Here is a 71,782-nt window from a genome sequence, read left to right on the forward strand (position 1 = left end):
TCAAAATAAACAAAAAAACCCCAACCAAACCAAAAAAAAAAAAAAAAAAAAAAAGAACACAACCAAAACACAACCAAAAACAAAGCAGTATGTATATGTTATTGAATATTGTCTGGGCAACACATGGTCTTCTGGGGTATGAGATGTTAATCACAGTTCTGATATGACTGGAGGCTGCTAGTTTCTCAAACCCCAGCAGGTAGACACCTAAATCTCTCTTCAGCCCACTTAAAAGGCACTTTGAGCTTGTTCACTTGCTGAGCAGAAGCTTTCCCAGGAAAGTACTTGTTGCTGGAATCACTGCTGAAGTGGCTATCCACTTACCCTGTGTGCCAAAACTAGTCTCCCTCTGCCCCTGAGGGTTAGGGCTGCAAGGTGGCTTAGACCCCGCCCTTAGGCTACTTGGTCGCTGGGTTACCAGCTCCCACCCAATTCTAGCTCTGCGACCCTGAGGGCGGAGCTTGCTGGGGCAGATGGCTCACAATGGCTGCCTGTGACCCGGAGCCAAACACTACTAGCTCCGTCTGGCTCAGCGGCTCAGACTGGGGCCCTAGACAAAGGCCAAAGTTCTCCGCACTCCCGCTCTGGCTCTCCCCAAGGCAGTTCAGCTGAGTGCCAAGTCCAAAGACACCAAAACAGTTCACAGCTAAGGCCTTTCTGGTTTGCAGTCTCGCTGCTACTGAACTTACAGTTGCGGGCGGGTTTAGACCAATTGAACACACGCAACCACTTACCGGTTTTCCACTGTTTTAGTCCTCCTCTTGGGGTCCAGAAGTCTCTCGCTGACTCCCTGTATCCTCTCAGGGGTGATGATAGGCAGATCCCAGCAGCCAGAGATGCCTGGAGTCCTATCTCCCCAGACTCACGGTGCCCAGATGCAAGGAAGCTGTTACTCGGCTGCCATCTTACTCCTTTTTTTGATCAACATAATTTAAGAGTGATGCAGACATATAACTATAGGTTCAAGTGCGCTGTGAGGTAACAAAGGTTGGAAGTCACTGCTCTCCACTTTCCACTGGCGTTAATTCAATTAATAGAAGTTGTGAGACTGAGCATGAACAATACAGGGCTGAGGTTTGGTGAACTCAACGCTGTAGCAAAATACACATAAACATCTTTTAAGGGAACTGGCAATATAAACCATGAAAGATAGAAAACTGACTCATCAGTCTGAATAATTCTTGGTCCCTATTGATACTTGATATATAGCATTACTAGTAGAAAGAACAGTGATTTCCGAAGGCCTGGTCTTGACCTGAAGTTATTAATGTGCTTATACATTAACTATGTGATAAAAGAAATATTTCCAAACTTATTTTGGCATAATGTTAGAGATTTATGAGGTTCTTGGAAAGGCTATTTAGATAGTGCCCTCTGATCTGTCCTTGAGATATCTATTCTGACCTTCAGACATAGCATCTGGTATTATGTGTTCAGAGAATTAAATCTTCCAAATCTGCAATTGGCAATTCTAGAAAAAAAAAAATCCATCCCTGTGAAAGCTTTGTTTTTGTTTTTGTTTTTGCAGTTTTGGTCATGGCTGGGTTTGAACCCTCCACCTCCGGCATATGGGGCCGGTGCATGGCCCTTCCCTCCCGTGAAGGCTTTGTAAAGAGAGGATGATTTAGGACAGAGAATAATCAGTGAAGAAAAGGGAAGCCGATGCTTAGATAACAGAATCCTCCAGTGAAGGCATTAAAATGAAAAGAATTTTGTGCTCCCAGTTTGTTCCTTGTGTTTTGTTCGGCTGACTCACATAATTATCATGGATGTGAGACTTGCACAGCAGTTTATGCCTTGCTGAGAGTTACTTTACTCAGCCATGGCCTTGTATGGCAAGGAGTCCCTCAGGCTCATGGCAGAGAAACAGAAGGAAAAGTCCTCTTAGCCAAAAGAACCTGGAGTCCCTCCAAAAGGTGCCCCACTGATTCAAAAGCCAGACATCCCTTGTCAACAAAGGTATCTTATGGCTAAAAGCCTGGGGGGCAAATTGCACTTGGCTCATTGGTAAGTCTTAATCATAGAATTTATTTACTCAATTCTGACTGACATTAAGGTGAAATATCAGCAGTTTTGCTTCTGAGACAGAATTCATGGATTTAATTTTGTCATTTTTTTCGGTTGTGCAATCAGATTTCATTCAAATGAGGACATATCAGTTAATACCTACAGAAAAATGGAAAAGAAAGCAGTTGTTAGACTGATTGCTTTTTGGCAAAGGCTGAGCTCAAGATTTGCCAATGAAAGCCCAATTAAGTGTGACCCAAGAAAATGTTACAGAGTTAAAGAGCATTACTGAGCTCTGGGGGCTGGAATTTTAGTTACCTGGTAAGGTATGTCAGAAAACGTTTACATATATGCAAACACAAGGCTGTGGTAGCACTATGTTGATAAAACGGTATCTTTTCAAACAGCTTTACTCTGATATCTAAAACAATAGCAAAAAAAAAAAAAGAGAGAGAGAGAGAGAGACCACTGACAGCAAGTAATTTACCTTTGGAAACCAATGCTAGGAAAATTTAAATATTCTTGAGGAACACTTGGTCTGAATTCAGCTACCTAGAGTAGAACAAAAAACGCGAAAGGCCTGTAGGTCGGGCTTTTCCCAGGAGGGAATTTGAAAGCAGCTCCTTCATCCTTTCTGCTCTTTAACCCCCTGTCTTGGATCAAACTTTCTGGCACCAGATTTAAAAGCAGCTGTAGAATAGCAAGGTGCTCACAGTTATCTGCCTCCCCTTCCTCCCGTCTTTTCAGTTCCTAGTTCATTGTATACTTGTCTGGGCCTCCATTAGATTGTAATCATATTTGAAGGCAGGGGCTATGTCTTACTCATCTTTGTACTTTTGTTTTCAACCTTTGTCTGATGGCGTTTGCTCATATATAATAATTTTTTGTTGTTAAATAAAAATATAGTTAGAGGCAAATACAAATTCTCCAACCTTTCAATTACTACCGAGAAAATGCGGAGAGATTGTTAGATTTATGGAGCAACTGACTTCCTATTTTTAATAGAATGAACAGTATATGAGTATATTTATATTTCAACCTCAAAAAAAGTTGCTTTAAAGGATTTTGATACTTTTTTTCTGTAAAAGAAGCAGCAGCCTTAATATGGTGTTTATAAATCAAGATAGTTCTTTTCTTGACAATGGAAAAAATTATTTCATGTAAAAAGAACAGCACTAATGGCAACTATCAGCACGTTAGAGTTTCCACCTCTTCTTGGACAGATGAATAGAATGCCCTTCCTCTTTCTGGCTGCTGCTGACAGAGCCAGACTCATGAGCGGGGACAGAAGTGCAGGGGAAGGTTGCCATTCTATGATATTGATGGAGCTAAGGAAATTTCACCCCAAAATATGAATTAAAGGCCATTCATGATCAGAAAGCACTGGCCTCTCCTGTGTAACCTGATTCAGATTCAGGGGCTGCTGATTTGAAGCATGAGACCTGGCTCTCGGGTTAATCTACAAATCAATCTGTTTCCACTCATCCTCACACTCCCCCCGCCCCCCAGCAACCACTTGCTGCAGGTGTACTTTCCACACTCTCCCTGCCTCCCTTCTAAAGGGTATCTTTAGAAGCCACTCACCATCACTGAGACTTTGGGTAATCATTCTTGTGGTTTCCCCCCATGCACTTTGTATTTGGAAATAAACCTTTCTCTTCTTAATCTACCATAATTGTGAGTTGATCTTTCAGAGAACCAAACAAATGGAAAAAGGCAGGTTTCGCTGTGATCCCTACAACATCATATGGTACTCTTTCTTTTCTTCCTTTTTCTTTGTTCTTATATCAACCTGTGGTATACTATACACGCTCTTCCACGCCTGCTTTCTTCTTGGAAAGTCCTCTGTGTTAGCTCTTAAGGAGGTGCCACTGTCTTTTCAGAGCCGTGCAGGTGCACGCAAGCTAATACGCTGTTGTCTGTTGTTTCCAGCCTCGCCCTTCCAACTGCTCTGCAAACCGCAAGGCCTGCTCCGGATGGGCTTGCCAAGCGGGAACAGTCAAGGGACTGGAATGCTCTCTTTAGCTTGTCCTCTCCGCAGACCCTTAATAGTGACCTTTCACCCCACAGTGGCAGTTGGTTGTAGTCTCTAGCTTCTTTCCTTTTCTTGGGCATTCCCAGAGGCAGCTCATTCTGTTTCCTCAGAGGCCAGCTCCACAAGGCTCTCCTGCAAACCTCTGTCTGCCAGTCGCCTTGATGCTCTCCCTTGGTTCTCTCAGTAGGAGAGCGTCAACTGCTCCCTGGGGGTCTTGTTCACTCCTTCTCAGGTAGCTTTTTAAAGTTCTCCAATAACTAGCTAATAGTGTATACTGAGTTCTCTTTGTAGGAATGGCTGGTGTCATTTCTGCTTCCTGGCTGGGCCCTGACCCGTGTGTGCAGGGCCAGAGGCCCAGGAGGGCAGAGCAGCCTGTGCTGCCACGTGGACTTGCCACAGAGCCTGTGTTTGCTCTGGGCCTTGGATGAACCATAATGTATGTATGTATTTATCTATTATTATTATTTGTTTTGAGACAGAGTCTCACTCTGTTGCTCTGGGTAGAGTGCTGTGGCGTCATAGCTCACAGCAACCTCAAACTCTTGGGCTCAGGCCATCTTCCTGCCTCAGCCTGCCTAGTAGCTGGGATGACAGGTACCTGCCCTCAACACCTGGCTACTTGTTCTATTTTTCAGTAGAGACAGGGCTTGCTCTTGCTCAGGATGGTCTTGAATGCCTGAGCTCAGGTAATCCACCTGCCTGGACATCCCCAGAGTGCTGGGATTACTGGCGTGAGCCATCCTGCCCAGCCAACCATAATGCATTCAACCAGTCCTCTCTCAATGGTTAGTTTCCAACCTTTCATTATTAGAAACCATGCATTATTAAATGAATATTTTTTCCACATACATGTGAGTCTACCTGTAAGATAAACTTATAGAAGAGGAACTGTGAGTCAAAAGGGTTGCCAAATTGCCCTTCATAGCGGTTGGACAAATTCAGTCTCTCACAGACAATAGACAGACATCTATTTGTGTGAGAAACAGAGAAGTGAGCAAAGGGAAGAGGGAGCTGGTGTGACGCCCTTGTCCAGTAACAGGGCCTTGGCTAGTGGAAGAGAGAAGCACAGTGTGAGATCTGTCACTCAAGGAGCTCCTTTCTGACCCAGACTCCATGAACTTCACTTGGAGCCTTTTAGAGATAAGGAAGCAAAAGCACAAATGAAAAGAGAGCTCTCTGATACGCTTGAGTCTTACAAGAGGGCAACATAAGCGTGGAGAGCAGTGGGGTGCTTGGCCATGGGTCGCCGCCAGGCTTAGGTGGTTTGAGGAGTAGCTGTGCCCCGGAACTGTGCCCAGGGGAGACTCAGTACCAGGCTAAAGTGACTGTGCTGGCTAGCAGCAAGAGTGATACTATAGATGCGTGACTGTGTGGCAGCTGGGAGCACATGTGAGTCACTGCTTTGGGATTCCACCAAACATTGGGGGTAGGGGGATGTTTTGGGCCCTGGGTCTGTTCGCTGCAGTAGCAGAGAAGGGAAGGGCTAGCAGACACAGGCTACACAGCGCATTTACAGAGGCTGTCATTTCTATATCTTTGCCTCATAAACTAGGGCAGGCTTCTGTTTATCAATCACAAAGCAAAATATTCTTCCTTGAGTGTATATGATACATCTCTAGCAAACAAGGCTGTACCTCAGTTCTTTTTACTATCCGATGTTGGGTTTCCTGTCTTTTTCTTCTTTTTCAGCAAGGGGCCTACTGCAGTTATCCTTGCCCTTGCTTAGAAGACGGGCCACATTCCCTGTGCCTGCTTCCCTCATTCACCTTCCACCTTTGTTACATGCTTACGAAGCTGTGTGTATAACCAGATTTGCGTCTTTTCTACTGTGTGTTGAGATGGGCTGCCTTCCTTCATTCTAAATTTTAAGTTCCACTGTGTCTTGTTTGTGCCATTATTAATTTACACCACAGAGATGTAGTCATCACCAATTAACATGAATCAGGGGCCCCCTGGATGCCTGGCTGCATAGGGACTAACTTAATATTCTCTTTGTTTCAGACATCAGGTGGCTGCTTCAAATGAATTTTTAAGTATCTCAGTGATGATGAGGAAGAACAGACCTATCAATCAGGATTCAGGAAGACTTGGCTTTGCAGAAGATACTTCAGAAGGAAAGCATCAAGGACTGATGTTAATATTGGAAAGCTTAAAAGAGGTATACTTTTATTCAGTCAACAAAAGACAAAAGTAAAAAAAAGCACTATATTAATTGTTTCTGGAAGAAGCCTGGCAGCCTTCCATTCAGACATCCGCCCTTTGATCATCCCATTTTCCTCCTTACTTTTTGGGGTCCTTGGGTCTTCAAGGCTGAGGCTGAATATTTCCTCCTGAGGCTTTTTCTAATCATCTCTGCCCTCAGGGATGACTCCCTGCTCCCAACTCCTGCCACCCCTATTATTTACACCTCTCATTATACCATTATTGAATAAATAGATGCATAACCTTCCCAAGTGTATTCTAGAGAACTTTTTGGACCACCTATTTCTTTCCCAATTCTCAGAATCAGCACAGTGTACTGCAAGAAATATTTATTGACGATGATGGCAATAGTCTTTTAAAATCAGATGGAATTTTATTTTTAAAAATGGCTGTGAGAGATAGGGCTGAAGGTTTGGAAGCTAAGATTCATGGGCATTTTAAATAAACGTTTTCTCATCTAAGCACAGTATATACATCTTTTTGGGGAGGAAGGACGTCACTGGAAGAAGACTGCAGTTTGAGAATCAGTAACTTAAAAAAAATGCCTAAACTATGTTTATTATTTTGGCCTAATCCTTTTGATGTGACAATAAATAGTGCAATGTGGCTGTGGGTTGTAGGAGCTGATATTTAGCAGAGTCGATCTGAACGCAGGGAAAGAAACACTGGGCTCTGCTCAGAAGGTCTCAAGTTCGCGTTCTATGACAGTAGGTGCCTGGGCCCAGCGCAAGGGTTGCGGGCAAACCCGGCCGCGCGCAGACCTATTGTCGCGTAGGATCCGGCCACGTACAGCCACTGCTCTCGCGGGACGAACCTCCCGCGGGGCCACGCCCATCCCGGCTCCCGGAGCCCCATTGGCCAGCCCTTCGCCCGCCATATGTATTAGCAATTCTGATTTGACGTGGGAGGTGGGAGGTGGGAGGTGGGAGCCTTTCTTTCGGGCACTGATTGGTTGGATTGTAATGACACTAAGAGACTTTGAAAGTTTCGATTGGTCCTTAGGTTCAAAATGGGAGGGGAAAGACAGCACAAACGGGCTCAAGGCAGGGAGCCTGGAGTGCGCCGGCGCGTAGTCGGGGACGCAGGACCGAGGCTTTCGCCGGGGAGTTGACTGTTGTCGCCCCGCCCCTCCGGGGCTACCTGTCGGGTTAACTGTCGAGGTGGCCGGGGCTGCAGCGCCGGGCGACATGCCGGTGCGCTTCAAGGTGAGGCAGAGATCCCCGGGCCCAAAGGAGTCTGGGGAGGGGCGTCTCGGCGGGGCGGGAGCGCGGGCCTCGCTGGTTTCCGCGCGGCTCTCGGCCCGCGGGAGCTGCAGCCCGAGCCGGCCAGCCGCGGCCGGGGACGTGTCTGCACCCGGCCTCCTCCCAGTGCAGAGACAGGTTCATCTGGGAGGACTCCGAAGAGTGGAGATGGGACGAGGGCGCCTATAGGGGGAACCAAAGCGACTTAAAATTGGGACACCTGTGACCCATTTAGTTAGCATTTAAAATATCCATCACACCCCCCCATCCCTTTAAAACTTTAAGGCCTATGTGTCTTTTAAAGGCTTGAGAAATGGGGTTCTTAGTGAAGATGGTATAAGACATACACATTTTGCATAGTCGCGCATTTGTTTTAGGGTTTGTTAAAAGTTCCAGGTAGCTGGTAGCTGTCTGAGGCCAGCACCCTGCAGCATAGCAGGTGACCACAGCTGACTCTTGAAGGTTTGTATCCAGAATGAGAGGGGAATTTGTCTTTCTTTGGTAAAGTTGACCAAGATATCAATAGGTACCAGGCATAATATATAATATTGTGTACTTGAGAAGGATAAATCTATAGTGATGAGAATGTAGATCTTATTAGCTTATTAGCTCTGGAATCAAGACAACCAGGAAAGCATAGCCTCTCTGAGGCTGGAGCTGGGTTCCGGTTACTGTGGCATCTGCCTCCAGTGGTAGGGAGGATTAAAGGATCTAACGCTTGTGAACGGCTTAGCATAGGGCTGGGTAAATATTAGCTCTTATTAAGGAGCTTGTCTATGTTTAATTATCAATCGTATGATTTTCAACTCTCTTTAAAAATGTCTGCTTTAAAGTAACATTGATTAATTGCATCGTACTGAAAGTGTACTTTCGTTATAGGGGCTGAGTGAATACCAGAGGAACTTTCTGTGGAAAAAGTCTTACTTGTCAGAATCCTGTAATTCCTCTGTGGGGCGAAAGTACCCATGGGCTGGACTTAGATCAGATCAATTAGGTAAGTTGAACTCAAGTTATAGCCGCTATAACTTGAGTAAACCTTGGACTAAACTTACAAAATGATTTGTTAAAATTTCTGCAGGCCTCGTTGACTTGTTCATTTATTTAACAAATATTTATTGAGGGTTTACTGTGCGCTGGGACCATTCCTGTTTACTAGGGATATAACTCTGAACCAGACACAGTCCCTTAGTTGTGGAGAGGAAACAGTAAATAAGTAACTCAATAAATAAACAAGGAGATTTCAGGTTGTTATAAGAAATTTTAGGGAAGTGTGATGGATAACATGGGGGAGGGATGAATTGGAAGGAAAAAAATCTTTATATCATTAGGAAAGGCTGTTTTGAGGAGGTGATATTTAAGCTGAGACCTGAAAGCTGCTAGAAATCTGGGAAAGTGTTCCCAAGATCTTAAGGAAGGGAAGCTTAGATTAAGGAGCTTGTCCCAGGTTTGCAGCCAGTTAGAGGCAGAACCAGGATTTGAAATCAAGTCGGCGTGACTTTCAGAGGTTGGGTTGTTCTTGCGGTCACACAAGTTCCTCTCTGTATCTCTGGGAAGTCAAGCCCTGGGCCAGAGTTTCCCAGCACCTACGTAGTAGAGGAGAAAGCAGATGGACTGACTTCATTGTACCTGCCTGTTTAGTTCTCCTTCTTTAGAATATTAGATCTCTGAGAGTAGACTTGTCTCACCACCTTGGGAACCTACCTAGTACCTAACACAGGGCCTTGGAACACTTTGCTGCTTATCAAAACCACGTTTTGAATGAATGAATACACCTGATTTGAATTCACACTATTGTGTGACCTCACGCAAATTGAGCCTGTTTTGCCAAGTGGGATTTTAGGAAGCTTACTTGCATAGGCTTGCTGGGAGGGATTAAATGAGATGTTGCCCGTTAAGGGCTCCTTGCATATTCGAAGATAAGTGTGATGTGTGTTTGAGGAGTGGTATGTAAGCCCCTCCAGTGTGAGATGTTTGGAGCTAGGAAGAGACTTGTGGATAGGGTGCCAAGCTGGGGGAGTTAGTGAGTTGAGAGAATGTCTAGGAGTGGGTTTGGAGAACAAAGGTGACTGTGGGCTGGCCTGGGTGGAGCCACAGGACCATTCTCTTGGGCCTGATGTCAGAGACTGACAGGGTGCTCTGCTCATACCTTCTTTGTCCAGACAATTGTGTATTCCATAAACTTGAGGCACCATTAGATTAAGAGTCCAAAGTACGGGCGGCGCCTGTGGCTCAGTCGGTAAGGCGCCGGCCCCATATACCGAGGGTGGCGGGTTCAAACCCGGCCCTGGCTGAACTGCAATCAAAAAATAGCTGGGCATTGTGGTGGGCGCCTGTAGTCCCAGCTACTCGGGAGGCTGAGGCAAGAGAATCGCTTAAGCCCAGGAGTTGGAGGTTGCTGTGAGCTGTGTGATGCCATGGCACTCTACCGAGGGCCATAAAGTGAGACTCCGTCTCTACAGAAAAAAAAAAAAAGTCCAAAGTACATCTCTTTTTTTTTTTTTTTTTTTGTAGAGACAGAGTCTCACTTTATGGCCCTTGGTAGAGTGCTGTGGCCTCACACAGCTCACAGCAACCTCCAACTCCTGGGCTCAAGCGATTCTCTTGCCTCAGCCTCCCGAGTAGCTGGGACTACAGGCGCCCGCCACAGCACCCAGCTATTTTTTGGTTGCAGTTCAGCCGAGGCCGGGTTTGAACCCGCCACCCTCGGTATATGGGGCCGGCGCCTTACCGACTGAGCCACAGGCGCTGCCCAAGTACGTCTCTTTAAGTGTAGTAGCTTCTTGAGGACTTAGAGGACTATCGTAACACCAGGGAACTGGTTAAATCAGGTTAGTTGCCCCTATAACATTTTGGCTTAGATCAGCTACATTTGAGGGGAGGGTAATGGAAGCAAAGCCACTTTGGAGCCTGGGACATTATGAAGGAAGGGATTGTCTAGGTAGGAATGTGAGTAGGAATTTTAGGTAAGTGGGGGATAAAGCAAGAACTCCAGGATGTTCAGAAAGAAAGTGAGATGTTAGCAAGGAGCACCAGCAGTTTTACCCAGGACTGGCTGCATATTTCTTTTAACATCCCACATTTTTCCCCTGGGGATTTGTTGGTGCAGGGAGACAAGGGCAGACCACTTGAGAATCTTCCCCTTTCATTCACTCTTCTACCAAAAACCAGGCTCTATGTTAAAAGCAGAGAGAAGTATAAGCAGTGATCTTCAAGTTTTTTTGCTAAAAGAATTTTAAAAAATTGTACCCTCCTCACATGTTTTTAAATTGATATTTAATATGTTTAAGTTTTTGTGATTAGTTCTGAAGGGTATAATTTCTGGTATATTGACTTGTGTATAAATGTTTTGCGTATGTTTTGTTAAAATTTTGGAACTAATTTAGCTCATCCAATTTATGGACAATGTTCATCATATAATTGGCAAAGTCAGCCTTCATTGGCAAACTAAACAGCCAAATTAGAATTATTTTCTGTTAGAAAAGAGTCTAACTTTATCTATCAGTTCCACATGTGCATATCATATGCCATCCCTCTTATACCTGAGTTTTAATACTGAGACAGGTGGACGGGTGTGTGGGCAGGATGTAGTGAGGCCCTGTTCCTTTGTTACTTCTGTTCCCCACCTTCTCTGCTGTGGTATCAAGTATTTTCCCACAGGAGTTGTGCTTTCTTCAATTGTCTCTTTGTTCCCCCACCTGTGAGATTTTGTTGTATGTTGGGGTGAGGCACTGGAGTAAATTTCAGGCTGGTTGAGAGGTGTCTTTCTTCTGTAAAAGAAAAGGGAAGAGGGAGATTATGAAAGGGGAGGGGGAAATGGAACTATAGCTGGCAGACTCAGCTCTCAGCAGCAAGTTTAGTGTCGGGGGAGCACACATGCAGTGATGATCTGGAAAGCTGTCTATTTCTGCTCACCCCTACAATGTCTGTGTGTGCCTCCCCAGACATGAACACCCAGTTTGAAGACCACTGGTCTAGGGAAGCTTTGTCAAAGGGTGGGAAGTCTGGGTCCCCTGGCCAAAACATCTGTGATAGAGGCAAAGGAGCTCTGGGTTTACCTGGTGCTGATGTGCTGTTTCCTTTCCTTTCCCTTCTCTTCTGGTCTTAATCTTCCTTCCTCACCCTGCATGAGTCTTCTTTCTATTTAAAGAATGGCCCGGAACGAGGGCAGTATCTCATTCTGCGGAGCTCCTCTTACCTTGGTAGAAGGTTAAGTTTTTGGACATTTGCTTTCCGGATAGAAGTATAGAGAAATTGTATCTTAGCTCTTGTTAAAAAGGCTTATTCTTTTTAATTCTCAGGAAATCAAGGCAGATGTAGAACTAAGATCCAGCATAAAGACATCTCATCCCTTCTCTTCTTGGTCTGCTTTGTGAAAGAGAAGCTTTGTGAAAAGTTCCAAATTTTGACAGTACCAGGGCCATTGTTCTGTTAAGTAGCACAGGGAAAGTAATCAGAGGAGGCAGCACATACCGCCTGGCCTGCCAGGTCCGGCACGTTGCAATGCTAGTGACTATTGTTAGGATAACTTGAACATTGTGACCCCAATTTTTAATTTTTTGGTTATGGTCAAAATTTTAATATTTAAGCAAATTAAATATTTTATGTTGAAACACTGTGTTTAATCTTTATCCTGTAATCTGAAGGCTATTTGTGTATGTGATTAAAGATATAAATCTCAACTGAATTTTAAATTCCGGTTCTCCTCTGATAGGTTTTGTTAAAAGTTGTCTTTGTAACTTTTTGCTTTGGTGGCTGCTATTTTTATATGCTGTGTTTTGCAGGGATCACGAAAGAACCGAGTTTTATTTCAAAAAGAAGAGTCCCTTACCATGACCCACAGATTTCCAAGTCTCTTAACTGGAATGGAGCCATCTCAGAGAAAGATGAACCCCTGGAAACACTCAAATCACAAGAGGCAGAGCAAAAAGGTGTTACCCAAGAAAGAGTTCTCTCACTAGAAGCCTCCAGGGTTCCCAAAAGAACCAGATCCCACTCTATGGACTCCAGAGCTGAAGGGACTTCAGATGTTTTAGAAAATAATGAGAATGTAATAACAAACCATGCACCAGATAATGAACAGGTGGAATTGGAACATTCTACCAAGGTTCATTCAGAAAACGTAGATAATGGGGTAGGCATATTCATTATAATTATTGTCGAAAGCATAGAATTCATGTAGGTTTCACCATCACTTCAGTAATACTACATTCGTGTCTAAAATTTTTCCATTGTTTTCTTGTCAATGTCTATAGAATAGTTGATAAGCTATTTAGTTATTATAAATTAGTTCTGTTCTTAATACTTGCTGTTCTTACTAGGTATACTAAGATATCCCTTCACTGGTGGACCTTTTATTCATCATCTATCAACAGGATAGATGATTTTATTCAGGATTTTATTCATCATCTATCAACATCTGAGTCCTCAGGGAGAACTCAAGTTGAGACAGAGGAGGAGGAGTAGCCATTACTGTGGCAGAGGTCCGCGCTGGCTTCTGTCTAGCCCTTTTTCAGTTTCTTATTGTGTACCAGAAAGAACACAAACAGATCTCAGTTGATAGAATGCAAAAGGAAAGAGAGCCTGGCTGGCTCTCAAAGGTCTTGCAGTTCTGGTCTCTTGTGTCGCAGCTGGCCTGTGGCAGGTCCCTGTGAGCACATAAGCAGGGGCAGCAGAGACCTGTGTTTCCTTCTCCACTCCACTGTTTGTCCCCATTTTGTGTCTACCATGATGGGAGCCCTGGAGAGGCATTTCGGAGTGTTGGAGAAGAATCCACAGCTTGCTCGGAAAGCTAGCAGGCACAGGGCAATCGAGGAGGTGATGTGTGAGTCTGGTGGGCAGGGGCGCGTGTCCACAGAAGCAGTGTGTATACAAGGCAGGCGCTGAGGTCTTGGTAGTAGGTGTCATGACTGACTGTAGGAAGGGCCTGCAGTATTATCTTTTCCTGGGACGCTTAACAGTACCTTGAGACAGAGGAATTTTATTTATTTATTTATTTATTTTTTTGACACAGAGGAATTTTAAATAGACACTTATAAAGATTATTTATAACAGTGGTTCTCAACCTTCCTAATGCCGCAATGTGTTTTCATTGTTAAAAGGGGGTTGTGACCCATAGGTTGAGAACTGCTGATTTATAAGTTGAAACAAGTTTCCTGTGCAATACTATGCACACAGTTAACAGTACTGTAGCGTGTACTTAAAGGTTTGTTAAGACGATAGGTTTCATGTTATGTGTTTTTTACCATGATTAAAGTTTGAATAGAAATTTTTAATGCCTTTGAGTGGATATTTTTCTTTTCCCCTAACAGTTGGATAGAATTCTACGTAAAAAAGCTGGATTGACTGTTGTTCCTTCACAAAATGCTTTGAGAAATTCTGAATATCAAAGGCAGTTTGTTTGGAAGACCCCTAAAGAAACTGCTCCAGTTTTTACAGCCAATCAGGTAGTTTAATGGATGTAATACATTTTTGAGTGTCATCATCCGATTTAGTGATGTAGAGCTAAGAGCTGAAAGGAATTAGGGACTTTAGGAGGCCTGGAGGTAGGTTCTAGAAAACTGAAAATGAGAGTTTTGCTCAAATCATCCTATTACTTATGACTTATAGTAGTAATATTATGCTGTCCTAGGCTACTGATGATCATTGTCAGACCCATCATATGTACTAAATATGAGGCAGGGCAATGAAAACTTGGACTGGTAAGTTTTTGCATGCTGTAAGATTTTTTTTTTTTTGGTCTATTAAAAAGGTCATTAAATTGATTTTATTCTAAAATGTGTTTAGTTGACTAATATTGCATGTGTTCTGTCTTTTAAGAAAGGCATAAATGCTTTGGTTATTTTAATAAATACAGACTATGTTGAAAGTAGCACAGATATGGAATATTATTCTTTATCAGATGAACAGTAATAGGAATTATGAGCTTAACTCTATAAAATTCAACAGCTAATATGATGTGAGGTCAGGCTTCATGGTACTCCTGCCCTGTTTCCGTATTGAGCTACCATTGTAATAGACAGTGTGTTGTTCTACTACCGTCCTCTGGACAGTTCTTAGGGTTTTAACTCTCTTAACAGTAGTTCCTGGCTTAGGTAGAAAATACCTCCACTTAGATTATCTCCAGAGGCCTGTGACAGCGTGGCCTTTCTTTTTCCTCAGTCTTTGTGTATTTATTTATAAACACACATACATGTGCTCAAATTTGTTTTCTCTTGTATATCAACATTTGTTTGTATATTTTGTATGCCCCTAAGAACTGAGAGGGTAATTACATTCAGCAAGACAGTAAATCATATTACATTACAATAAAAACACCAGTGATTCTATAAATTGTGGCAGCTTTGGGCTTTTTATTTTGTTTTAAAAATAACTTGGAAATTTATGTAACATTTTAAGAACTTATGAAGTAACATAAAGTGATATGTATCCTTTATTAACCTAGTAAATAGGATGAGTACTTCTGCTTGCTCACAGGTGTTCTTAACTAGTAAGTGTACCTAAAAATTCGGTTCAGTGTTCGGTTTTCAGAACAATCACAACTATTCTGAACAAGATTGTTCAGTTTGACTTTTAAGCTAGAGCTAATTCAAATAGAAGCCTGCCTCATTGTCAGCTTTTACAAGTCAGTGAAAGCATTGTATAGAAATATTATTCTTATAGGATGGAAAGTGCACAGTAACATAAATCACTAACAGTATTTTCACTAGTAGTTTTTATTGCTTTCATTAGTGAGGGTTTCAAAGAATTTTCTTTGGGAGCAAATGTTGTCTGTTCAGCGCATATCAGAAGACTCGGAGACAGCTTTCTGTGCTGGACCCTCTACAGGGGCTGTTCTATTTTATCAGATACCTGTTCTCTGAAACAATGTCTTAATTCTTTGTGAGGAAAGTTCTTGAGGATTATATTTGTTTGGATTTGATGTGTATGAAGACAGATTATAATACAATGATAGACCTTGTTTGAGCTCCTTATCTTTCCCATTTGCTTTCCTTGTGATCATTGGTAACGTCCCATAAAATAGAAACCATATTGTGAAATATTAAGAATAAAAGGAAACATTTTAAAATAGAAATGTAGTAATTGCCAGAATTTTTTCCCCTAAAGATGCTGAAAATATGCAAAGAAAGAAAACTATACAAATTGAACTTACAAGATATTCAAAACGTTAAGAATTTCCTATTGTTGCAGGAAGAAAGAAAATTCATATCAAGGAAAGAAAAAAAAACTGGAGCACTGACGAGAGTTGCCTAACTGTTGGTTCAGTGTTCCTGCTGTGAAATACCCCTAGTTTACTCGTCCTGTTAGCAAACTGAAGGAGAGATGAGGCACAGGAGGGAGGACAGCTCACAGTACGGTTATTTATTTTGGTGTAAGCATCCTTCTGGCTACAATAACTACTATTTAAAACATAGCCTGGAAAGTTGACTTTTGATGTTAGATGTGAAATGGAATCACAATCAATCATATAATTTTGCTATTTTCGTGTGCTATAATTAAATTTTGTAAGTTTTCTTAAGCAAATTGAAGGTTGAAGTTCTCCATGTTTAACCAACTAAACTAAAATAATTTTTGTTTTAAGGTTTTCTACAATAAAAGCAAATTTGTTCCACAGTTCAAAGGTAACTCAGTCATCCATGAAACTGAATACAAAAGAAATTTCAAGGGTTTATCTCCGGTGAAAGAACCAAAATTAAGAAATGCTTTGAGAGAAAACGGAAATCTTGAAACCATATCTCCTGAGAAAAAGGTATTCGTCAACTCTTAACCTTCAGTAAAGCAAAATCCCCATGATTTTAGATTTTACATGTTTGCTTACTACCATCTGAGTTTTTTTTGTTGTTTTTTTTTTAGCTAGTTTATTAGTTTGTTCATCAAATGAGCCACCTGCTAGAAGCAGGCATGGGATGGGTACTGAGGGTACAAACTGACAGACATGCCGAGCCCCAGTGGCTTTGGGCGAGTGGGAGACAGATGTATAAATAAGTACAAATAATCCAGTGCGATGGGCATTTGGCGATAGAGCAGGTAAGTCTGTGGGAGACAGATGTATAAATAAGTACAAATAATCCAGTGCGATGGGCATTTGGCGATAGAGCAGGTAAGTCTGTGGGAGACAGATGTATAAATAAGTACAAATAATCCAGTGCGATGGGTACTGGCAATAGAGCAGGTAAGTCTGTCGGGTCTAATGTCACATAGTCAGCCTTACAGTAGTGCCAACTCCAGGGCTACCAGTAGTGATAGAAACACTTACTTTAATTAATGGAAATTCAACATACATGCGAGCACATACTCCTGTACTTTAAAGCTTCAGCATGCCAGGTGATAGCCAGTATAACTCACACGACTTACCTTGGGATACATAAACAGCCGCTTCTCCGTGAAATTCTAGCCATTTAAGTTGCAGCAAATTATTGTAAATTGTAGGTAAATGGGGTATAAATACTATTTTTAAATCTCCTGGAATGTTGATACCTTTATGGGTCTTAAAATAGAAAGTATGTGACTTGAAGTAAAATGACATATATATAAATGCATATATCAGGCCTATGACATTCTTGGGAAGAAAAAAATGTTGCTAAGTTATTTAGTAAAGCAACGTGGTAACTTATCAGATCTTATGTATGTTTAATTAGGTAACACAATTAAATGCAAATTTAAACCATAAAAAGCAAATGTAAGATCACTGTTCAGTTTTCAGTTCCTAGTTATGTGATTTAGATGTGTATTTGTGAATTTTTAAATTTTCTTCTCTAGTTAAGGTTCTAAAATTTTTGTTGTCAGAAAATGAAACTATATCCTGAATTATATTTCAAAAAAACTAACCAGATATACTAACTTTTAAAACTTGCTTTTGATTTCTGTTCTTTTGTAAAGTGTCTAAAAACAGAAATTAATACAGTATTCAAGTCTAACTTGGTAACATCTCTGTGTTCACTTTGATGTAAAACTTAAATTATTTCCATTCCAGTGTGATAAAAGAGACGATCCTATACAATTAGAAGCAGAGATGGAATTAAAAGACTCAAACCAGCCTAAGAAGAAGGTCACTCCTTGGAAACATCAACGGCTTGGGTATGTGTTTTAATGGGAATGTATCGTGGGAGTTAGGTGGTAGGCAGTTCAATATGATGAAATATTTACTTTCATTTCTTTTCTATTAGGAAGGTGAATTCTGAATATAGAGCAAAATTTCTGAGCCCAGCTCAGTATTTATATAAAGCTGGGGTTTGGACATGTGTGAAGGAAAATATGCCAAATCAGGTGAGTTTTGCTCAATAAGCCACATTTTCTTTTAACCTGTGTAGCAATTTAATTTCACAATGAGTTTCATTTAGTAATAGAGACCACAGTTTAAAGAAATATAATCCAGTGATAGCACTAAAAATATCAAGAAGTGAAAGTTGTTATGTATTAGAAATAATTTACAAGTGTGTTTATTGTTTGTGCCACTGGTTCCTTAGAGATTAATATTAATTATTAATTATTAACATTTTTAAGTTAAAAAATTTATTATCAAACATTTGTGCTAATAACTCAATTTATAGAATTATGGCTTTATAGATTTGATTATTTTATAACCTCTATACTCTCAATTGATTGTTAATTTTCAAGATTAAATAATTTGACAGTGCCACCTGCTGTCAGTGTTTGCACAGCCTGTGCTGTGAGAGGCCTGAATTCTAGTGTTGGGGAACCGGACAAAGGGGAGAAACTGGGGATTAAAGGTTTGAGGAAGAAGGTGAGTCCAGAGTTGACAAGTGTGCTTTAGTGCTAGCTTCTCATAGTTAAAAGATAAACAATGGAACGTTTTTGGTTTTATTGTACAATTAGCATCTTCTAAACCATATTTTGATAGGTGTTTGCCTTTTCTGTGCGAACGAACTAAATTAAAACATTTCTGTTTAGATTAGACATTGATACACATTCCACGTCCCCCGTCATTGTAAACAGAGGGGTAATCTGGATGGGGAATGAAGCTTTTATTTAGCTTGTATTTAAAACCATGGCTAACAATTACGTACAGTCAACCTCTGGTGCTTTGAGGTGCTGCACACACTTCCTGGGGGCTCTGTGCCCTGCTGCTGTTTCAGGAGGTGACTTGATTCCTTCCCTCGTGGCTGCTCTCCATGCTTTCTGTGTCTCTGAGCCTGCCCCTGAGGCAAAAAGAGAAAGCTCGAGGCTGTCCTGGGCACTGTCTGGGGCCACACTTGTATATGCACCCTGGTGAAATTAAGGTGAAACTGGGAGCATGGAAAGCAGCTGAGATGGAAGGATGGAGTCCAATCAGCTAAACCCCGGAGTGCTTATGACTCTCCTGATCTTGGTGAGGAGCTCCTGTCTGGGGAGTCAGCTGGGAGGGAGGAAAAGCCCACGGCAGAGGCCAGACACAAGAGTATGGCTGGTAAATTGGTGTCAGCCGCTGCCCGTCACATGTAGGCACTTTATAGGTTGCAGTCAGAAGAAACTTCTTGCTTTGGAAAGTCTCTCTCTTCTCTGAGACTTCTTTAAGATACATTCGGGTTCCAGATCTAAACACTTAACTGGACTGACGGGGTTGTTAAATCTGAAGGCACAGTAAGGTGAAGTTCCTTATCTCGCCTCAATGGAAGAAAATGTTGTTAATCTGAGATCTGTTTTTTCGGGATTTCCCCCTGCAATGTTTTTGTAACATGACTTTTTATTTATTAATTGATATATTTGGTAGTAGTAAAGTTAGTGGTATAGTTTGCTTTAATTACTTTGGGCAAAATAATTCAAAACATAAATTGGAGTTAGAATAAATATTTAGCTAAGAATTCAGTGATCACAGATGGGGTCATAACAGTTTTAGCTGACTGGGTACAGACATTTCATACATTACATCTCCTTGAAGGCATGCAGTGTGGCTGTGGCTGATGGCCAGGTCTCTGAAGGTGAGGTGTGGGCTCCTTCCTTCTCCTGCCCCTGACTTTGCACAAAGGAGTATGTTCACGCTCTTCACATGCACTGTGACGTCAGTGGCTTTGTTCCTAGAGTGCTAATGCACTTTCTGAGTCACATTACAGGTTTCTAGTTCATATATCATCTTCATTTCTTTCTGTGTTGTTTGAGATATTGTACTTTTTGAATCTGTTGGGAATTTTATCCTAAGTCCCAAGTACCAGTCATAGCAGTAAGATAGTTGAATTTATTTATCCAGTGGTTTTTATGTCTGTCATCTCCATTATATAAACACTTGCACTGTTGGTTTTTAAAGTGCTTGCTTAAAGGATTTTTTTTTCTTTTGAGAAAGAGCCTCACTCTGTCACCCTGGGTAGAGTGCTGGGGCGTCATCATAGCTCCCAGTGACCTCAAATTTGGGGCTCAAGTGATCCTCTTGCCTCAGCCTCCTTAGTAGCTGGGACCACAGGTGCCTGAATGCAATGCCTGGCTAGTTTTTTATATTTTTAGTAGAGATGGGGTTTCAGGGCTGGTCTCAAACTCCTGAGCTCAAGCCATCTACCCGCCTTGACCTCCTCGAGAGCTAGAATTAGACATGAACCACCACGCCTGGCCTTGGAGGATCGTTTTTTCTAATAATAGCAATTGTGATTTTTAGATCCCATCCTCAGAATAATTGCTGAATCTGCTAAATTTCTTTCTTTTTCTTGATTTTTTAGATACTCTCAGTCATCTAAACTACATTGGTTAAGATAATTTTATTGTAACATGTCTTCCAAAAATAGGACTGTGTTTCAAGATAAAGTCCCAAATTTGAGAGGCACCTATAATTTGACCAACATTGTAAAGACTGAGTATAAAGTGACTGTTCATTTTAGGGGGATGATTTTTAGGTTAAAAGGTGTTTTATTTTTATCTCTAGTTTTCTGAGTTTAATTTTCTTCATGTAAGTTTTAAACAGTTCAATTGAATTCTTAATTTGGGAAAAGAAGTTTAGGCACGAAAACATTCTACTTAGAGTTTATGTCATAGAAGCTGATGGCATTGCTTGCCCAGGAAGGGGGTGTGTGTGTGTTCTGAGCTGGACATGGTTCATTCCTACCCTTTTCAGTGGCTCTGGTTATTGGTGGTAGGGATTTTTTTTTTTTTTTGGTAGAGACAGAGTCTCACGTTGTCACCCTCGGTAGAGTGCCTTGGCGTCACAGCTCACAGCAACCTCCTGCTCTTGGGCTTAGGTGATTCTCTTGCCTCAGCCTCTCAAGTAGCTGGGACTACAGGCACCCACCATAGCGCCCGGCCATTTTCTTTTTTGTTGTTGTTGTTTTTGTTGCAGTTTGGCTGGGGCCGGGTTCAAACCCACCACCCTGGGTATATGGGGCGGAGCACCACTCACTGAGCTACAGGTGCCCCCTGCCCGGCCATTTTCTTCTTTTTTTTTTTTTAGAGACAGAGACTCACTTTGTCATCCTAGGTAGAGTGCAGTGATGTCACAGCTCACAGCTCACAGCAACCTCTAGCTCTTGGGCTTAGGTGATTCTCTTGCCTCAGCCTCCAGAATAGCTGGGACTACGGGCACCAACCAGAACACCTGGCCACTTTCTCGTTGTAGTTTGGCCAGGGCCAGGTTTGAACCTGCCACCCTCGCACATGGGGCCGGCACTCTACCCACTGAGCCAACAGGTGCCACCCGGGATTATTTTTTAATATTGAGTTCACATTGTTGAGGTTTTTTCTGTTTCTAGTATGGTAAAACATACTACTTCGGAAATGTCAGCCTCCTGATTTTTTATCTTAGTTTAGGGTTATAGAAATTTAAAATTATATATTTGTAAAATACAAGATAAGCACTAAGATTATTAAAAGTTGCTGATAAAGTGAGTTTAAACCATTTAGTTTTAAATATCAGTAACAAAACTGAATAAATTGAAGTTTACAGAATTTCTGTGAAGTCTCACCCTCCTTTCTAAATAAAATTGATACTGAGTGAAAATGGGTAACTGTGTACATGGGGGAGACAAACGTGGGTAGAACGGGCCTGTGTGCTGCTGCTCCTGTCCTGCCTGACACGCATGCTGGCTTTCGAGGACCCCTTTGAACTACTTCCATTTATATTTCATTTATTTCGGTGTAGGCCCCATCAGTACTGTGATCCTTTGTGTAGCAGTCAGCTTCCTCCATCAGCCTGCGAGCTCACTGCGTGCAGGGGGTTCTTGCTCACCTTTGGCCGCGATCTCTGGCTCAGGCTGCGTTTTGCCTCATCATCTCAGGAGCTCATGGCTTAGTGGAGGAGGTGGCTGTGAGCAGTTGATTCTCATAGAATGGAATAGTGTCAATAGGACTGTGCACAAAGGGCTTTGAGAATATAGGAGGAAGGACGCTAAGGCATCTAGGTGATGGAGTGGCCATGGGACATAGGAAACATGGGGCACTCCTTAACTGTATCAAGACATTTTGTGATGAGGTTTTTGTGCACTCACAATAAGTACCCCGTTCAGAATTTCAACAGACCTTAAGTACCCTGTTCAGAATTTCAACAGACCTAACCCACGTGCTCCAGTTCTACCCATTAAATGCAAAGGCCTCTGCTAGTAATTTTATTTAAAGTTAAAGGAGTTGATAGAAATTATAAATGAGCATAGCTTACTTTTTTTGGCAGTGAAGAAAACAATATTTCCAATCAGCCTTTGGGAGTTTTCCCAGATTTGGTTCATGGGAGCAGTGAACCAATGCTGGGACCGTGAGGCTCCTTATGCTGTGATAGGTGCTGTGTTTTGCTTTGGCTGATTTCCTAGAGATGAAGCACTTTCATCCTTGCATTCAGAACAGTGTCTTGTTAAGGAGCTGAGGTTGTATTTCTCCAATTGCTTTTGCATTGCTATGTTTCATTATTTGCCTTTTTTGGCCTTTAAGTGAAAGAAAAACACTTCTTCCAGACAGTATCCTGATCTCCTTTTAATGTTAATATTGTATCCTTGTAATAAAAGTTTTTCTAGAATAAAGTCTTTAAACAGAATTTTAAGGGAAAAGCTTCAACTTAATTTTTTTTTACATTTAGAGAAACCAGCAGGTGGCAGTATGGTGTATTAAATGAAAGGGCTTCAAATACAAAGGCTCCTTTTCATATATGAAAATGTCACTTGAGTTTTAGGGCATTCAGATCACTTTGTAGTTGATTAGCACTTTTTTTGTATCTTGTCACTTTGTTGATACCACAGTTATTCTGTGGGAGATACTCTTTAATTATATATTTAGTACATTTTTGAAAACTTGAAGTTTTGCTGATTCCAAGGGAATGTTGAGGAATTTGGAGTGAGAAGCTTGTATAGCAGCAGCAGCTGTGTGTAAAGCTGCTCTCCCAGAGGTGGGAGTGGGAACAGCCATTAGATTCAGATCATTGATAGCACCCTAGCCATGTAAGAATGTGGCTGATTTTAAGAAAATCGTGGTTACTGAATTAAATACCACTAAAAATACTAAGACATATTGATTGACAACATATACAAGTTTAGTATATATTTAGAAGAGGGAATAATAAAGTATTTCATTGATTTCCATTAATATTCAGTTATGGCGTTAACCTGTCATTAAGCATGTTTCTGTGTTCCTCCCCCAGGGTTCTCTAAATGCCGTGTGGTATGCGGAGGTTGGTTGCTTTTGAGTTTTTAAAAACCCTAATAATGCATAAGTACTTCTGTAATTTTAGTTGCAGTGAAAAGCAGGTGTCATTATTTTTCTTAGCCGCTACGAATTTCTCACTGCCTGCTGGTCTGAAATAAAATAACCACATCGTGCTTTAGCTTGATTGCTTTCATTTCTGCTTAAACGCACATAGTCTGGTGACTGTACGCAGCTACTTTTGCCTGCCTTTTTCCGTGGTCCCTGTCTATATCTGTGCAATGTTTATGACATGCTACATGGTGATGTTTGTAAAGGAGCATTTACGTAACGGAGACATTCTCTCCCGCACAGGTTAAAGAACTGAGAGAGAAGGCTGAGTTTTACAGGAAACGCGTTCAGGGAACACATTTTTCTCGGGACCATCTGAATCAGATTCTGTCAGACAACAACTGCTGTTGGGATGTCTCCTCAACAACAAGCTCAGAAAGAACCATTAGTAGCAACATTAGAGCTTTAGATCTTGCTGGGTGAGATTTTGTTTGTGGGTGTTTGTGTAAAAGTATGTTGTAGTTTACCTAGATCACTGAATGGCATGAGGAGGTGACCCGAGCACTCAGAATTTGCCCCTCGTTAAGTGGAGATGGGCCAGACATTTATTTCATTATTTGTAGTTTATTCTCCATGAAAAATAAAGCAAATACTTGCTTTATGTATTTGGGTATAAATAATACACAAAATAAATCTGGAAGGGCTGAGTTTATAATATTTCTTTGTTACCAATAGTATGACAGGGATGATTGTGTGACATATATAAGAGGATTTTGAAAAGTTCAAAAAAATCCACAGCAATAAAAACTCAGAAAATATCAATTATTAGTCTGTATCTATTATCATTTATTAACGGATTTTGTGACAGATACAGAGTCTGGCCCCTCTTTTGGGTTTTAAAATGAACATGATTTAATGGTTTGTAAGAGTTAGTAGCAAGTAAAATAGTGTTTACTTGTGACGGCATATTAATATCAAATCTAGGCAGTATAAAATTCTAATTATTTTTAGTACAAATCTGTTCTTTAATAATGTGCTTAAAAGATGAATCTAAAGTATCAAACTTGAATCAGCTTATTTGATCACAAATGCACTTGTGTTTTTGCACAAACGTTAACTAAGTAATTGCACAAGTTGGGCCCTAGCTTGTGTGTGTAGAGCCAGTTAGTTGAGGAGTTGTTTTATCAGCAGAGGGACAGGTCACGTATGTGAAAGGGGGAGTAAGAAGAGATAAACATTTTATTTGGGATATTTTAATAGAAACTTCAGATTGTAACTTTTATTTGCTACATTTTATTAATAGAAAATGAACTCTCAGTTGATCTCTGTTCATTACCTGGGCAAGACAGTATCTGAGGAAAATATGTGGAATTGTGAACTGTGGGAGGAAATGATAGACTTCTATGATTAGTATAAACTAGAAAATGCGAACTACTCAAATTTAAAATAAAATTTACTTTGTTATGCAGAGGTACTACAAGCCATAAGATTTTACAGAAATGTCCTCCTACAAAACTAGAAGAAAAAAGACCTTTCTTGGAAGAAGAGCCCCAGAAAATCCCCATGGAGAAACTGGGTACGTCAGGTGTGTCCACGGCACCTGTCCGAAGGCGGCTGGCCTGGGATGCAGAGAATGGCAGGGAGGACCTACAGAGGCAGCCCAGAGAGGAAGAGGAGGAGGAAGAGGATGGGGAGAGGGACAAGCCGGTGGCTGCAGGCGAGCTGGAGGAGCTGGGCACGCCCGAGCACTCGAAGGAAGATGAGATAAAAGAAGGGTGAGACCTTTGGATTACTCAGGGTAGAGGAGCGTTGTTTTGTATTTTGTTTTGTCTCTAAGGATAGTGGTTTACACTTTCGGTTCATGACTAATAAAGAGCAGATTTTAGTTCAGTGCCACAAAGTAGGCATTGCTCTATGGCTCTGTTCACTCAGGTGTCTGAATCATCACTGATGGGTAATTGAGCAGGAGGCACTGATGGGGTGACTCTGGAAGGAAGTTAGTTTGGGTTGTTCTGATTTGTGCCCTATAATTATGATTTGCCAGATTTGCAGATGTGTCTGAGAGAATGACTTTCTTTATGTTTAGGGGGAAAAAAACTGGTATTCTTTAATATCAGATGATTCTATCAAAAAAGAAAGGAAAGAATGTTTTCTAATATTTTTTAAAAAATGATTTCCCTGTTGCTCTGTATGCAGACTGCTTCAGGAAGTGGTTCTTTCTTCCCATCAGTCATGGTGCTCCCTGTGCCTGGTGCTGTGGGTCGAGCAGAGCATGGCCCCGGCTCACTGCAGGACTCAGCTCCCCTGATGCTCCTCCTTCCCTTGCTCAGTCACTCTTCACTGGATTGGTGGCGGTTTCTTTAGAAACAAAATTGCTTTCTCTGTTAAGCTTTATACTTTATTATTGCACAGTGGAAGTATTTTTAATCATATTTTCTGGAGGAAATGTTTCATAATAGATTGTTTCAATTTGTAGGTCAGATTCATCTTCTGTTTCTTCAGGAAAAGGCAGGCTTCCTACTCCAAAACTGAGAGAACTTGGTGGGATCCAGAGGACGCATCACGATCTTACTACTCCAGCTGTTGGTAATAGGCAATCACTGTGCCATTCTTATTTAACTTGCTTTTTCTACATGATAATTTAGTTTAATTGAAACTGGGCTGGCCTGGTGAGGTGGCTCATGCCTGTAATCCCAGGGCTTTGGGAGGCTGAGGCAGGAGGATCACTTGAGGACAGGAATTTGAGACCAGTCTGGGCAATATAGCAAAACCTCATCTTTACAAAAAATAAGAAAATGAGCCAGGCATGGTGGCTTATGGCTGTAGTCCCAGCTACTCTGAAGACTAAGGCAGGAGGATCACTTGAACCCAGGAGTTCAAGGCTGCGCTGAGCCATGTGTGATTGGGCCAGTGCACCCCAGCCTCAGCAACAAGAGCGAGACCCAGTCTCTAAAACAATAAAAAGAAAAAAAAAAATAAAACAAAACCATCATCTTCTGCATTTTTCCAGGTGGTGCTGTTTTAGTGTCTCCATCTAAGGTGAAGTCTCCAGCCCCAGAACAGAAGAAAAGGATATCCTCTCAGGATTGTTTAGAAACTCCAAAGAATGATTTTACTAAGGTAAATGTTTCCATTTTGGGGAAAAAGCATCTTTTCTGGAACTGATTATTTTAATCAATGTAATGAATGAATTTCATTTTAGATTTCAGATTTTAGAAAATTCTATCAACCTGCTGTTAGTAAGGCCAAAGGCTGGACTCTTTCTCCTGGCAGGGGTGTTGCATTTCTGTGCTGTCCTTTCAGATCTTTTCAGTGCTGACCCCACAGGAAGCAAGGAAAGATGAATGGCACCATCTTCCTGAGCATCTGCTGGGTGGCGTCTGTGTCCCGGCTCTGATCTGGGCACTGCTCTAGTGCTGCACATGCTGCAGTGGACAGAACAGACCAGGCCCCGGCCCCCATTCCAGTGGGGGCAGATGGTGACCAGACAGCTAGGGGACACCTGGTGTTTCAGGTGGTAATGAGTGCCGAGGAGAAAAAGGGAGCGGGGAAAGTGAATAGGAAATGGCCAAGGAAGTCCCCACTGCCAGGGCAGCATTTAGGCAGAATCGTGGGTGATGAGGATGCTCCACACGCGTGTCTGGGAGGCACTGTAGTGAGGGAGAGCAGGGAGCGCAAGTCTGGGGCTAGAGCTGCTCACGCACATCTGGGAGGCACTGTAGTGAGGGAGAGCAGGGAGCGCAAGTCTGGGGCTAGAGCTGCTCACGCACGTCTGGGAGGCACTGTAGTGAGGGAGAGCAGGGAGCGCAAGTCTGGGGCTAGAGCTGCTGATTCCTTGAGGAACAACCAGGAGGTCAGTGTAGCTGGAACTGAGAGAGAAGTGTGGTCAATTAATTTGGAGAGGTAATGGGTGCTAAATTGTATAGGGCTCTGTATCTCAGCAGGGATTTGAATTTTATTCTGAACAAGGTGAGACGCCATTGGAAGGGCACAGGAGTAACATGATTTGGCTCAGGTTTTTCCAAGGTTATTCTGGCCGCTGCATTGAGAATGGACAGTGGGGAGGAAGAGCAGGGCTCTGAGTCAGTGACACGATCCAGGCGAGGGGTGATGGGCGTTTGGGTCAGGTGGTGGCCATGAAGGTCATGTGAGGGTCAGATTCTGGGTATGGATTGGAAGTGTAGCTAACAAGGCTCGCTGATGGATGAGACAGAGAGCCAAGGATAACACAAGATTTTTGGCCTGAGCAGTAAGGTTGGAGTTGTCATTTAACTGAGATGGGGAAGATGGTGTGAGGGGAAGAGTTGTGTTTCAGAGCTCTGTTCAAACATGTTACATTTGAGACACTGTTAGACATATGAGCAGATATGTTGAGAAGGAATCGACTTGTGTGGGTTTGGGGCATAGAGGGAAATGTTGGGCTGCCGACAAGGATTTGAGGCTCTTGATGGGTGGGAAGAGTGCTGCCACTGGAAGAGGTTCCATCAAGGGAGTGGGTACAGACGGACAGGAGCTGTGGGCATGGCTGGTGTTGGGGAGTGAGCCAGTGAGAGGTGGACACACTGGGGCTGTGTTGTCCTGGAGGTGTCAAGGAAGCGGGAGGGTCACTAAGGTGTGAAAACATTATTGGATTTATCTGGACGAGGACCATTGGTGACCATGATGGAGGGCAGTTCAGTGGACGATGAGGGACAGAAACCTAAGTGCAGTGGGTTCGAGAGAGAGACGGCCTGGAGACTGCCGTCCCAGACAGTGGTTGTGAGGTTTGCTTTTTTTTTTTTTTCTTACTCTGAAGAGGAAAACAGGGAGAGAGATCAAGGTGGAAAACATGATAGCAGGTTTGTGTATTGACAAGAATAATTTTAGAGAGAGAAGAGTTGGTGATGTGCAGTGAGGGGACAGTTGTTGGGCAGACTAGGAGCCAGGCTTGAGATCTGGTGGGAGGGCAGCAGGGTCCTCAGACACCGTTTCTTTGCTGCTATGAGCACAGGGAGGCCTGGGGGCTCCGGGGAAGCCCCTTCTGATTGCTTCTGGCTGAAGTATGAATAAGATCCTTATTCTCCTCCCAGCTGAGAATGAGGCTGGGAAGAAAAAGGTGACATGAAGCAGAGTTCTCCAAGAGTGTGTCAGGAACATGGGAAGATGCAGAACTATATTCCGGGGCCCCGGAGCCTGTTGCCTCACAAACTAGGCGTAAGACTAGTCAGGAGGGGTTTCACGTTTGGTCGCAGAGGGGCGGGATGGCTAGAGGGTTGGTTTTGGCTGGGGTTTTAGTTTATCAGAGCAAGAGAAAATGAGAAAAGGGAAGAGAGTTAGGTTATGTGCGGGGGGGGGGGTGATTATAGTGATGGGTCGTGGGAGTTGAGAGCGTTAGGGAGGACTTGAGAGGGGAGACACGAAGTTGATAGGATCAGTGGATGGAGGTTGTGAGAACGGCAGACTTGCTGGAATTGGAGCCCTGTGGGATGAATTCTAAAGTCAGGAGGTGGTGGCCAGACCTGGAGATGATGGCGAGGTCACAGTGTGACAAGGCTTAGCTTCTAGTCACAGGCATAAGTGGTTGAAGTAAAATAATACCATTCTGAGAAGAGATTGAACATCTGTAAGGAATTTTGCTGATGGCTGTTCATGAGCTCCAGAGAGCACAGAAGGTTTGTCAAGCGTTGGGAACAGGTAGGAGATGGGGTCAGAGTGCCCCCTCCACCCCTGCCCATGCTCAGAGCAGAGCTTGGCTTACAGAGCGGCACCATATCTAAGGTGTTTCCTGCAGGCGTGTTGAAGGAGTGATTAGGAATGCAGTCAGAGGGCTGCCGGGAATCAAATCTCAGGAGTCCCTGTTGCCCACATGGACTGTTGTGCCCTGCGACAGAGTCCAGGCTGCCAGGGTGTGAGCTTCTAGGTAGGCTCGGCCAAAATGGGTGACCCCAGTCCAGTGGTTCTCAACCTTCCTAATGCCGTGGCCCTTTAATGCAGTTCCTGTGGGTCGCGACCCACAGATTGAGAACTGCTGCCCTAGTCCATATTTGCAGCTGGATTTGTATGTATTATTTTCATTTACTGTGGAATCAACTTATTGAATAATCTAAACAGAGTAATACTGTCCTTTAACATTTTAATACCAACCTCCGTCTCATTGCGCACACAGTACAAGTGCAGCATTTTGATCACAAACTCTTCTAAAATAAGCTGGTTTCGTATTGAGTTGATTGGAAATCCCTCTGTGGGAATTTTCTGCCACTGGCACGAGGAGCTAGATTTGGTTATTTCCCATGGTCTTACCCCTTGGTTACTGGTAGGCAGAGGAGTCATTAAACTTGATATATACAAATCAGTTTTTTCGTCTTTATTTTCTTATAAAAGCATTTACAAGAAATTACATTATTATTACATATAAAATTACACCCATAAGTCATTCAGTTTCCAATAAATTACCAAAAATCTCACTCACTTTGGGGTAGACTTCTTGTGATAGTGGTTTGATCATCAAGGAGCATTTTCCAACCTTACAGGAAACCTTCAGAACCTCAGTGTGCATTAGTGCGCTTCATTCTTTCAGCAAATTTACACACATGCTTGGCTGTCTTGACTGTAGTTAATAAAAACAGGCCCGGAACGTGACCTTACGGGACCTGCAGTCTGTTGAGGGCGTTATGCATTAATCAGTCACACCGAAAAAAAGAATATTAAAACTAATAATAAGGGTTTCAACGTAGAAGTACATAGTGCTGTTCTGCAAGGAGTTGGCCTTGTCGTAGAGATCAGGAAGGTTGTTGAAAATCCAGGGTGCTTCTTAGAAGGGTCATAAATGAGCTGAGATGAAGAGGAAGGAGAAGCATTAACCAGGTAAAAAGGGGGATGAGGAGTGTGGCCTGGGCCAGGATCCTGCGGGGAGAAAGAACATAGGGTTTTAGGAAACAAAGAACAGTATAGTGTGTCAGGGAGCAGGGCGCAGGACGAGGCTGGGAGAGAGAGCACCTCTGAGAATGTCCGTCTTCATCTCAGGAGCAACGGGAGGCCACTCAAGACAGTTAAATGTGGGGTATCATGGCTGATTTATGATTTGCGCCACTCAGACCGTTTAAATGCAGGGCATCATGGCTGATTTACGTTTTGCAAGGTCTCTCTGGCGGCCGTAGAAAGCAAGAATGGAGTGTGGACAAGTTCACTGCAGCAATTCAGGGCAGGAGGTGCTGGTAGGTGTTGTGACGGAGGTGGACATGGGTAGGAGTGAAGGGAACTGAAGACTATGTGAGGGGAGTGAAGTCGAGGCTTGGCGCCGGGCTGGGCAATGGAGTTGAGAGACAGGATGAGGCACTGGGTGATGTCTGAGTCACTGGCTTGTCCAACAAGATGGTGGCAGTCCAGGCACTGCTCAAGAGAACTCTGGATGAGGACCTCCCTGGAAGAGATTATCATGAGTTTTATTTCATTCATTCAACAATATTTAATTGGCTTTTAAACTTGCCAGACAGTGGTCTGGGATCTGAAGATTCACTGACAATCAAGACAAGACCTCTCTGCCTTTGTGGAGCTTACATTTTCATTGGGAGAAATAGATAATTTTTTTTTTTCTTTTTGGGACAGTCTCACTATGTTGCCCTCAGTAGAGTGCCATGGCATCACAGCTCACAGCAACCTCCAACTCTTGGGCTTAAGCAGTTCTCTTGCCTCAGCCTCCCAGTAGCTGGGACTACAAGTGCCCACGACAATGCCTGGCTATTTTTTGTTGCACCTGTCATTGTTGGTTTAGCAGGCCTGGGCCGGGTTCAAACCCACCAGCCTCGGTATATGTGGCTGGCACTGTAACCACTGTGCTATGGGTGCTGAGCCAACAGATAATGTTTAAAAAGAGAATTCTAGGAAGCAGTAAGTACTGTGAATTAATAAAACTGCAGATCACCTCCCAGAGGTAGGTAAGGCAGCTTTAGTTTGGGCCATCAGGATAGGCACCTCTGAGGAGGTGACATTTTGGCTGAGACCTCACTAATGAGGGAGGTACCCATGCAGGGATCTGGAGCAGCTGCGCTTTTGCAGGTGGAGAGGACTGAAGTACAAGGCAAGAACCAGCAGCAGGGTTTAGAGAGCTTGAAGGTCCGGGTGGCTAGAGTCTGGAGAGGGCCGGAAATGGGGCTGGAAAGGGCAGCCAGGTACAGAGTTTGGACCTTACTTGAACTGCGCTTGGAAGCCCCTGGAAGATCTGGAGCAAAAAAGCAAATAGGTTCTGACTGACAAGGCCAATTAATCACTGACTTCCTTCCCCACAGAGAGCTGTGTGCTCAGGGCAGACAGGAACAGCGAACAGATCGGAAATCAGTCACATGAAGCCGGGAAGTGGAAGTATTTACAGGTTTCATTTGGGTCTTTTTAGCAATAGTAACAGCAATTTGACAGAAATCCCAGATTTTGTTTATGTAGGAAAAGAAAAAAACAACCAAAGAACAATTTCTCTTTGGAATTTTTTTCTGTTGTGCTGATTCTTGTTTAAAGAGAAGCAGGTGGAAACTTGTAGGTTATGCTAGATCTCGATGTGAGATGTGTTAACTGGGTGAGACCAACACGCACAGGCCGTCTTCACGCTGACGCAGGGGACTGTCAATCACAGATGGGGACTCCTAGGTTTAGGAAACAGTGTTTGTGAGGTGGCAGCGTCAGACACGGGCAGCAGTTACCAGGAACGGTCAGGGAAGTTTGGAACTGTATTTGATTTTGCTGGTTGTGCATTCTTTTAAAAATCTTCAGTGACTTTTAGGACAATGATACGTTGTCATTGTGGAAAACAGAAAATACTGATCAACTGAAAAAGAAAATAAAATGATCTCGCACCTCCTGTTTAGAGACAGCCACGGTTAAATTTTTGAGATATGTAGGTCTGTGTGTGCACTAATGTGTTTAATTACACTGCAGATGAGACTTAGTGATCTTTTCTCTTAGCACTGTATTGTGAATATATTTTCATGTCATCAATGTAATCTATAATTTTACTTTATACTGTAGTTTAACTTTATACCGTATAAAGTAGTTATAACTACAGTAATACTGTAGTTATACCATAGTTTTTTAAACCAGATGCTTATTGTTAAGACGTAGTTTTTGTTTTGTTTTTTTTTTTTTTTTTGCAGTTTTTGGCTGGGGTCGGGTTTGAAACCGCCACCTCCGGTATATGGGGCTGGCACCCTACTCCTTGAACCACAGGCACCGCCCTTTAAAACCTAGATTTTTTAATCCAGATTCCTATAATTTCTTATTTTATTTTGAAAAATACTATAAAGGAATATTTTAGCTACATTTAAATTTACATTATTATTTCTTTTGTATAAATACTCCCCATGTTATTGTATGGTCAAAAACCACAGAATTTTAAGGCTTTTGCTGTTTTGCCAGCCCCCCCCAGAAAATTTTGCTCCAAATAACAGTCTATGAGATTTTTCCACATCCTTGCCAGCTCTGAGTATTATTACATTTTTAAATATTAATTTTTGAAATTTAGCAAGTAGAAAAGTGGTACCTTATTGCTTTTATGCTTTTATGTTATTATTTGATTAATGAGATAGAATAATTTGTATATATAGCATATGAATTGCTTATTCATATCCTTTTTATACTTTTAATTATTTTTAAAGAAATATGTAGCAATAATAGTAATTCATTTTCAGTCATGTGAGTTGTACATTTTCCTGAAATTTGTCATTTTTCTTTTAGTTTTTAAATGTATACATATTTTGTTTTATGTAGCCAAATCTGTTTATATTATATCTTCCCCACTTGGAGATTATGTAAATTTTCCCCATAATTTTTCCTTCTGCTTTTTTTTGCATTTAAATCTTGGTTTATTTATTTATGTATGTACACTTGTATCTTTTTTTTTTTTTTTTTTTAATCATTTAGAAAGAAAGTCGTGCTATATCCCTTCTGACGTCTCCAGCTGCTGGCATAAAAACAGTTGATCCCTTGCCTTTGCGGGAAGATTCTGAAGCCAATATCCCCAAATTTGCTGAGGCAACTCTTCCAATTTCCACAATTCTGGAATATCCCACAAACACCCCTGGACAGTTGCCTTCTCCACCCCACGCCTCGTCCTACTGGCATCCCTCTCGTCGGATTCAGGGCTCTCTGAGAAATCCAGAATTTCAGCACAATGGTAATTATTTTGTTTTAATTTTTCATCTTGCAGTGAAAGTGTTACACTGCTAGGCACAGAGGCTGTGAGAATTTACTCTATATTGATAATTATTCAGCATCTTTAGTTAATGTAATAGCTTCATTAAATAGGACACTCAGCATGTGCCCCTGAGCCCACCCTCTGTTCCTGTCTCCCTGGGAGGCCTCAGGTCCTCACACTGCAGCCCTGTGGTGCCTGTCCTTCAGCAGATGGGCTGCCCGTCCTCCAGCAGATGGACTGCCTGTCCTCCAGCAGATGGCTGTCTGTCCCAACAGTGTCTCCGCGTTGCCACACGTGGCTGGGGGTGGAGCTGGATGTAAGGAATGAGCTTCCTTTACCTCCCTGAGGCGTCGATGAGCCCTTTCATGCCTTCCACCCTTAGTGTGGAGACGTCCGCTGCTGTTTCCATTTTGGATCTTTGGCACATGGTGTTTCCTTTCTGGCAGCATTTGGATCTTCTCTGCAGCCCAGTGTTCTGAAATTTCAAAGTGATGTGCCCGGAGTGGGGCTCTTCTCATATCTTGTGCGTGTACTTCCATCAGCTCTTTTCAGTCTGGAAAATTCTCACTTGTGGGAAATTTAATGGATTATTCAGTTAGTAATTTCCCCTCTATCTCCTCTTTCCTCTTTCTGGTACTCCTATTATTTAGATGTTGTATGTGATTTTATTATCTTCCGTCTCTGTCTTTTTTAATTTGAAAGGAGTATTACTAATTTTCATTTTCTACCTCTTCTAGTCATTTGTTAAAAGGACTTTTGCTGTAACATTCCTTCCTTCTCAGCTCTTTTTAGCACTGTGTACTCGCTTCGTATCACACCCCACTCTTATTTCAGGAGGAGGTGAACGAGGTAGGTAGTGGCCGGTTGAGAAGGTGGTGTCCCTTCCCTCTGCTGTAGTGGGCGTCCCTTAGGCAGCTGCTCTGGTAAATCTAAGAGACGAAGCTCCCAGAAGAGGCAGTTGTCCAGCTGTGCCGATTAAGGAAGGAGCTGGCAGCCCAACGACTCTGAACATTTTCAGCCTTGCCCAGTCCATTCTTCCCTTGGCTCCAAACGTCAGTGGTGCTCGGTGCTCTGAGCTCCGACCCTGAGGGGACGGGCTGGTTGCTCCTTGGTTCCCTCCTCCGCGGGCGAGGAATTCACCTGCTCGGTGCAGTTACACACTCCCTGCCCTGCCCTTTGCCCTTTCTGGTGTTTTCTTGTCTTCTGTTTGTTCTGTGGGTTTACGTCATTTTTGTAAATGGGTTTTTGTCTTATAAGTTTAATGTCATTTGTGTATTCAAACTACCAGCTCTGGTCAAATTACATTTCTTTAAAGTTAGAATAGATCACTGTTATTATTGAACATGATTTTAGACTATCCATAGTTTATAGACTTGCTAAGTACTTTAGAAACGAATGGATGACCCTTTGATAGTAATTTCTTGTGAGATAAAATTAATTCTGACAACCTACTTTTTTATTTATTTTTTTTAAATTTATTTATTTTTATTGTTAAATCATAGCTGTGTACATTGGTGCAATCGAGGGGTACAATGTGCGGTTTTCATATACAATCTGAAATATTCTCATCAAACTGTTCAAAGTAGCTTTCATGGCATTTTCTTAGTTACTGTATGCAGGCATTTGTATTCTGCATTTAGTAAGTTTCGCCTATACCCATTCTAAGATGCACTCTGACCACCTACTTTTATTAGTGGGTTAGGATAATTAGGACAGGCTATTTGGTAGCTTCGAAGGATAATTTCTTCTGCCTTTTTTTTTTTAAAGTGGGAAAAGCGAGGATAAACAATTTCCAGTTACCTCAGCACGACGCCTTTAATGATGAAGGTATGTCAACAGTCATATAACATAGATGTTGGAGCACTATTTTGTGATAGTTTATAATAGTGTAATGACCTTACATTTGATTATCCCTTTGTAGTTTATGAAGTACTTCCACAGATGTTTTTTCATTAGATCTTTGACAGGAGGTGGAGGGGAGGGGGAACATCCCCATTTTCCAAGTGAGTAAACTGGGGCCTGCAGTGGTGAGAACTCTTTCTGGGGCCAGTGGACAGTGAGCAACTGTACCCAGGCTTGTTCTCCTGTGGTCCCGCCCTGTCCAGCTCAGGGAGGTGGCCTGACATTATAGTTGCCATTTTTTTTTCAAATGTCTATATATTTTTGTCAGTTTTCACTTCTCAAAAAAATATGATTTGGGAAAATGGATTTTTTCTCTCCTGCATAGCTTTCATTCTGACAAATTAATTTGTTTCTAATAGTGCCAGGAGAAATTTTGAATTCTTGACGTGAATAATTGAAATCACTATTTTAATTTATCCTAAGAAGTATGGAATTACTGAATTTACAAATGTTGAATTAGAAAGTGCATTTGAATTTAATATTTTTTATATTAGAAGTTCACATACATTAAAAGTTTTCTCTCCTGTATGCAAGTTGAGGAATTTTCATTAGAATTCAGTGAACTAGAAATTAGATTTTTATGTTTTGAAATGCAAATGTCTGGCAACTTTGAATCCAGTTCCGTTTTCTTTTTAATGGAAGATCTAAGTTTATAAATAACCTTATAATGGATTATTGGGTTAGATAGATACCTCATTTGCTTACTCAGAATGAGGAATTTCAGTAGTAATGAAAGGTATCACATTACAGTCACACATTATTTCTACATTTAGTGAGATTATTTCAGGAATGTGATGTTAGTACCTTGTTAAAGTATGGCATTTTGTTTTTTAAAAGTTTAGAAAAGCTTTTTGCTCAGAGCAGCTGTGTTTTTTAAAGTAGGAAAAAAAAGCAGTATTATAATGAATTGTTTCCAGATAATACTGAAATCGTAAGCTGTATTTTTAGTTTAATAACATGATTTCAGGAAGAAAAAATATTTAACATTAAAATGTTTGATTTCTATATATGATAAATTTGGAAAACTACTGTGAGTGATTAAGAAAATGTTAATATCTTACATTTTAAAGTTTGTTTGTTTATTTGTTTTTTTGCAGTTTTTGACTAGGGCTGGGTTTGAACCCGCCACCTCCGGCATATGGGGCTAACACTCTACTGTTGAGCCAATATCTTACATTTTAATAGATTTCTTTTTCTGATAGACCCAACATTGAAACATACTACAAAGCTTGATGCTTATAAACTTTTGTTACATAAGATGAAATTTTGTTCACTGTATCTTTGCATTGAGTAGATTGTTGGGATCTTCTCGTTGCAGACGAGGACAGGTTGTCTGAGATTTCTGCCCGCTCTGCAGCATCCAGTCTCCGGGCGTCTCAGACCCTGGCACGAGCCAAGAAGAGGAAGGAGAATTTCTGGGGTAAAACATAAACCTTGCCAGGTGGCTTGTACACAGGGAACCACTGGCGTAACTTTTCTTTATTGCTTACTGTGTTAAGATGTTTTGAGTGTTTTAATTTTTTTTCTGACATTCCCTACTTAAACAGAAATATTTGATTTTTAATAGTCTCTTCATTTACTTGGAAATTTTTAACACAGGCTTATACAATTTAACTTTTAAACACTACTTTTCATGTATATTCCAAAGTACAAAGACATAGATTATAGAGTTCTTCATGTGTTACCACTTTTGTATTAGGTGCCATGGATAGAATTGTACCCATCCAGAGAATATCCAAAAAGATAAACCGAAGTAAAATTAAAGTCCCAGTGTGAAGCATATATTCCCCTAAGATTGGTTATATGTATCTTTATAATTGTAGATGTCATAAAATGAATTTATTGTTCCTTTAACTTTTGCTGTGGTGTTTTTTATTGAGTTCTTTCCATATGTGATGGCAGTGTTATTTAATATAATAGTACTTTGAAAATACCAGCTGTATATATTTTTCATATTTATGTAACTAAGTTTGCTGGGAGATGTGTATATTTTTGATCTTTGTGTGTATTCTATTTGTATGGAGACTTTGGCTTACATTTGAATAATGTCCGCATTTTAAACAATTAAAAAATTATTTGTATAATGGAGAATTAAAACTTTGTAGCCATTTTGAAATAAAAATTAATCAAGTGTGTTTGGCCTCCCCAGAAAGTTATTACCTGGAGCAAATATTTGTCTTTTAGAAGAATTCTGCTGGTAACAGGTTAATCAAAAGTGACATACTTCTTTTGCATCTGCAAGAAGGCAATGAAGCTGAGTCCATGACATTTTTGCACAAATGGAGAACAAATAAAGAACTTCCAAGGCAGACCCAATTTACAGAAATTTTACACAAACTTTGACTATACTGCATTCCTGGACATGTTCTGTTGTCTTACTATTTATCTTGCAAATCATAGTAAATTTAAGTTTCTAAAAATATGAATTCCATAAAATCTTTACAATAATAAAAAGTGTTGAAGATAAAATACATACGTGATATTCATGCTGGTTGGTTAGAGACCAAGTAAACAGTCTGTTCTTTAGTACGTGGTCAAAAGTGCTTTTGCAGTTCACTGGTTCACATAAGTTAAAGATTGTATGTTATCTTAGTGCTGTAAAAAGCTATAGGCATACAAATATTCACCCACATTCCACATTTAAAAAAGTTATTAAGGCACTAGGCCTGAGAAGTTTGGAATTAATATATACCTGGGTTTAGAACATAAGTTGGCTTCTATACAAATGTGTGTACTGAGGCATATCAGTTGTGAAGTTAGGTTGAAACTTGTCTCTCTCAGAAGCTCGGAGGTGTCCTTGTTGTCGGTTAGTCTTACTGGTTAGGACGAAGTTTTTGATGGCTGACCACTGAGCTGTGGTAAAGTAGAGAATTATGACCAGCTTGTAGGGAACTTTCTGTAACGTAGTGCATTTCCCCTGAGCTACAGACTGTAAAATCTGAGTACACACATTGACAGTGGAGTGAATCACACAACTGGAACTTGATCTATCAGGTTCAGATGGATGCAGGTTTAGTTCTCCCAGGGCCAAGGTTATAACCCGAGTCTCTGTGTGATGCTTTAGCTCTGCAGAAGAATTCTCCTGGCTGCTTTTCTTACAAAAACCCTGCTCAGTGGCCCAGGGGAGAGCAGTGATGAGGGGTGAGTGCTGTTCCACCACCCACACTAGGTGAGCAGCTCAGAGGACGTGCCTTTGAGGGATGAGGAAGAGTCTTAGTTATGTAAGAACCATCTCAGATTTGCAAGTATTCAGGAGCTGGGATTGCTAATTCAATATTTTATTAATTTCATTAAAGCATACTTTACAATTGGATTGGCACCTGTAGCTCAGCAGCTAGGGCGCCAGCCACATACATTGGAGCTGGCAGGTTCGAACCCAGCCTGGGCCTGCCAAACAACAATGATAATTACAACTAAAAAAAAAAAAAAAAAATAGCCAGGCATTTTGGTGGGTTCCTGTAGTCCCAGCTACTCAGGAGGCTGAGGCAAGAGGATCACTTGAGCCCAGGAGTTGGAGGTTGCTGTGAGCTGCGACGCCACAGCACTCTACCGAGGGTGACAAAGTGAGACTGTCTCAAAAGCATACTTTATAATAAGCTGGAATTATTAAAAATTACAGCTCAATGAGTTTGGAGGGATGTATACATCTGTGAAACCATCACCACAGTCTGATACATCCTGGAATTATTAAAAATTACAGCTCAGTGAGCTTGGAGGGATGTTTACATCTGTGAAACCATCACCACAGTCTGATACATCGTGGAATTATTAAAAATTACAGCTCAATGAGCTTGGAGGGATGTATACATTTGTGAAACCATCACCACTGTCTGATACATCTTCTTCACCCTAAAAGTCTCCTCTTTTGTTTGTTTGCAGTCTGTCTTACTCCTGGTCCTCAGGGCAACCAGTAACCTGCTTTCTGTCACTATAAATCAGTGCAAGAATTTCATAAAAATGGGGCCATCTGTTGTGTCTGCCACTCCTCACTCCACGGGGTCACTATGCTCTGGTGTGCATTCTCCCTTTAAGGCTTTCACCTTCTGTGGACTTAGGTTGTTTGTTCGGGATTAAACAGATGAAGCTGCTATTGGTATTCATGTGCAAGTCTTTTTATACACAGTCTTATTTCGTTTTGGAAAGTAACTAGGCTTTTTATTCACTTTTAGTATAACTTCTACTTTGATTATACAGTACATACCCAAATCAACATTTTATTAACTGGTAGCTTGGTCTTTTTGTCTACCTTGGTATTTCAAAAGGCAGACTGGGGACTGAAACCCAGAATCACAATGGAAAGTCTTTCTGCTCTGTTCCCCATCTCCCTCATCCTCATTTTATTATTATTAGAGTGTTCATGCTAAAACTGTAAGTCTCTGTGTGATTCAGTTCTCTCTTTCTGGTTAATTCATTTGGGAGTGACTTTTCCACTGTGCTTTCTTGGAAGATAAATGTCTACCTTTCTTTTCTAATCAGGAGAAAAAGAGTATGTGGGCATTGAATTATTGTGCAAATGGATTTAAGCAGAATGAAAGTGAGTTAACGCCCCAAACGAATTTGTCCTTCTAGAGAGCAGTGCAATGACATTCTGACATTGTCTGTCCAGGGCGCTCCCGATAGATGATGGGCACCCAGTGGAAATCCAAAAAATATCCAACCTCTGGAAGTTTACCAAAAGAACAAATGATCTAAAACGGTAGGTGGTCCTGGAATCGTTTCTGTTTGGTTCTGGAATGCATGTTTGGCATTTTCACACGTGCAGTGGTGGTCTCATGTCAGCACGTCAGCGTGGTGCTGGGCACAAAGGCCACTCCGGGTGAGAGAACGGTCCCTATTGTCCCGCCAGGCCTGGTCATGTGGGGTCTCTGAGAAGCCAGCTCACTCCACCAGTGTAACGTGTGGACTAAAGCAGGTCAGTGGCCTCTTCAGCTCTGTGTCATGAACTCCGCGCTGACACCGGCCCCGGACTCAAAGCACAGCTGTTTTTCTCCCACGGTGAGTGAAGTCACAGGAAAACACAGCCCTTTGCTCTCAGGCTCAGCGCCAAGCATCCTCCAGCTCTATTTCATTTTTCTGTTTCATTCCCACCGTGATGCTCTCCTGCAGCAGCGGCCCGTCCCCTACCCCTGCCACATGGCAGGTGAGACCAAAAGAAAAGTTCTCCATCCTTTTATCCCCCATTTCAGAGTGTCCCTCTGGGCAGGAGTGAGAAATGAGGCCCAGGGTACACCACACCACCCTTGGGAGTCAGAGCGTGAGGCCAGCAGGGAGGGCAGTGATTGTCCCCCGTGTGACGCGGGGGATCTTAGGTGTGCCTTGAAAAATTGTAAAGGTGATAATTAAATTACTTTTGAAAGAAGTTCAAAGCACAGTAAGTATATTCCCCTTTTCACTCTTTTTTTATTTTTTATCAACATAATGTAAGTGTGCTGTGAAAGTTTAACTAGATTCAAACGGTTGAAAAACACTGAGATAGGATAATGTTTGGGAGAGTTTATGCTGAAATTGTTCCTCTTCCCCTTACGTGGTCTACACCAATCCTGTGCTGCAGCTGGCCCTCGGGCCAACTGTTAAATATTCAGCACTTCCATGAGTTGTTCAATTATCAGTGGTTTGAAATTGGCCTGGTGGGGGCATTTACACCACTGAAATCAGCAAAGGCTGTAAACCAGGACTTCTCCCTCCTCCCCCAGAGGCAGCTCTCAGCCCACACAGCTACTCCCTGTCTCTCGTCTTTGCTTATTATTCCCTCATGTAGAAAACTCAGAAAGGAGACAAGAGGTGGCTCAAGATAAAATCCTATAAGATTTATTTTATTATACTATTCAAAGCTTCCTTGGTTTATAAAAATAGTTTGGTTTACTTTCCTTTCTTGGCTAAAGTTTATCCAAAAAATAACAATAAGCCATAAATAGCAGATAACGGAGGGAGATAGGAAGGGAGTGTTCCCATGATACCCCATGGGCCTGCCTGGTGCAGGGGCTGGAATCTGAATGGTCTTCCAGGCGATTCTGACATTCTGGAAGTTGGGCAACTGGCTTTGGAGTTATAGTAACCTGTGGTTTAATCTCAACTCTACCCTGGACCAGCTGGTTAAACTTCTTTGAACTTGTATTCCTCATCTTGCTGATGAAAATGATAGTTAACACACCAATTTAGTTTTAAGATTAAATGGCACAGGTCTGCAAAGGTGTTTTGTATATGCTACCCAACTGTTATTCAGTTGACAATGTTAGTTTTATTATGTTGGGAAATTTTCCTTAAAACAATAGGAAAAACTTTTTTTTTTTTTTTTTTAGAAAGGTTAAGTTTAAATCTAGCAAGCAGGAGGCAGGCTGTCCTGGAATTGTGGCTTCGCTCCTCATGGACCTATCAGTTATGACCTACATAGAGCTTACACAGAGGCACTTTTGGGCAGGGTGCCGAAATGATTTGTTTCCGTTATGTGGTGACTCCAGTGCTGTGACTCAGCGACTCTGGAAGGTGGAACCAATTACATGATATATACAAATGATCTAGCATAACCATGAATTGGAGATGTTATCAGTCATGAGTCAGGAAACGCAGATATGAGGGACCCACAATAATTACCGATGAAAGGAAAGATAGGCAAGGTTAGTTCCCAAATGAATGTATGTCCAATATCAAAGATTTCCTATGTCTGCTACAAGGTATTTTTTTAAAAGATGAATTAAATAAAACTCAGTTTTGTAATTTTAAGAAGAAAATATAAACTAACTTGGATGCCACACATTGTGGGAAACCGTAGGCGCTTTACACTCATAACTTCTGTAATAGAGTTTGGGCATCTCACTCGGGAAAATTCTGCCCACAATAAGTACCTTAGTACACTCAATGTTCTCGTTAAAAATGTATTCAGGTCAAAACAGTAAAGGTTCTGGGGAAACAAAAAGAAAATTGAAAATAGGTTGTATGACAACCCTTACATTTAAGTTCCATGAAGAGCTAATAATGTTATAAAGTTTTACTTGTAATTTGTAAAGATGAAACATCTGAACGATCGCAAAATCAGAGAACAACTGGGATTGACAAGTGCCCAGGTGATCACTTCGTTAATTCCCGTGAACTGCAGCTGCCAAGAATTTAAAAACATCATAGATCGATGCTCTAAGAACGTGTCAGCTTCTTTTATTAGTCAGAATCAAAATGTGAGGTCCAAGAAAAAAAGTTGTCCAAATTTATGTTTATAATTTGAAGAAGAAATATGAGAGTATGGACTAGTAGAGATTAATACTATCTTCATCTACAACTTAAATAGTAACAAAAATAAAATTTAGAAACAATGAATGTTTGTAATTGGAGAAGCTCCTAGAAAGACATCTGAAGCCTTCCTTCCCTTTATTATACAGACTTAGTAGTTGTTTTCATTCACTTATTCAAACTCCATGCAAAAATTGCACAGACATTTTCTACCATGTACAACACATTAATCTCAGTGCTCTGAGTAGTAATCCGTTTCATCTTAAAAATCACAGTTGTAAATTACAAAGCAATTACTAGACATTCGGCTATTTTTTTTTCTTAATTCCACATAAAGAGAAGAATTGTTTTCCATTTACGCTTCATGGATTTTCAGATTTTCTGTGACGAGTAATTTCCACTTCCTTCTTCTCTCTGAAGGATGGCACAGCCGGAAGCCTTACCTTTCCCAGGCCGGGTTGCCTTTGTTAAACTCGCTCTCCACACTGCTAATAACAAAAGTTCGTCCGAGCCACAGTGACACACGAGATGTGTGACTTGTGTCTGCGTGAGAGCACGTTCACATGTGTGTTAATGACTGTGACACGTTGCCTTGTGGCCCTCATGGTGACTCCTTTGTGTGCCCTGAAAGATAAAAATATAACAAACCCCTTTCCCCTCTTCCATAACCAACATGCTTCAAAGAACATTTGCCCGTCTTTGCCCCTCTGGTTCTCTGTGGGAAACATGGAGAACATTGCCTTCTGGGTCCCAGGCACCTGTTTCTCAAGGGCCCCAGAACTCACCTTTTACTTGGCCTCTGCAGAGCACCTCAAATCCAGACACAGTAATGACACAGCGTCAAATGTGTTTAGGATGTTTTCACTTATATTTTCCTCTGGGTGAAAATTAAACCTCCACAAATCTTCCTATAATAGATTTTCTTTAATAATCTTAACAAGACCACAAAGGAGCTAGAAAAAAGAAACAGCCCCCTGTGTTCCTTTCAAACAGAGCTGACTGGGCAAGTCACCCAACCTCTCTGAGCTCCAGGTGCTAAATACATTCAATAGGAATAAAAATCATAAATTGTTTCAAATGGTTGTTGAGGGAATTAAATCGTTTCCTGCCCATGAAGCAGATAATACTGGGACACAGCTAGAGATCAATAATTGTTACTAATATTGTTATTTTATCTCCTATCAATAGCTCTGTTTTAGAGAGAGTAAGGGATGTCAGGAAGAACAATTTTTTTTTTTTTTTTACTTAGTATTGAAAAAAAATGTAACTAGCCAGTGAGTTTAGGGTGGTGGCCTTGGGGCCAGAGGTCAGCCCTGACAAGTGACCTATAGCATCGGCTCCTCCTGTCTGGACCCTGGGCCACTCAGGAGCGCTGCTGAGCCTCACACCTTCTCCTCCTGGACAGTGGTGGGCGCTGGGCCACGTGGCAGCCAATTCTCCATGATGTAGTGAGATACTTTTTTGATACAATATAGATTTTTCCCACTCCTCCCCCACCTGATATTTTCTGTTACACTATTTTTTGTCTCCCAATTCAGTGCTAGGCCAGAAGCTGTTACCATCATTTTACATAAATCACTCTATTCAGAGACCTGTCATTGCTTAGCAGAGATGTAGAGAGTCAAGCTTTCAGATTTTGTTTTCAAAAGATACACATTGAATACCTGTGTATGTGGTCAGGCAAAGTTGAGTTTTCTAGTCCCCAGCAGACAGAGTGGCCAGGCAGGGGATGACAATGCCAGGGGAAGGGTGGAGGCTGGTGGGTCTCGGAGGAGTGGCTATTCCCTGAGCCTCTCCTAAGGGCAGCTGCGGGTCAGTCGCGTGAGGATCACAGGTATTTCAGTTGGTTTGGGCAACGGTATGCCGGAGCCAGCAGGAGAGCAGCTATGGGATTGCTTCCCAGCCCCACATGCAGTGTTCCATGCTGGTAAATTGAGATTAGCTATGGTGGGTGTATTTACACTGCAGAAATTGGCACCTGCCATGACTCTGGAGTGCTGGTTGTTAACCACGTACCAGCCCATCGCTGGTTTGGGAGCTGTAGAGCAGAAAGGGGCCTCGGCCTCACTTCCCCAGTACTGTCCAGAAAGATGGTAATGTTTTGGAAATCTGCCTCCCCCTTGCCCTGTCAGGCAAAAAGTAAAAACAGCTGTGTGGTCTGTGGTCTATTTCCGCAGAAAGACTGTGAGGCAGCATCCATGGGTTGCCCACGGCCACAGGGGCCACCCAAGATGTGGCCTGTGCTATCGGGAGGAGCTCAGGAGTGACTGGGATGAAGCCGTGCCTGTGGGTGTGGGCAAAGGTCAGTCAGAGAAATGTCCTTCTCAGCAGCTAAGAGACGGGGCAGGTGGATGCAGGGCCAGGGTCCTCCTCCTCCCCACCTGTGGTGGGCAAAGAAGTAGAGAACCGCAGAGATGATAGGGAAGTGGAGAGAGTCTTCAGTAACTTATCACAGCCAATGTCCTTTCATTGAAAGTTTTAATATCTCTAAGGAGGGAGGGACAAGGCTACATTTGAGTTAGTTTTTAATTTGTCGAGAAGAGGCGTGGTTTCAACTGGGAAGAAAATGCCAGTGAATGGTGTTGACGTAGTAAAAATACAACTGATCTAGTAGAAACAAAAAATTATGCTTTAATAAAATTATTCTCTTACTAAGTCAACGGTATTGTAGTAATATCCTAGAGATTCTTGATGGTGACTTAGACTGCATTTGACATAGAATTTGGAAATGTAACTTGAATGTAAATATGCTGCAAAATGTTGAATGTACACATAGAAAGAGTGTTTCTGTCGACGCCTGATGCCTGCTGTGAATGGACCTCACGTTGTCTTTCCTCCTTTGCTTGGTAAAATTTCTTCATAAAATTCATGATTTTGTTCTCCCAGGATGACAAACTGTCCTCAAGAATCATTTCCTTGTTATCTACAGTTGTCAATATTTTTCTGTATTTTATTTGTAATTTATTTAAAAAAAAATTATCAATTGGACTTGACTCCAAATTACCATCCACCTGGATGGGACTCTGAAGAGAGATTGATGCTGTTGAAGAGCTCAAGGAATGAAGTTGTGTTTCTTACTCGTGAGCCTGTAGACTGGACTTTGTAGGCGGCACCTTAACTCTTCAGAAAATCATAGTATCACTTGGGGTGTCACTGAAAGAATAAGTTGCGAACCCCTCTCCAATCGCTCTAGTTGTACTAGTTCTTGACATTTGCTAAGTGAAAGCAACGAAGTATTAACCCACTTGAGATTTCTTTCCAAAGATGCATGTCCAGGGTGGTGCAGTGGTTAAGTGCATGGGTTCAGATCTCTGCTTTAACATGTCCTGTGTCATCTTAGGCAAGTTCCTGGGCTTCTCCAAGCCTGTCTTTAGTCCTCTCCTAAGGAATAATGAGGTCCAGAAAGAATTCTCACACAGTCGCCTCTGCTACAAACACTTAGTAAACATTAGTAATCAATCAATGTGTATTAAGTGAGTTCTCCATTCCGTACATTACTGAATTTAATTTTCTGAATGATATTATGAGGACCGTCTCTCTCCTGCCAGTAAGAAAATTGAAGCTGAGATAAACTGGAATCCAAACCCAGGTCTTTTGCCTTCAAAGCACACATATTCCTTTCCACTGCCGTGAAGAGGAGTGAGGCCCCTTCAGCTTCCTCTCAAATCAACAACACACCGAGAATTAGATGCTAGAGTTCAACTGATAGTCAGAGGCCTGACTCTAAGTCTATGAGTGAAAAACAAGAAGGTTTTCATTAGAGAGGAAGAAAGAAAATAAAGTTTATTCTGAACAGGTAAAAAGAGGCATTCAACCATATTTGGGTGAGAATGAGGTTAGAGGGGATCCACGTATTTATTTTTATTTAAAACAAATATCTTACCCTAAGTGGTATATTATTTTGTTTTTACTAAGCAATTAGAGCTTGGTAAAAATAATTGCATGAGGTATTTAATAAAGTTGTGTTTTAGGCATGCCTGGAAGAGCTCAGCCGGCTGTTGGTGGTGCCTGAGGCTGAGCGCTGCTGTCCACCTGGTGATGGCCTCTGAACGTCCAGAGTTGTGACCTCAGTGGAAACGCCCCGTCTAAGGTAAGTGGCTTGTTCTTCAAAGCACAACCTGTGACATCACACAGGAGACTGCATTGTCCTGGAAAAGTTCCACTTCTCTGAAACAGCAAGGTTTACATGAAATGAGCTTACGTTGAATTATTGGAGTGAACTATAAGATTGACCTTTCTGTAGTTACTAAATAGTCAAATGTTAGCAACGTATGTGGTTCAAACTATTGGTTAAAACTTCCATTCCAGGTTAATATTTCTTCCTCCCCAAAGTAGGACTGAATGATAGTTATAGAGATAAGAGGAGGAGACTTTGTTCAGACTTTGTTCTGAACATTGGGGTGTCACTGAAAGATGACAGAAATGTTCAGATCCACAGGAGGTACAGATGATTAGGTTACATTGTTTGTGCTTGTTGGGTGGAGTCCAAGTTGTAGTTGTGCCCCTCCCCCGGGAGGTGTGCCACGTACCCCAACCCTGTGCCTCCGTCCCACTCCCCCTGCCCCCCACTTGAGTTTAATTATGTTTTTCTCTTGTGTGGGTGTGTATTTGTTCATCTGCTGGTTTCATATTAGTGTAGTATTGAGTGCACTGGACATTTGCTTTTCCATTCTCACAGTACTTCAGTAAGTAGGATGTTCTCCAACTCCATCCAGGTTAATTCCATCTTTTTTATGGCTGAGTAGTATCCGTGGTATCCATATACCACAGTTTATTAATCCATTCGTGGGTTAGTGGGCATTTATGTTAGTCCCGCATCTTGGCAATTGTGAATTGAGCTGCAATACATATTCTAGTGCAAATGTCCATATGGTAAAGTGATTTTGTTCTTCTGGGTAGATATCTAGTAATGAGATTGCAGGAGCAAAAGGAAGGTCTACTTTGCGTTCTCTGAGGATTCTCCATACTTCTTTCCGAAGAGGCTGCACGCATTTGCAGTCCCAGCAGCAGACACGGGAGGTGTCGTCCTGGCCAGCACAGCCTGTGCTCCCCGAGCGCCTGCCCTGGCTCCAGACTACGTGCTGACATGCATTCACTCACTTAGTGCCACGGTAGCCACAGATTTGCAGGATACATACGGCAGCTTTGTCAAATGATGAGAATCTCTGTGGTGCTGTGTGCTGGTTGTTTATGAGCATTAGACTGAGTGCTCTATGCATATGGTCTCTTTCCCTGGAGGCAGACACTGCAGCTGTGTTCCTCCTTTGGAGGAGGACCCTAAACTGAGAGGTCTAGAAGATTTTGAGGCTCACAAAACTAGTTGGGGGCAGAGGAAGAACTTAAAATGAAATTGGTCCACTTCTGGGCCTCAGTAAGCCGCTGTGAAGTGACTATTTAATACTATGCCCGTTCCATCCTGCCTTTCCATGTTCAAGCAGCCTCCCTCTGTCCTCTCTGATAATTTAACCAGTCTTGCTGAGTACTTGATCAACACCCTTGCACACTGTGTCCATTTGTTGCTGATTTTTGAGAAGGTAGCATTGCTGTTCAAGGGTATTGATTCCAATACAGGTTTCACTAAACCTGATTCCCCGCTTCTAACTGTAGAATGGCCATAGAGGCACCTTGAGAAGCAAGCGTGTTTAATTTCCCTAGACTGGATTCTCAGATAAGCGTTCCCTCTCTCAAGCTTGTGATGTCTCAGAAGATAACAGATAAACACCCCTGCACTGATGTGGCAGTGAAATGATTTCTCTGGGTAGCAGCTCACTGCTTAGTCACCACGTACAGTATTTCCTGCGTCTTCTCTAGCTTACAGATATTACTCTTATCACGAACAATGGGAAGAGAAAATGGAGGAACCAAGGTGATTACAAAACCGCTAAAGCCAAACTGGTATTGAAAAGATTCCAAATGATTGAACTGCTTGGAAGGGGTTTGCTGCACTTCATCCAAGGTGTCTGACTTTAGCTCAGCTTCCTTCTAAGCGGCCTGCTGCTTCCTCCAACAGGCACCTGAGGAGAGCCCTGGCCACACTCACGGGGCTCTAACAGCGCCTGTGAGAATGAGGGCTTAGCTTTGTTTAATTTAAAACATGAATCAGGACTTTAAGACTAGCATGAGCAAGAGCAAGACCCCGTCTTCACTAAAAACAGAAAAACCAGCCGGGTGTTTTTCTACTGTTGATTGGTCTCGTTTCTCGAGCACTTTAGCAATGCTACCTTCTCAAAAATCAGCAACAGATGGACACAGGTTGCAAGGGTGTTGATCAAGTACTCAGCAAGCCTGGTTAAATTATCAGAGAGGATGGATGGAGGCTGCTTTGACTTGAAAAGGCAGGATGGAGCAGGCATAGTATGTAATAGAGTAACTTCACAGCTGCGCAGTGATGGGCAAAACTAGTGGTGGACACCTGTAGTACAGCTACTCAGGAGGCTGAGGCAGGAGGATCACTTGAGCCCAGGAGTTTCAGGTTGCTGTGAGTTATGAGGACTCCATGGCACTCTAGCCAGGGTGATAGAGTAAGACTCTGTCCCAAAAGAAAAAAGTAATATGAATTGAAATGAAAATGAGATGGCAGCTATAGTGAAGAGGTTTGACATCCATCCTTCACAGCTGCAATGGCTGGGCAGCCTGATGAGACACAGGCCCCCTTTGTTCAGGCCTAATAATGACATTAATGGCTAACACATTGTGCTAAGTGCCTGAATTAATTTTATGCAATTTTTCCCCATTATTACTTGTCTTTTACAGAGGAGGAAACTGAGGTTCACAGAAACTGAGAAGCTCGGCCAAGCTCACACCCAGTGTGAATGGCACACTTGGGGCTGCGCCAGGGCCTTGCTGACTTTGGAGGCCTCTGTCTTGGGCACCGTGGTATATGGCCTCTCACAGAAAATGTAACCGACACACAACCAGATGGACTGTGCAAGCCTCTGTGGTGTGACTGTGAGTCCTGCTCGGCTCAGCCCTCCGGCACGGGGCTTCCCAGACCCCTCTCTGGGACAGGGGGCTGCAACAGTTGATAATACCCAGCCACACACCCGATGTTCCCATGTCCTGCCAAGCCTGGTGCCTGAGGCTTCCTGAACAAGCCCCTTCTGTAAGCCGAGACTCGTGGCCATTTGCCACGTGATGAACCCTCCTCCTGTGGGAGAAAGAGACACTCCATCATCTGTTGCTGGGGAAGCTTGGGGCTACAGGGGTCTCTGCCCGACTGACCCACACATTATAGTGGAAGCAGGAGGCAGAAGCCTGGGCGTTTTTCAGGGTTACATCTTTTTCTAGACTAATTTTATATTTCTTTAGAATTTTAGTTTTTATTTTTAATAGATAATAGATTCATATGGTTTGAAATAAAAAAATATAAAGTGAATATATGTATACAAATATATAGTTTTATTTCCACCTTTGTCCCCATCTACTTTGATTCTTTCCCTCCAAATTAGTATTTTTGTTTCTTGGATATTCATCTCATGTTTTTTTTTTTTTTTGTGGTTTTTGGCCGGGGCTGGGTTTGAACCCGCCACCTCCGGCATATGGGACCGGCACCCTACTCACTGAGCCACAGGCACCACCCTCATCTCATGTTTTTTAAAGCTATATTTGTATTCTATATTTGTATAGAATATATTTGAAGCTATACTTGTATCCTTTCGTACACAGAAGCAACTCCCTTTTCCTTAACAGTGTTTCCTGGTGATCTCTCCATATCAAAGGTAGGAAGCACACACTATTCCGTCTTCCCCCTGCAGAGCGTCCCACTGTGCGTCGGAACCATAGTTTCCCATTATGGGCGATTAGGTGTTTTGCAGTCTTATAATTACAAACAACAGTACATGGAATAAATCGCTACAAGTGACATTTGTCTTACCTAGTATAAATTCCCAGAAGTGAGATTGCTAGGTCGAAGGGCACTTTTGATAGTCACTGCCAATCTTCCCTCACAGGACTCTGCCACCAGCATTTGCTACGAGAGCCTCCCTCTCCGCTGCCCCACCCAGAGTATCTCACCCTTGGGTTTTTGCCAACTGATAGGCAAGAAATGGTTTTCTAATACAGTTCTGACTTATAGTGGTTTTTTTCTGTGACTTATAGTGGTTTCTTTCTGCGAAAAACATATACTGGGGAGTTTATGTTGCCTGAGAGGAGTTGCAAACATCTTGGCCAGCTGGCGGTCACCTCCTGACTCCGCTCCCGCCGTATTATTGTTATTGCTATTATTTTGCCGTCAGAGAGCTTTTATTCGTTTATGCAGTTCTATGTACTCTGACGTTACAAAGGGACCTGCCTGTGCTTTATCATATTATGAATTTCTTTTTCCTGCATGTTTAAATCTTTAAAAAAAAAGTTTAATTTCTTTTTAAAATTCAGATTACTATGAGGGGTATTAATGATTCGATTACATTGTTTGCGCTTGTTAAGTAAAGTTCACGTGGTCGTCGAACTCTTCGCCCAGGGGTTACATTTAGTCTTTTATTTGTTTGGTGTTTATTCTGATGAGCATTATGCCAGCTAAGGGTCTGACTTTGCCGTCTGCTCCTGACACACGAGCGCCCCGGCACCGCTTAGTTTAAAAGTCTCTCTCTGCTCATTTGCGATGCTGCCTTTATTGTGCACCAGATCCCTGCAGCCGTTTGGATCTAATTCTGGTTTCTCTTCTTGCCCCCTGGTGTACATGTGAATTCACCTAGTGGCTTTAATGATTTCAGCTTTATAGCATATTTTTATAATTTGGACTGTTTCTTTTAGGAAAGAAGGACGTGGAAACACTTCCCTTAGTATTTGCAATGAGAAAGTAGCCCCCTGTCAATTACCTTGTGTATAAACATCTCACCTCTTCACCCATCAGTATGTATGAGTCGAGGTGCCTCCACAAATCGTCTGTGAGAGGAGCAGCTCTGGGTACTGCGGGCCTGGGGGGGGATGATAGTCCGTGTTCTTTTCCCCTTCTGATTTTCCAGGGGGTGCAAGGAATATGCAGGCTTGGTGGGAGGGGCTCTCTGTTCTGCTTGCATATTTGAAATGATTCCAGGAGAGAAAACTTGTCGGCAGAGCACTGAGAAAACATCACTGGGATGGATATCAGATATCACTTACTACCAAGTCATATCTACATTGAAAGCCTTGTGCCCGGTGCCTGTCCCTTGGAGTTCTACACATTTTGCTCACTAAGTATCTAAGAAGATAGAAGTCTGTGAGGTGACCATCCAAGGGGCTGTAACAAACCGACCAGTGTAGAGAGGTGGTCAGCACACGGAACCAGGCCATATGGTGCAGGTCCAGTCTATGAAAATTAGATCAACTAATTTTGGCATCAACTCCGGAGGTTCTTCTGTATTCATTTAGAGCTTAGGGGAAACAAGAGGCCCCCTGAACTCTGGCTGACACAACCCCTGTGTGGAGAGCTCTCTAGCATTGCCTTCAGGCAGAACACGCGTGCCCCAGGATTCCCACCCCAAACAATTCTATAGAACAGTGTTTAATTAAGAGAAACTGGATGTGTGGCATAAAGTAAATCTGTGAATTTCCCCAAGGTGCATGGAATCTGAGGGTGTCGACAACTGACATGGGTCTGCCTCTGGGCTTTGCTGTGTGTGTGCTACACTGCACTGAATCCCCGGCAGAGTTGGCTCGGGGTGAGCAGCTCACAGGGTGTGCAGCCGCAGGCTCCTGGTGCATGCGTGTGTGAGCTGGGCACGGTGGTAGGCGTAGGAAAGGGCAGGAAACCTCTTTCTTGATACTGCAAACCTCTGAGTCATGGTCTTTCTCAGTAGATGACTTTGTTATGGATCCTGAGATTATGTGCGGTTTATTTTGGGCACAGCTTGCCCCCATCCCCTGTCGGGGTGGAAACACTTCCCGTTCCTTCCCATCCCCTTCTCTCTCCTGGCCCATAGCAGTCCCACCTTCTCCCTTCTCCTGTCCCGGGGTGTGTACTGGACTTACACTATACATTGGCCAAAGACCCGCGGATATCCTTAGATAACATCATATAATCCAGTTCTAGTGGCCGTGGGTTTCTCTCTCCACTGTGAATTCACCAGGCTGCATCACGTTGCTTTAATTATTGTGGCTTTATAGCACATTTTTATAACTGGTGATGTTTCTTTCAGGAAAGAAGAAAGTGGAAATACTTTTCTTAAAATGTTTCTTTTATTTATTTTTGTCAACAAAAGACATAAAGAGGATGCCAAAAAATGTATACACATTTTAAGGAAGGGGGAAAAATGTATTAAAATTGTAACATTCAAGGCACGTTTGACTTCTGCAATGAGACACAACACAATGTTACTGGAATGTACTGAGCATTACAATTTTACCACAGTGTTTTCCTTTCTTAAAATGTGTGTATATATTTTTGGCACCCTCTGTACATCTGGTAAGTAAAATTTAAACACTGTAGAAGTGAAGTTCCCTGGTAATTTTGCCGTGCAGAAAAGCCACGTCAACGGTCAGCGACCCCCAGTCCTTCTCACTGGCCATGCCAGCTGGACAGCTCTCATCTCACAAAGTGGGGGCTCAGGTGTGCACCTGGCTGTGAGTTTTGCTTTTCTTCTTTTAGGAAGCCCATCTAGCCTCTCCATGGGTGGGCAGCCCTGTTGTCGTGGTGAGGCAAAAGAGTTCTTCTCCCACCCATCTCCACTTAGCTCCTATCTTTGACCTCATGTCAAAACCTTGTGTGCTGGGCTGAAAGGGAGGAGAGCTGGGTTTCTGGAGGAATTCTGCATGAGCTGGCCATGCACTGTGGACTAATAGCCCAACCTCTTCGGCTTCAGTTCTCTCTTTGGAAAGTCACAGGGGTGGGCACCTGAGTTCAAAAGCCCCTGCTAGCTCTGTCAGACCAGGCCCACTGGAGAGGAAGACCACTGAGCCCCTGCTGAGTCCCAGGCCCTGTTCTAGGCGCTTAGAGAGTGGCAGTGAACGTAAGGACGCAAACCTCTGCTGTCCAGAGCCTCACTTCAATGTTGAAGAATGAACCTCCAAACAGCATTACAGGCTCCTATGACAGCCGTCTGGGCTCCCTCCACTTCTTCACTTCCCCGCAGCACACAGGCGCCTGCTCTACTCCCAAGAACACGCCAGCAACAGCCGCTGTCAATGACAGCAGGGGGTCTGTCCAGTCTGTACACTTGAGCTTTCGGTGGAATGTGACGCTATTATTTGTTTTCTTCTTTTACTTAATAGTCTCCTTTGGAGCTGATTTCTCTTGAGAATGAAAATTCCTTCCTCTGACTATCTAAACAGTTGACCCTCATTATTCATGGGTTCTTTATTTCCAGATTTGCCTCTGCTAAAATGTATTTGCAGCCCCCAAATGGGTGCTGATGGGGTTCATTCCCAAACATGCACAGAGTGGCAAAACATTGAGGGGCCTTCGGTGCATGCTGTCAGCTGAGGCTGAATGAGGTAACAGTCTAACTTTCCTGGTCATGGTCTATTTAGTGCATTTTTTTCCTGCACTTTTGTGTTTTTCGTTGGTGATTTTGCTGTTTAAAACTGCCCCCAAGCCTAGCATTGAGGTGCTGTCCGTGTCCCCAGCAGAAAGCTGCCCTGTGCCTTTCGGAGAAGGCACACATGTTAGACAAGCGTGTTCAGGTGTGACTTACCGTGCTGTGGGCTCTGAGTTAAGCATGAATCAATGATGCACATTAAATAAGGCGTCTTTAAATAGAACACACACAAAACAAGGGTATGACTGATAAGGTGATAAAAATGTTGTGAGTGGAGGATTGTGGGAACCTAACCCTGTAATTCCCCCAGGAGAAAGGGTTCAGTATTTGCTAGTCCAGGGGTCACCATGACTTGGAGAGCAGAAAAGCCACATGTCATGAGAATCAGCTACTTTTAAATCCAGCTCCTCTCCCTCTACCATTTCTTCTGTTTCAAAGAAACAGTAAATAAATTTCAAAGTATTTCAGGGGAACAAATACTTTTAGTGGCTTGGATCGCTTTTGCTGTGCTTGAGTCAAGACTACAAGCCTGCCCGCCTCCCAGATGGTGTTCACTGTACCTGGTGGGCAGCTCACCCCCGCCCTCCTCCCCTTCATTGCTTGGTTCACACTAAGTTTTACTCACCCTTGTGCACATGCGTGCTCACTGGTTAGTTTCAACTTAATAGTGAGTGCACATAGTGCTTGTTTTCCTGTTCTTTCAATACTTACTTAGATAATAGTATTGGTTCCATCCAAACTGACTAATCAAATGTGGTATATGTATACCATGGATGCTACTCAGCCATGAAGAAGGACGGCTTCATGCCTTTTGCAGCCATTTCTGACACATTGTCATTGCTAGGACTCTGTTCTGGTCCCATTGCTCTTCTGATTCTATGCATTTCCCAAGAAAACCCCTTCTCTGCTAGAAAGAACTCCAGACTTGCCTTTGAGTGCACCTTCTCTTCCGCAATTCCACACACTACTTGTGTTCACCCAAACATTCTGTGTCACTCCAAACCTCTGTGCCACTCTTAGCTGCACCCTCTGCGTGTTGTGATCTTTCTTTCCTTGTCTGCAGGATGAAAATCCGCTCAACTTGCCACACTCAGCTTAATAAAACTGAGCCCCAGACTCACATATCCAGCTGTGCATCAGGTATCCCACGGCCCCATCCTGATCACAAACCCCAGACTGTACTTAGCTCTGGCCTCGTTACTGATGCGTTCTTTGCAGAGTGGTCCCGGCTTAACAGACGGCACCCTGCAAGTGGCTACACCCAGGATTGCAGAACCCTCCAGACCCTTGTGGTTCCTCCCCTGCCTCCACCCCGATGTGCGTGGCTCTGTCCCCCAGGGCTGTCCCTATCTCTGCTCCCACTGCCCCTGAAGATCTGGCCCCATGGCTGCTGCCTGGGTGTCTCATGGGCCCCTCAGGACCTCGCTCAGCACTGCACCCATCCCTGCACTTTCAGCCCGTCTTCCACACAGAGGCTGGAGTGGGCGTCCCCGCAATGTGACAGCTAACCCTGACCATGTCTCTGTCCCATGCCCGATGGTAGAGTTCTGACACATGTTGTCTGTGGGTCTCACCATCACACTCATTTCCCATCAAAGGAAATTGAGATTCACAGGCTATGAAATCCTAAGCCCCGAGCACTCTGACATAGGACCCTTTACGACAGGTCTCTGGCTGCCCAGGCGCTTCACGTCTTGACATATTTCTTCTCTCTCTGTGAGTCCTGCCATCCAGCAGCTCCCAAACACTCGTGTCACCCACATTCCAAGCCACCCATCAGCTGTGTCCTCAGCACTTTAGGATCTTTCTTTCCTTGTCTATGTGATGAGAGCTGGTGCAACTTACCACACTCGGCTTCATAAAACTGGCTTTAAAAAAACTTGCAGAACTTTCCAAGTACAGATGACCTTTTTCCTATTCCCACTACACTCTGTGGAAACTTCCATGGTAGCTACACTTTACCATACTTACCCTGTAAACAGCTTTCTCTGGGTAGACTCTAAGCTCAACATCCTTTCCCTGGGTAAGCTCATCCTTGCTCATGAATTCTGTCAACAAGACTGAGTCCTTAACCAATATTGTCACACGGCCGCCTCTGCTCAGCTCCTTCTCCTGGCAGCTGCCTGCTCCCTGTGCCTCTTTGGCACAAAACAAACAGCTCAGACCTTTCTCTTATTTGCTCTTTCTCTAGATGTGCAGTGAGTGAGACCCTATCTATACTGTCCAAGCCAAAAAGTTTGGAGTTGTCAACTCTGTCCCCTAATTCTGCCTTCACATCCTGTCTATCTTTAAATTCTGTTTATTCCAGGCCTATCCTGTTCACATGTTCTGTAGCCATCACCTTTCTCTCCACCCTATCAGGTCACTATCTCCTCTCCTAACTTGTCTCTCTGCCTCCACTCGCGCTGTGACCCACCTTATTCTCAGCAGACTGCAAGGGACAGATGGAGTCTCACCACTTTCCTCCATGGCCTTTCTGATAAGGTGTAAGCTCACAAGGGTGCAGAGCCCTTTGTGCTTTTCTCTGCAGTCTCACCGCTTTCTGCATCTGCCCCTCATGGGAGCCTTTCAGCCCCATCTCACTGCTCACAGTTCTTCAAAAGTGGATTTGTGCGTGTTGACTCTGCTCGGACTGGGCGAATGGCCTTTTTCCTTCATGACTTGCCTCAAAGGATCTCTGGTTTGGGGTGTCTCTGCTATTTTCAGAGAGCTTCACCTCTGACTGTGCACACTGTGTCCGGGAATCACCTTGGAGATAGAATGTGTGCATCAGCCTTTGAGCAAAGCCCATGCCAACATGGCAGAGGTACAGGTATTCACTGAATGAAGAAATGAACTCCTGGACATGCTGACCGTGGCCCTCTTGACCTGGTGTTTCTGACTGACCAATGGATGATGTCATGAGTCATCCCAGTGACCAGTTCTCACCACATCAAGGGCTACATTCCCTGGACAGCCCAGTTCCTGGGTTAGGATTGATCAGCTTCATTCCCCATGCCTGCAGGGTCACACTGACCTCAGCCGTGCTTCCTCTCTCCCTCCGTGTTTCAAGGATGACAACCACCCTCAGCACCGAAGGAAATTCCAAATAGCTTTAAAGTAGGCAACAAATGACCTTTTGCATAATTTTGCATAATGCAAAATATTTCTGTCACTAATTTTTTTCATGAAAATATAATGTGCTTACCAGTTGCTGTATTATTTTGACTTGCTAATGTTTAAATTTCTGTCTACCTTTTTTTTCCTCCTAGTGAAGCTGACAACAAGGTTGGAGGCTCGAACACCCATGCCATTTGGTGATAGTCTGGAGCAGGGGTCCTCAAACTACGGCCCGTGGACCACATGAGGTGGTGTGATTGTATTTGTTCCCGTTTTGTTTTTTTACTTCAAAATAAGATATGTGCAGTGTGCATAGGAATTTGTTCATAGTTTTCTTTTTTTAAACTATAGTCCGGCCCTCTAATGGTCTCAGAGACAGTGAACTGGCCCCCTGTTTAAAAAGTTTGAGGACCCCTGGTCTGGAGCCACCAAGGAAAGAAGATATTTCTTCCCCTTGATAGAATTTTTTCTGAAATGGTTATAAGCAGGTTTAAGTGGGATGTTTTTAAAACAGCATATGTTGAGTTGAGCAGAACCTTGAAAAATAAAACACAAAAATAAAAATATAAGATAATATGCATAGCATGACCCCATTTAAAGAATTATGAATAAACTGGTTAGCATATTTTAGAAAAAATCAGAAGAATATACATTTGGCTGCTAGAGTGCTTTTGTCTGGAGGGCAGGATTACTGGGGATCTTCACTTTTAACATTACTTACTTCTGCTTTTGCTATGTGAACAAAAAAACCTGTGCACAAAACTCTGGTTAACATTTTTGTTTATACCTTTCCCCTTGGGGCTGTTTTGCTTCCTCTGGGTCCTCAGAGTGGAAGTGCCATCTGAGACAGTCTGCTGACAGCTCGGCTAATGTCACTTGCTGCCTCATTCTGCTGCCATGACGCTGGCAAGCTTGGTCCCTTTTCCAAGCACATAAATGTCACCAATTTTTTAAGGAAGAGGTCATGTACCATCCTCAATTCTAGCATGTACCTTTTATTTAAATATTTGGTAATATGTTCTTCTCTAATAACATAATATTAATCTTTATAATTCTGAATGATAATTTCTCAAAGAGCTAACATTTGTCAATTACTTAGAGCAAGTACTTTCCAAATTATCAGACTGCTTCACCTGTGCATGGCACTTGGGCTGGGGGTCTGGGTGCCTTCAGCAGTGAGAGCTCCTGCCATTGCTGTCAGGGCTGCCGCAGGGGAAAGGGGCTCACACCCTAGAGCCATGCACGCTGCAGCCTGTCTAAAGCTATTTGGCAGCTTCCCATGTTCTCAGGACAAAATCCAAACTCCTTCATGTGGTCAGGGAGACTTGCACAGTCTGGCCTCTACTGACATCTCCAATTTCATTTTAACTTATTTATCCTTTCACTTATTCATTCCTTTATCAACTTGTTCGTCAAATATTTACTGAGCACTTACTATGTACCAGCGATGGTTTTGGGAATTGGAGATATACAGTGGTCAGTGAAACAGACAAATTTCCTTAGAATTTCAGGCCACATTCCAGTGGTCCAAGAAAGGAAATAGCAAGTAAGTAAAATAAGTTGTATGAAGTAGTAAGGAAACCAACGGGAGAAAGTAAGACTCGGAAGACACAGTGATTTAGCACAAATCCTTGATGCTCCTCCCTCCAAGAGGTTGAGCTAATTCCTCTTTTTTCTGGTGTGGGCTGGAGTTAGTGGCTCAGTGCGAATGAATAAAATAATTCAGAAATGCTGGTGTGTGACTTTGGAGCTGAGGTCATACCAGGCACTGTGAATTTCACCCAGTGGGAGATGTCAGCTGCTATGTCACCAGCAGCCTTACAGAGAGACTCCCAGCTCAGGAGGAATCAAGGCCCCTGAAAGCGGCTGTCCGAGGGAACCTTCTCTGAAGTGGGTTCTCTAGCCCCAGTCAAGCTTCAGATGACCATGTCCCCGGCCAACATCTTGACCTCGATGTCAACAGTCCTGAGCCAGGAACTTTAAAATTATATGAGCTAGGGCGGCGCTTGTGGCTCAAAGGGGTAGGGCGCCAGTCCCATATGCCGGAGGTAGCAGGTTCAAGCCCAGCCCTGGCCGAAAACCACAAAAAAAAAAAAAAAAAAAAAATTATATGAGCTAACAAATTATTGTTTTAAGCTGCTAAGTTTGGGTCAATTTGTTACCCAGCAAAAGGTAAATGATACAAAAAGAAAATAGGGAATTATGTATGTTGGATGTGTTGGCAGTTGCCAGGGCAGTGAAGGAGGGAGGGAGTGAACCAGTGCACGTCCAGAGAGGATTTCCTGCTCTCCTCCCACAGCACGGACATCACTCAGAGAGTGGAATACGCTGCTTTCCTGCATAGCTCCTCTGCCCATAACTCGCGGCTTCTCACCCTTCCCTGCCACCTCACCCCAGACCCCGTGCTGCACACCGCCAGGGAGAGAGCAGCGTCCGGGTGGCCCTGCCATGGCACTTTCCACAGTGTGTAAGCATGATGATTTTTCTTTTTATTTTGCCCTTTAGGTGGACTATACTCTCTGTGAAGGCAGGGCCACGTCTATCACAGCTGTCACCATCCTCCTCAGCTGAGAAATTGACACTTGAAGAGCCTGCTGAGAGCAGAGATGCTCTGCTGCCTGAACATGGCCCCACCACCCACCACAGCCAGACAGCCTGTGAGACCTCCTGGGAGGGTCATGGCAGGATCACAGGCAGGCTGTGGCCGTAACCTGGCCCGCGGAGTGAGTTCTGTAGGAGTGGTCGCCAAATTCTGACAATGGGACTTTGTTCCTTATAAGACAGTCTATTTCATTCCATCCTTGAGAGGGCTTGTTAAGGAGAAAGCTACTGTCTTAAAACTGGCAAAACCGGGAATAAATTCGTTCTCTGAAGGGGCCCATTTTGATTTCTCAGCCACAATTAGATGGATATTTTAAGACATGATAGAAAAGCAGTGGTCAAATCCTCCCTTCCTTCCTCCCATTCATCAGCTTTATTGAGGTATAATTGATATATAATGAAATGCACCCCTTTTAGGAGTTCAGTTCTGTGAGTTTTGACAAATGCATAGTCTTATTATAGCCACCAAATGTCCTGTTCATTGTACGCTGGTGACAACTCAAAGCAGGTGCAGTTCTGACCGCCACTGTCTCCACTCTCTGCAGAAATGATTGTCCAGGTTTAAATGCTTTTGCTTGTTCTCTCAGTGTTTGGGGCCTGCACAACCCAGGAGCGACTGTTTGACTGGGGCTCTTCCAGACCATAGCCACTCACTCGCCAAAATTTGTTACCATCTCTGAGAGCAAAAATTGTGAACGGGCAGTGATAACTCTGTAGCTTCCCTTGGAACAAGGGCAAGGCACATTTCTTTCTCTTCTTTAATAAAAATAGAAACAGCAAGATGGAAAGATTTCTAAATGAAGAGGGGTTTCTTTTACAGGGAATTTGCACAGGTGTGCAGGTCTCTGTCACGGGCAGTGCTGGCACCACCTGCACTCTGGTGCTTCCTGATCACTTCTTTCTTTGTCCCCCCTAATGTGATCATGAGATGAGGACATTTTCCTCTCTCCTACATACCTGAGACCAGCTTGGGGCTGGGCATATGTTTAAAACTCAGCGTTCTCTTGAGAGAAAGACTTGCGGGAGAAGTGGCTCTGGTTAAATCCACGGCTCCTTTTAGATAGATCAGCATTTCTACACACAAACCCTGCTCAGGGTGCCAGATGTTTTAACTTATTGTGACAAATGAAATTCTCTTGCAAATTTATCTGTGGTTTCACTAATTTATAAAATAAACTGCCTAGCAATACGGTGAGACAAAGGTAAATATCTAGGAAGGTGGATCATCTCAATAGCTCAAGGTAGAGTTTCAGTTCTTTCTCTGGATGTCAAGAAATGAAGGAAGGAAGTGTTTGTGGCTCTTGAGGTGAAGTGATGATGGGTCCAGTTCTTCCGCTCAATCCAGCTCAGTTTATAGGTCATTGTCGAGAATACTGAACCACCAGGCAGTGCAGGGGAACCCCACAGGCGAATGCAACATCAGAGTGTGTGTGGGGAGGGGTCTCTGTACATCCTGGGGTGTAGCCTGGTGCCAAATAATGCAGTTTTCCATCTTAGGATCCTGCATGAGAATATCATAGGGTCCTTGACTCTTTCTTAGGAGTAGTGACTGCAACTAACCACAAGTATTTCCAAACAGGTTACAGAAATTTTAATGTTATGAGAAAGTCAGAGGGTCAAGGGTAGGGTTAGCCTAACACATATGTGTAAGAGGCACAGAAAATTGCCAAGAGACATTTACTCAAAATCTTTAAAGGTTTGTAATTTTGTCCAAGTTTCCTATTACTTCTTTTTTTTTTTTTTTAATTTTGAGATGGCATCTCACTCTGTTGCATAGGCTAAAGGGCAATGGCCTCAGCCTAGCTCATAGCAACCTCAAACTCTTGGGCTCAAGAGATGCTCCTGCTTCAGCCTCCTAAGTACCTGGGATTACCAGCACCTGCCACCATGCCTGGCTAATTTTTCCATTTTTATAAAGATGAGGTCTTGCCCAGGCTGGTCTCAAACTTTTGAGTTCAAGAGATCCTTCTGCCTCAGCCTCCCAGAGTACTATGATTATTGGTGTAAGCCAAGCTAAGAAGTTAAAAAATCTTGCAAAAATGCCAATCTGCATTTAAGCTTTCCAAACTATTAATGCCTAGGTGTGAATTCATTGGCCATTAGAGTCTCTGAGGCCTGGTGCTGCCTTGAGTAAAAGTACCACAGGCCAGGTCAAGCTTAAGGTTGGGCGGGATGGGGAGTCCCGAGCATGGGGTGCACTGAAGCTTCACCCTAGGTGGCACATGGGAAACTCAGAGTTTCCTGGGGGGTTAACTAAGGGCAAGCAAGGCTGTCAGAAACATAGGACATAGGCTGAGTAAAGATGTGTATGGTGCCATTGTCGCTTTGTGTCTAGAGCGGCCTCAAGATGCACCTGCACCTGAGGAGCAGAGAGCAGATCAGTGGTGAACTTGGGTAGTCCTCATCATCGTTCCCTGGGGCTCACACATGCCAGCTCATGGTCGGAAGAACCAGACATCTTTTGAGGCACAGAGACACCCTCCTTTCCCGCCCTGGCTTCCTCGGTGGGTCTCCCAGGCCCGACCTTGGCCCAGAGGATAAGGCACAGGAAGCTGTGAGACCCTGTGAGTGCAGGAGTGGCTGCCTGTCCCTCCTGTGTCCTGCTGCCCCACTTGCACTCTTTTCTTTCTCATCAACCTCTTCATCATTCTCTCAATTGCTGTGCTAAAGTGAGGGGAAATTTTTCTGTAAAAACTCTATGTTCAATTTGAATAATCATGTTATTTATTTATAGTTTTGTAGGGTAGCTACATTCTCACTTCCTGTTCTTTTTATTTTACTCCAGGCTGAAGCTTGGGCGGGATGGGGAGTCCCGAGCATGGGTGGAAAATTATGGTGTATTGTGTGTGTGTGTAGAAACAGTGGTATTTACTGAAATTATAGGGGAAAGCAAATAAAAACTGGCCTGTTCAGTTTCCTGACCTGATGGAACTGGCCATGGACAGGGTGGCCATAAAGTTCATAGGCAGTTTTAAATTGCACACAAACTTTATGGCCACCTGTAGTTGGGGAGACAGAGAACCAGTAACTAGGTTATTTTAACTCAGGTTGACAGGTACCAATTGATAGGAGTAAGCACATATGGTACTGTGTGCCTTAGTTAGGAATATACTTTTTATGGATTCTAGGAAAATCTCCATGGATGACCAAGTCCACCCATTATCTGGATCCCTCCTGGCCCAGATCCCACATGTGACACATGGAGGTGCGTTTAGCTAATATGGAGACTGGAAATGCCCTAAAGTGGAGACTGGAAATGCCTTCAGGAGTCCTGCATTTTCCACTATGTAACAGTGTGACTCGGAGAACATTATTTCACCTTCCTGAGCCTCATATTTCTTATCTGTAGAATTGGAATAACATACTTTGACAGGTTGTTATGATGATAAAGTGAGATAAAATCTAGGGGAGTGCTTGATAATTATGAAAGGTACTAGTTTTATGATTTATGATGTATCACTGTATGAATTTAAAACAGACCTGGCTAGAGGTAGGGGTTGAAGAGGAGAGAGACCAAGACAGTGAAAGGGCATCAAAGGAAGAGACGAGGGTCTCCAAAGCATGCTTGCTTTACTGTGCAGTTTCACTTCAAGGCAGTTCTAATTGATGATGATAGTGATTTAGAAATGCACATAATTAACCCTGGCATTAATGAAGAAAAGGTAGGAGTGTGTATTGTAGTCTGCCACAGCTGTGCCCTCAAGAAGCTACCCCTTTTCCTTCCAGCAGAAGCTGTATGGACGTAACCTAACTTCCTTATTTTGTCTCCGTCCCAAAGGATCTGGCAGAGCTCCAGACATCCCACGGGGAGCAGCACATGGACGCAGCTGGTGGACAATGGCCTGAGACTTTCTGAGACGTGATGAGAACAAGCCAGATTCTAAGGCCAAGATGATGTCAACGTGAAGAATTTTAACTCAATCCTTAGAGAACCTGAAAGGAGACATTCTGATGGGGCTGGAGGACTGGGAATGGAAGAGACCAGTGGTGGGCTGCAGACGGGGCATTGGCCTGAGATTGTGTGTGTGTGAGAGAAAGAGAGAGAGCAGAGGAGGGAGAGGGGTCACACCGAGGATCTTCCCCAAGCAGGAACATCTCTGGTCATTTTGGATAAAGGCTTACTTTGGGATAAAATTCACAAGTCCCCTTCCCACATGCTTCTCTCTGCTGGCAGCATGGAGGTGGAGGAGGAGGCAGCACTGAAACCAAATAAATCAGTGTTCCTTACTCACTTGGCCCCTTGTGTTTCGAGTTCCTGATGAGGAACAGAAAAATCTCGGTCTCACTCAACCCAGGATCTTGCTCAGGCTGTAACAAGGTGTTGTCAGAATAACTAGTTGATAGGAAAGAATTTTTGCCAACCAACTTACAATTTTGTTTATACCAGCAGCTTTCTGACTTAGGTGCCTAGGCCACCACTATGGGGGCAAAATTCCTAAATTCCACTATGGGATTTAGCAGCTCTCCCTGGAGAGCTGCTATGTGCAGGTGAACATTGGCAGTGACATAAGGATACTGCCCGAGAGTTATGTGAAAGATGTTTTGAGTTCTCCAAAATTCCACCAACTCCCTTTGCCTCCCTCCCCAAGTGCCTTACCTCCCGGCCCCAGCGTTCCTGAGCTCACCCATCACCTAGCTCTGCCTCTCCCCTCAGGGGATATAGAGGACTCAGTATCTGACGTCTGCTCCCCATGACATCTTCCCCCCATTATCTCAGCTGGATTAGGGAAGGGGAGAAGCACTCCTGGGCCCATGAATCAGTGAAGAGGAGGAAGTCGGTGAGAAGTGGCTGGGTGGGATGCTGATAGGATAAGTGGCAGCCACAGTTTGGTGACTCTGCCTGAGTTCTTCAGAAAGGGCTTACATTTCCCTCAGTGTCAGCAGGGCTGTTCCATTTGTCTTTCTCTCCTAAGTGGCTGCACCTTTCTCAGGGATAGCCACATGCCACCCATACATTCTGCACATGCCAATTACTTGCTGGATTCTTCTAATGGACTACCAGTACCAAATGGGACTGCTCTTTAATAATGACTAGTCCTTAAACCATTTAAAAGTAGTTGACTTGTTTTTCTACTGAATTACCTTAATTACTGTTTTGAAAAAGGTATTTTATGTTGTAGTCTCAAACTGGGGTCTAAACCTTACCAACAGGTGGCTCAAGAGTTTCTGGGTACTGACCATTGTCACTCTTGCTTCGTGCCTCTCTAAAAGCTCTAAACCACACCAGCTGCTGGTGTCACTGATGCAGCAGCCGCCACTCCAGGGCATCCTTCACATAACTCTCAGGCTGTCTCCTTAGGCACTGCCTTGCTCACCTGCACACAGCAACTCTCCAGGGTCCATCGGATAGAGTCCAGCTGCTCTGGCTGGTGCTCCAGGCTGCTCACAAGCTGCCCCTACAACTCTGCTTTGCTGTTATCCTCCAACATGTATATCTGCTGTGATCCTGTCAGCCATTTATCTTTCCTCCTCCAGTCCCATCTCTAAGCCTTATTTTATGTTATTACCTTCTTTTTACAAAATCTACCATTCTTTCAACTGGCCCAAATGCTATTAATATTTAAAATTTTCCTTGAATCCAAGATCCTTCTTAAAGTGTTGAATCAATTTTCAATATCAGTTTCTAACCAAGCATCTCTGTTGTAGTGGCTCTAATCCCACTGGAACATGCCCATCTAAAAGAAACTTGGATTTATGGGGGGGGGGATGGTACACAGAATCACTGTTTTTCTCTTGGTATGACTATGATCCCTCTGTACTCAGAGCACTCTAAAAGCAAGAAACATGAGGCTTATTTATCTGCAGCTCTAGAGTATAGCAGTTAAGTTAGTGTGACTTCTGTTATCAGATTCCTGGAGGACAGGGTGTTGTCTCAATCACTTTATATACCCCAAAGCCTCAGAGAGGACTAGCTACATGGGCTACATTCAAACATCTTTATTGCACTGAATACTCAGAATAAGAAAGTAGGAATTATCATGCTTGGTAGTATTAGAGCTGAGGAGAAATTAAATTACATGTGGTGGACTAGTTCTAGAAGTCAGCAAGTTTGCCCCTGGTCTTGTTTATAAACTGACACAAGAAGAAACCAGGCTGCAGAGGATTAAGAAAGGCATACAGAAAGAAAGTGAAGGCGTGGTTGTGAGTGAGAAGACTGGATGTGAAGGTGTGGTCCAGAGTGAAAAGACTGGATGTGAAGGTGTGGTCCAGAGTGAAAAGAGTAAGCTAAAGGCAAGCTCATTAGTGTGAAGACTGGGAGTGAAGGGGTGGTCTAGAGTGAAAAAGAGTGAGACTGAAGGTGTGGTCATGAGTGAGAAGACTGGGAGTAAAGACATGGTCATGAGTGAGAAGACTGGGAGTGAAGGCGTGTTCGTGAGTGAGAACGCTGGGAGTGAAGGTATGGTTGTGAGTTGAAGAATGGTCGTTGAGAGTGAAGACTGGGGGTGAAAGCGTGTTCATCAGTGTGAAGACTGGGGGTGAAGGCATGGTTGTGAGTGTGAAGACTGGAAGTGAAGGTGTGATCGTGAGTTAGAAGACTAGAAGTGAAGGCGAGGTCGTGTGTGAGAAGACTGAGAGTGAAGTGTGGTAGTGAGTTGAAGACTAGGAGTGAAGGGGTGGTTGTTAGTGAGAAGACTGGGAGTGAAGGCGTGGTGGTGATTGAGAACACTGGGAATAAAGGTGTGGTCATGATTGCGAAGACTGGGAGTGAAGGCGTGGTCGTGAGTGAGAAGACTGGGAGTGAAGTCGTGGTCATGAGTGAGAAGACTGGGAGTGATGGCGTGGTCGTGAGTGAGAAGACTGGGAGTGAAGGTGTCGTGGTGAGTGAAAAGACTGGGAGTGTAGGCGTGTTTGTCAGTGAGAAGACTGTGAGTGAAGGCGTGGTCATGAGTGAGAAGACTGGGAGTGAAGTTGTGGTTGCGAGAACACTGTGAGTGAAGGCGTGGTTGTGAGTGAGAAGACTGGAAAGAAGACCTGGTGGTGAGTGAGAAGACTGGGAGTAAAGGCGTGGTTGTGAGTGGGAAGACTGGGAGTGAACGAGTGGTCATGAGTGAGAAGACTGGGAGTGAAGATGTGGTCATGAGTGTGAAGACAGGGAGTGAAGGTGTGGTCGTGAGTGTGAAGATTGGGGGTGAAGGTGTGGTCAGGAGTGTACAGACTGAGGGTGAAGGCATGGTCATGAGTGTGAAGACTGGGAGTGAAGGTGTGATCATGAGTTACAAGACTGGGAGTGAAAGCTTGGTCGTGAGTGAGAAGACTGGGAGTGAAGGCTTAGGCATGAGTGAGAAGACTAGGAGTGAAGGCGTGGTCGTGAGTGAGAAGTCTGTCAGTGTGTTGAGAAGACTGTGAGTGAAGGCGTGGGCATGAGTGAGAAGAATGGGAGTGAAGGCGGGGAGTGAGTGAGAAAACTGGGAGTGAAAAGGTGATAGTCAGTGAGAAGACTGGGAATGAAGGCCTGGTCGTGAGTGAGAAGACTGGGAGTGAAGTGGTGGTCATGAGTGAGAAGACTGGAAGTGAAGGTGTGGTTGTGAGTGAAAAGACTGGGAAGAAGGTGTGGTGGTGAGTGAGGTGACTGGGAGTGAAGGTGTGCTCATGAGTTAGAAGACTGAGAGTGAAGGCTTGGTTGTGAGTGAGAAGACTGTCAGTGAATTCATGGTTGTGATTGAGAAGACTGGGAGTGAAATCGTGGTTGCCAGTGAGAAGACTGGGAGTGAAGTCATGGTCGTGACTGAGAAGACTGGGGGTGAAGTCTTGGTCGTGAGTGTGAAGACTGGGAGTGAAGGCGTGGTCGTGAGTGTGAAGACTGGGAGTGAAGGCTTGGTTGTGAGTGTGAAGACTGGGGGTGAAGGCGTGGTCCTGAGTGAGAAGACTGGAGCTCAGCTCTGGTTTTCTGTTGGTGCCTCTGTGGCTGTGGGTGAGGCACATACAATGTTCACTCTCCTTAGCTGTCATTTTGGGGGAGAACTACCTGTCTCTTCATCAGTGGGTAGCCACAAAGAGGAGAAAATATGCAAAGGATGAGGGCCTTTTTGTTCAGTGCTGTTCATGTGTCCCATAACTGGTAGAATCATGAGTAGGGTCAATGCCTGCTGGGTGCACGGCATTGTGTTAGGAGCTTAGTGAATTTAGTGATTAAAAGACACTTGTTCTAACAATCATTAAGTCATCTGTGCTTGTAATTCATTCCCTCATCCTACTAGGACTTAATGAGGGTCTGTGATGTCCTGACAGTTTCAGGTACATGGAGTATGTGATCCAGGGGAGCTGATGTCATAGTGAATGAATGAATGAGTAAATGAATGAATGAAGGTCCTGCTTGCTCATCCTGCATCCTGTGTCCCTCTGTCTCTGTTTCATTTCCCAGGCTGACCTCACTGAGACATTCACTCTCACACCCATGTACTCACCAGCTGTGCATGCACCTTTTTTTTTTTTGCATCTCTGGGTGGGCAGGAATGTTGTATTATTTATTGTAACTCCTCCTTTTTGCAGCCTGTCAAATATTCCATCTGGCTCTTATATTTGATCCTTCTTCCTCTAGTCATTTAAGTACTTTTATTTCTTCTAAAGGCAGGTTAATTATAACTAATAGAAGTACGATTTAAATTTTAGTTCTCTATCACTATTTAGGTATACTCAGGTTTTTTTTTCAAAAGTAATTCCACTTCAGATTAATCCTAAGGCTACTACATTATAAATAACTTTTGCTATTTTTGTATTTTCTCTAAAAAGTCCTAGCCAATAGATTACAGTTTATCATCAAAAAAGCTATACATCATGATCAAGTAGGTTTCATCCCAGGGATGCAAGGATGGTTTAACATACACAAGTTCATTAATGTTATCCACCATATTAACAGAAGCAAAAATAAAGAGTATATGATCCTCTCAATAGATGCAGAAAAAGCATTCGATAAAATCCAGCATCCTTTTCTAATTAGAACACTGAAGAGTATAGGCATAGGTGGCACATTTCTGAAACTGACTGAAGCTATCTATGACAAACCCACAGCTAATATTTTATTGAATGGAGTAAAACTGCAAGCTTTTCCTCTTAGAACTGGAATCAGACAAGGTTGTCCTCTGTCACCGTTACTATTCAACATAATGCTGGAAGTTCTAGCCAATACAATTAGGCAAGACAAGGAAATAAAGGGAATCCAAATGGGAGCAGAGGAGGTCAAATGACATGATCTTATACTTAGAGAACCCCAAAGACTCAGCCACAAGAATCCTGGAAGTCATCAAAAAATACAGTAATGTCTCAGGATATAAAATCAATGTCCACAAGTAGCCTTTGTATAAGCCAATAACAGCTAAGATGAGAGGCTAAATAAGGACAAAACTCCCTTTACCATATTTTCAAAGAAAATGAAATACCTAGGAATATACCTAACAAAAGAGGCGAGTGACCTCTAGAAACAAAATTTATTTTTTATTTTTTTATTAAATCATAGCTGTACATTGATATGATCATGGGGCATCATTCACTAGCTTTACAGACAGTTTACCAAGTTTCACATATACCCTTGTAAGATGCACCCCTGGTGTAATCCCACCAATCCCCTTCCCTCTACCAACCTCCCCCCTCCGTCCCCTCCCTTTCGCCCTTCCCCCTATTCTTAGGTTGTAACTGGGTTATAGCTTTCATGTGAAAACCCTAAATTAGTTTCATAGTAGGGCTGAGTACATTGGGTACTTTTTCTTCCATTCTTGAGATACTTTACTAAGAAGAATATGTTCCAGCTCCATCCATGTAAACATGAAAGAGGTAAAGTCTCCATCTTTCTTTAAGGCTGCATAATATTCCATGGTGTACATGTACCACAATTTATTAATCCATTCATTGATCGATGGGCACTTGGGCTTCTTCCATGACTTAGCAATTATGAATTGAGCTGCAATAAACATTCTGGTACAAATATCTTTGTTATGATGTGCTTTTTAATCTTCTGGGTATATGCCCAGTAGAGGGATTACAGGATTGAATGGCAGATCTATTTTTAGATGTCTAAGTGTTCTCCATATCTCTTTCCAAAAGGAATGTATTAATTTGGGCGGCGCCTGTGGCTCAGTCGGTAGGGTGCCAGCCCCATATACCGAGGGTGGCGGGTTCGAAACCGGCCCCGGCCAAACTGCAACCAAAAAAAAAAATAGCCGGGCGTTGTGGCGGGCGCCTGTAGTCCCAGCTACTTCGGAGGCTGAGGCAAGAGAATCGCTTAAGCCCAGGAGTTGGAGGTTGCTGTGAGCTGTGTGAGGCCATGGCACTCTACCGAGGGCCATAGAGTGAGACTCTGTCTCTACAAAAAAAAAAAAAAAAAAAATTTGTATTCCCACCAGCAGTGCAAAAGTGTTCCCTTTTCTCCACATCCGCGCCAACATCTCTGGTCTTGGGATTTTGTGATATAGGCTAGTCTCACTGGAGTTAGATGGTATCTCAAAGTAGTTTTGATTTGCATTTCTCTGATGATTAAAGATGATGAGCATTTTTTCATATGTCTGAAGGCCGCGCGCCTGTCTTCTTCAGAGAAGTTTCTCTTCAAATCCCTTGCCCAGCCTGCGATGGGATCCCTTGTTCTATTCTTGCTAATGCATTTGAGTTCTCTGTGGATTCTGGTTATTAAACCTTTGTCGGAGACATAACCTGCAAATATCTTCTCCCATTCTGAGGGCTGTTTGCTTGCTTTACTTACTGTGTTCTTGGCTGTGCAGAAGCTTTTTAGTTTGATCAAGTCCCAGTAGTGTATTTTTGAAGCTGCTTCAATTGCCCGGGGGGGTCCTCCTCATAAAATACTCGCCCAGCCCGATTTCTTCAAGGGTTTTCCCTGCACTCTCTTCTAGTATTTTTATAATTTCATGTCTTAAGTTCAAATCTTTGATCCAGTGAGAATCTATCTTAGTTAATGGTGAAAGGTGTGGGTCCACTTTCAGTCTTCTACAGGTTGCCAGCCAGTTCACCCAGCACCATTTGTTAAATAGGGAATCTTTTCCCCACTGGATGTTTTTAATTGGCTTGTCAAAGATTAAATAACAGTAAGTAGCTGGATTCATCTCTTGGTTCTCTATTCTGTTCCAGACATCTACTTCTCTGTTTTTGTGCCAATACCATACTGTTTTGATCACTATCGATTTGTAGTATAGTCTGAGGTCTGGTAGTGTAATTCCTCCTGCTTTGTTTTTATTTCTGAGTAATGTCTTGGCTATTTGAGGTTTTTTCTGATTCCATATAAAACGAAGTATTGTTTTTTCAAGATATTTAAAGTATGACAGTGGAGCTTTAATAGGGATTGCATTGAAATTATATATTGCTTTGGGTAGTATAGACATTTTAACAATATTGATTCTTCCCAGCCATGAGCATGGTATGTTTTTCCATTTGTTAATATTTTCAGCTATTTCTTTTCTTAGAGTTTCATAGTTCTCTTTATAGAGATCTTTCACATCCTTTGTTAGATAAATTTCCAAATATTTCATCTTCTTTGGCACTACTGTGAATGGGATAGAGTCCTTAACGGTTTTTTCAACTTGACTATTGTTGGTATATATAAAGGCTACCAATTTATGAATGTTGATTTTGTAACCTGAGATGCTGCTGTATTCCTTGATGACGTCTAAAAGTTTTGTAGTAGGGTCCCTAGTGTTTTCCAGATATACTATCATATCATCTGCGAAGAGCGAAAGTTTGATCTCTTCTGACCCTATATGGATACCCTTGATTGCCTTTTCTTCCCTAATTGCGGTGGCTAAAACTTCCATTACAATGTTAAAAAGCAATGGAGACAATGGGCAGCCTTGTCTGGTTCCTGATCTCAGTGGAAATGATTCCAATTTAACTCCATTCAATATGATATTGGCTGTGGGTTTGCTGTAGATGGCCTCTATCAGTTTAAGAAATGTCCCTTCTATACTGATTTTCTTAAGTGTTCTGATCATGAAGGGATGCTGGATATTATCAAAAGCTTTTTCTGCATCGATTGAGAGAATCATATGGTCTTTGTTTTTTAATTTGTTTATGTGCTGGATTACATTTATAGATTTACGTATATTGAACCAGCCTTGAGATCCTGGGATAAAACCGACTTGGTCATGATGTATAATTTGTTTGATGTGTTGCTGGATTCTGTTTGTTAGGATCTTGTTGAATATTTTTGCATCTATATTCATTAGTGATATCGGTCTATAATTTTCTTTTCTTGTTGGGTCTTTTCCTGGTTTGGGGATCAGGGTGATGTTTGCTTCATAGAACGTGTTGGGGAGTCTTCCTTCTTTTTCTACCT

General features: G+C 43.0%; 1 protein-coding gene across 8 annotated transcripts; it reads left to right on the forward strand.

The window, feature by feature from the left end:
* Nucleotides 1-7,306: 7,306 nt before the first annotated feature.
* MDM1 (Mdm1 nuclear protein) lies at nucleotides 7,307-37,269 on the forward strand. 8 transcript variants are annotated; one of them, XM_053582988.1, is made up of 15 exons: nucleotides 7,307-7,449; nucleotides 8,365-8,479; nucleotides 12,267-12,616; nucleotides 13,794-13,928; nucleotides 16,064-16,231; nucleotides 17,456-17,559; nucleotides 17,649-17,748; nucleotides 23,021-23,050; nucleotides 23,377-23,552; nucleotides 24,543-24,848; nucleotides 25,550-25,659; nucleotides 26,084-26,193; nucleotides 32,959-33,211; nucleotides 35,000-35,059; nucleotides 36,453-37,269. In XM_053582988.1, the coding sequence occupies exons 1-15, from the start codon at nucleotides 7,432-7,434 to the stop codon at nucleotides 36,563-36,565; spliced, it is 2,148 nt and encodes a 715-aa protein (XP_053438963.1). In that variant the 5' UTR covers nucleotides 7,307-7,431; the 3' UTR covers nucleotides 36,566-37,269. The 8 variants fall into 8 exon arrangements, with proteins under 8 accessions (XP_053438963.1, XP_053438965.1, XP_053438964.1 ...); XM_053582990.1 differs by having other exon boundaries at nucleotides 7,313-7,449; nucleotides 16,097-16,231; XM_053582989.1 differs by lacking the exon at nucleotides 23,021-23,050 and having other exon boundaries at nucleotides 7,313-7,449.
* Nucleotides 37,270-71,782: the final 34,513 nt, after the last annotated feature.

This window comes from Nycticebus coucang, chromosome 3 (assembly GCF_027406575.1).
Source record: "Nycticebus coucang isolate mNycCou1 chromosome 3, mNycCou1.pri, whole genome shotgun sequence".
NCBI lineage: Eukaryota > Metazoa > Chordata > Mammalia > Primates > Lorisidae > Nycticebus > Nycticebus coucang.

Bases quoted from the DNA above. Each gene is read 5' to 3' on its own strand.
- MDM1 (XM_053582988.1), top strand. The intron at 17,749-23,020 runs GTGAGTTTTGCT...TTCCTCCCCCAG, and splicing joins AGGAAAATATGCCAAATCAG to GGTTCTCTAAATGCCGTGTG. The intron at 23,051-23,376 runs GTTGGTTGCTTT...TCTCCCGCACAG, and splicing joins ATGCCGTGTGGTATGCGGAG to GTTAAAGAACTGAGAGAGAA.